The sequence below is a fragment of the Globicephala melas genome, chromosome 5, assembly GCF_963455315.2.
Source record: "Globicephala melas chromosome 5, mGloMel1.2, whole genome shotgun sequence".
NCBI classification, from domain to species: Eukaryota; Metazoa; Chordata; class Mammalia; order Artiodactyla; family Delphinidae; genus Globicephala; species Globicephala melas.
Window position 1 is genome coordinate 26,013,681 of NC_083318.1, and position 72,089 is coordinate 26,085,769.

General features: G+C 36.4%; 3 pseudogenes; 1 reads left to right on the forward strand and 2 right to left on the reverse strand.

Moving 5' to 3' along the window:
• The first annotated feature begins 23,433 nt into the window (after positions 1-23,433).
• LOC115857340 (small ribosomal subunit protein uS2B-like) lies at positions 23,434-24,314 on the forward strand (annotated as a pseudogene).
• A 420-nt stretch (positions 24,315-24,734) lies between these two features.
• Positions 24,735-47,370, reverse strand: LOC115857096 (nucleolar protein 10 pseudogene; annotated as a pseudogene).
• Positions 47,371-47,539: 169 nt separating this feature from the next.
• LOC115857097 (syntenin-1-like) lies at positions 47,540-48,766 on the reverse strand (annotated as a pseudogene).
• Between the last annotated feature and the right edge of the window lie 23,323 nt (positions 48,767-72,089).

Consider the following 72,089-nt stretch of genomic DNA (forward strand, 5'->3'; position numbering starts at 1 on the left):
AGATAGATAAAGAGATAAAGCTGAGGGTTCTGGAATGCTGAAATTATTAAATGACATGCAGCCTTAAGTCTAATGTCTGATACAAAGTGATAAATTTCTGCAGGCACAAATATAATTGAATCTCTAGTTGGAACAAATAAACAAACAAAACCCTATAAAAACATTTTTTTCCCTCTTTCATTCCCAGAGCATCTAAGAAAGAATACACAGTTAAAAGCATTAGGTTATCCATGGAGACATCAAAAATGTTTCTTTCATTTCAGTCTTCCACAGCAGAAGCTTTTGGCTTTATCTTAGAGTGGAGTGAATGCCTCCCACTGCTGCACTCTGTCTCTCTTTTTAAAATCTACCACCTGAACTGAGCATAATACGTTTAACACCTCAGACACTCCAGGGGCCAGAAATCCTTGCCTTTCTAAGTAACAGCTATCTCCTGTCAGCCTACAGAAACATTACAGAAAATAGAAAGTGTTGATAGAAATGTCAACTAAAACCAGTGCTCCTAAGATGCTAACTATTCTGTATATTGTTTGTGACATTTGCTTATGACCTGTTATTTGGTGCTATCTACAACTGTCCTAACTTTATAAAAATGTTCTAAGCAATCCACTTTATTCCTGCAGGTACTTCATACTTTACATTCAATTTGTAATGCCGTTCTCAGATGGTCTACATAAAATTGAGTTGATAATAACTGATCACCTTGAATAAGTGCTACTATGAGTTTTCCTCTAATGGTTCTCTCTAATTTCCTTATGTTACAGGTTCAAAATTTTCTGTGAAATTCTTTAAGAAGGGTTCCATGATAAAATAATTTTGGAAAATGATCTATTGACTAGCTCTCTCTTTAATATAAAGTATTAAAATCTCTAAATAGTAAACAAATAGAGAAAAATATTTAATTATGTTATTACAATCTTCTCCCTTAGCAAATATTCTCCCTTATACTACATACCTCAAATTAAACATATGAATATCATAAACCACAAACATTTTAGTAAATACATTTTGGGAAATAATTTATGCTGCTGTACAAATTCATACTGATATATACATTTTAAAGACTCAAAAATTGGTTTTAGGAACTGTTTTTGGTTATTTTACGTGCTTTGATAGTGTACTATGATAGAAGGTTAATGAAAATTACAAACACAGCCACATGATGATTCTGCTCAATGTGTGTATCCACTAAAGACCTAAAAATAATTAGATTAGGGTAAAACTCTATAGACTAGGACGTGATTGGTGCCATTTAGAGTTGAACAACGTGGCAGCCTTTTAACAACAAAGTTAAAATCAAAAGCAGATAGTCGTTGAAACAGCACAACAGATTCATTCGTTATTCACTAGAATGGCTCAGTTCTCTATCTAGTATGCTCTTTCCACCTGCAGAGTGACTGGTGTAGAGTAAGTATACAAGAAGACTAATCATTATAATGATTGTAATCTTATATTAAGAAAAAACCCCTCAAGACTGGATCACTCATACATTGTTGATGGGAATGCAAAATGGTAGAGCTATTCTGGGAAATAGTTCTATAATTTATTTCTTTTTTTTTTTTAATAAATTTATTTATTTATTTTTTGGCTGCATTGGGTCTTCTTTGCCGCGTGCGGGCTTTCTCTAGCTGCAGCGAGCAGGGCTACTCTTTGTTGTGGTGCACGGGCTTCTCATTGCAGTAGCTTCTCTTGCTGTGAAGCACGGGCTCGAGGTGCGTGGGCTTCAGTAGTTGTGGCACGAGGGCTCAGTAATTGTGGTGCACGGGCTTAGTTGCTCTGTGGCATGTGATATCTTACCAGACCAGGGCTCCAGCCTGTGTCCCCTGCATTGGCAGGTGAATTCTTAACCACTGCGCCACCAGGGAATTCCCCATAATTTCTTAAAAAGTTAAGCATGCACATACCATTAAAGTCAGCAATCCCACTCCTATGTATTAACCCTAAAGAATGAAAAAAAAGAAATCTTGCCATTGATGACAACATAGATGGACCTTGAGGGTATTATTCTAAGTTAAATAATTTGTCAGACAGAGAAAGACAAATAATGTATGATTTCACTCATATGTGAAACAAACAAAATAAATGAACAAACCAAACCTAACAAAAATAAACACATAGATACAGAGAACAGAGTAGTGGTTACCAGAGGGAAAGGGGCCTAGCGGGAGGGCAGAATGGGTAAACGTAGTCAACTGTATGGTGTCAAATGGAAACAAAACTTTTGGTGGTGAGCACAGTGTAGTATATACAGAATCAAAATATATTGTTGTACACATGAACCTTGTATAATGTTATAAGCCAATGTTACCTCAATAAAAAATAAAGAAACGAAATAAAAGTACACATTACTAGCAAAAAAAGAAAGAGAAAAGAGAAGAATGACTTGGATAGCTCTCAAATGCATTATGCTAAGTGAAAATAATGAGTCAAAAATTACTTACTGTGTGATTCCACTAAAATGAAATGCTGAAATAGACAAACTATAGAGATGGAGAACAGAGAGGTTGTTGCCAGAGATTAGAGTTTACAGAGTGGATCTGATAAAAATTAAGTAGTGTAAAGAAATATTTTGAAGGGAGGAATCTGTTTTGTATCCTGACTATGGTGATAGTTATACAACTCACTGATTTGTCATATCTCACAGACTTGTGGGGGGAAAATGTGAATTTTACTGTACGTAAATTGAAAACTCAGTATATTACATGTATGATTAATAATAAAAACCGAAATGGATGACAACATAATACTTATCTAAAAAGTAGCCCCCCAAATATGTATAGCATAATACCTTCTTATAAAATTATATGCCGAAGATAAAATATGTAGTTATTAGAAACACATAGAAATTCGAACAAAATTCAAAGAAAAACAAAGTCTTCTCTCCTCCTTAAGCTAGATCCATGGACAAGTAAATTGAGATTCTCAATCAGATAATGTATGCTATCTCTGGTATATGTTTGAACATGTATATTTTTCAGGAATTGGTCCCTTATTTTCCTTATATTCACAAAGGAGTTCAAGAACAACAACAAAAAGAAAACCACAAAAAGCAAAAGGTTAAGGTCCATTTGCATTGAGGGAAGGACACTAAAATAAGACCCAAGGGGAGTTAAAAATAATCATAAAAAAAAAAAAAAGACCTAAGGCAATTCATAGTTTGTGCCATTTACCAGCTGTGTGGGCAGGTCACTTACTACCTCTGGGGAATCAATGATTTCTAAAGCCCTTTAGCACTTGAAATTTCTGTGATTCTAAGGCCAGAAGCCTTTCTCAAATGCTGGCTCCTCCGACAAATTCTTTAACAGAAGTTCACAGATGTTCCTTCCTTGTTATCTTCATTATGTGGCGCAATAATCCAATTTTGCTACAATCAGAATTGTGGCCAGCTGAGTGTAAAGCTAGAAAACACTTTTAGCTTTATACCTAAAGGACACTGAAGAGTGCACAGATCCTAACTCTTAAAGCAACCATTTTTTATGACATTTAGACTGAACTTTCAAGGCCAGAGTTAATAGAAGAACACTTAATTTAGAAGGAAAGCTGTTGTTGACAGCAGTATAAAGTTCAAACAGAAAAAGACTGGTTGTTCTTCTCTGATTATTTTTACGTTCAGGGTAGAAGTAAAAGTAGTGAGAAATTACTCAAAGGAGATTTCTAACAACCTGTCACCCCCCACCCCCAAACTCACAACTTTCACAGTTTATTAAAGGAAAAACAAAAACCCCACTTTTGATATAAGAGATTTGAATCTATAAAAAGATAATATTCTGTAGGCAGAACTATAACTTGAAGAATTATGAAATGAGACTACACTTTAGCTAGTGGTATTCAAACTAGATTCCTTACAACTCAACCTCAGGGGCCACTTTCTTTGTCAAATTAGAATCACAATAAATGAGACTTGAGGACACTTCTTTAATCAGAATTTTCTTTTTAATCTATTATGATTGCTTATAAGATTTTGAATGAAAAAAGATGTTTCAACACTAAACTAGATAAATAAGCAAATAAATAATGAGTTTGAAAATTACAACTATAAGGCAGAATGTGATTAACAAGACCATGGTGGAGTTCTACATTAAGGAGGAGTTACCCTTGTAGTGTTCATGGGACTTGATATAAAAGTCAGGCAAGAACATGCCCCTCGTTTTTCAAGATGGGAAAGAGTACTGTAGATCAACGCCCAAATAACTTACTCTACAGATTAACAGACAAGATAAGATATACTGACTTGCTAAACACATTTGGCTAGGGGGCTAATCTCTGCTATGCTGTGCTCTATTTCTTTTGAATCATATGCTTACCAAGAATTAATTGCACTTTTCCCAGGACCTATCACATCACTGTAATTGTCATCATAATTATGTAAGCTAAATAAACGAATGAGTGAGTATATAGTGTCTTTTCTATTAATGCTTTTGAAATTTTCAGTAGTTGTGAGTTGCTAAAAAAAAAGTGGCTGCTCAATTAAAGTAGACAAGGCAACTCTAAAAGTCTGGAAAATTTATAAAATATAGGAATGTCTGAATTAGACCTCTTTTCATTCCACTTTTGAGAAAATAAAACTGGATGCATTTTGTGTGTGTGTGACAGATGGACACAGACCCCACACTCAAAGGAAATATCTTCTCCCCAAATTGACCAATAAATGTACATTTATATGTTTTAAACTAAAATAAAATGTTTAAGAGATTTATACATCCTTTCTTTTGTGTTACTTCAAATAACATTTTCAAACAACCAATCAACTATTATATATTAAAGATTGGGTAAGATGGCTTCTACTCTATATGTCAGGAAGGGAATACTTTAAGTGGGAATTTCCTGGCATTAGGTAAGATGAATGAAAGAAATTCTGAGATTTTTTTTAACAACAGGGAAGGTATCCCTGCAATATGACACTTAATATGCAAGGGAGTATGGTGCAGTTTGTATCAATACAGCCTTAATGTTTGTATAGCAAGTATAAGCATGAAATCCAGCATGCACAAACAATTCAAAACTTCAGTTTCTGGTTATGATTTTGCAACATTCAGAGTGCAATAAAAAAGTTGCTGCTCAATTAGACCAGCAGAATGGAGACTGCGGTGTGTCTTTACTCCATGCATCTCACCGTAAGTTTCTCTAGTGGGTATCAGGTAAAGTGAAGGCTGTTGGTGCCTTGCCCAGGTTCCATTTTCCTGGATGTTGCACTCATCAGACAGGTGTTGTGAGTGATGTCAGCTGCTTCCTTCTTGAAACAATTAACTTCAGCCAAATAGAAACCCCCTAGCTTAGGGGGCTATGCTCATCCTAGCTATAGATCACAAACAATGACTAAATGGCATGAGGGTATTGGTCAGGCTCCAGGTATTGGAATAAACTAGAAAAAAAATTCCTAGGAGTGGATATTTAGGCTGTTAGGTCAAGAAGGGAGCTGGATAGGGGAGAGTTTGTCAATACGGAGGTTTAGACAGAGCTCCGGGATGATTCTAACATGCTGCAAGATGGCTCTTGAAAGCAGCATCTCTCAGTAAATGAAGTAGAGATACCAGGCAAACTGTGGAAGAAGGAATTTGTGCTTCACGTCCCATGCCATTAGACTTTGTGCATCTAGAGGTCCCAATTTCTAGAGCAGGGCTGTTTCTACCAGGAGACATAGTAAGAGCCTTCCTGAACCTAAGGCTTTTGCTGCTTCCTGGTCACTTGGGACACCTCATGCCAGTAGGAAAGTAAGCAGAGAAAATAGTTACCGTACTGGCATGATGTTAGACCTAGTCATCATTAGGTGGTAGGGCTGCTGATAAATTACAGTGAGAAAAGGGATATATCAATATTTGACATTAAAGTGATTTACTAGGCTGTCTCTAGTTACCTTACGGCCAGTGGAAAGTGTAACTAGGCAAGTTCCATCACTGCAGCTTGATATATGGATATGGTAACATAGGCCTCAAGATGAGTGATGCGGGTCTGCATTTACCCAACAAGCAAGTCACCTAGCACTAGCCAAAGGGGAAAGGAATATAGAATGTGTCATGGAGGAGGGAGATGCTGAATATCAGGTATAATCTCAGGACCAACTAAAGCATTAGGAACTCTAGTTCAACCTACTAACTCTCCTCTGAAAAATTTCCCCAGGAATTATGAGGAATTATAGTCCTGGAGAATCTGTGCCTAGACACTGTGAACTTAATATGAGAAGCTCATTGACAAACGGACTACAGTGGATACAGCTAGTGTTCTGACCAGCTCCTTTTTACCATCCAGTTCACCCACCTCCCAGGGGATGTGAGGGTTGGCTGACAACAATGAACAGGTTCCCCTTTTCCATAAAATTGCCCTTGGCTAAATAAGAGCCACCTTGGCCTTTTGGATATGCTCTTCTTATCCCTCCCCTATCAAGATAGGATTGTGAGATTATGATCTCAAGAGCTGTTCCAGAGCTCTGTTGTGAGCTCTGACTAAAACTAGTCTCCACCTGAGAACACATTCTTTCTTGTTTGCCTTTTTAAAATTTTACTCAAATTTGCATTCCTAATTCTTCTTCTCTTGAGAGTAATTTCTTAATAAATCATTTGAACAAGAATTCTCACCCAAGGCTTTGCTTTTAGGGAAACATCTGTAAGACATGGGCCACTAATTTTTATTTGCTTAGGGTGCTCCAAATAACCTTTATATTTGCATTGTATTGATTTTTATTAGTTAGTTTAAAAAAATATATAACAAACCAATCCCTATTTCTCTGAATTTCTGAATTCCTTATATCATCAAAATGAACAAAAACACAGACTTAGAGAATCAGATACTGTGGATATTCAATTTTTTTAAAACCCTCAAATTACTTACTGTTTTCTCTTAGAACATACCTGCATGGATTAAAGGTTTTGTACTATTTGATGATGCTCCCCTTTTGCACAACACATGTCCCCTTATGGAGAGAAAATTTGCGCGGCTCAGAAGCTAAGGAACCATTAAAGTTAAGGTTGTTCAAACTCATTTCCTTGGGCTCCTAAGTGGGAAGCAGTGGTTGCAAGCCATCCGCTGTTGAGCTGTAAACAAACCTCTTCGTTTCCCTACATTTAGATACAGTATGTCTTAACATTTCTGGAGCATGTTAGGAGTGTGGCTAAATTCTTTCCATAACCTGCTTGTGATAGTAGTGTGCAAACACTTGAAAGAAGCTGGTATTAATACTGAATATGTATCTACTTAAGTTTTTCAAGGTTATACCCACAAAAAAGTATTCAACATTTATTCTGCCAACCTCAAAGCTTTCTCTGGAGACTCCATGCAGACCACAATCAACTCTTGTTCTTTTATCTTTGCATTCAAGCCACAAAGGCAGAACTACAGCAAGTTTTATCAGTAGAGATTGGTGAGATAGGCTTATAAAATTACTGAAAAATTTAAAGTGACTTAGTATGTTCCACACAAATTGACAAGGTTCTCACTTTATCTGAATCTGTACCTTCTATCAATCCATGGGAAAGGAAACTTGAGGTAGGGTGGAACTGAGGCGGGGTCACAGAGCTGTGAAATGAGTTGGACCCAGGGACCTGCAAAACCCAGCTGCACCAGGCTAGGACCCTAGGCTCTTTGGGAGATTGTTCTAAGCATTCACCATTGTTTCCAGCACAAATGAGTGATTACATGGTAGTGTGTTACTTGGGGATTACATGAGTATACTCGTATTAGTGACAAGAGTTGGGAAATTTTGCCTGGAATTTAAACAGAGTCCTTCTTTTGATGCCTTATCTCCCTTCCCAAAGGTTGAGTGTGGAGGTTCTCAATTCCCACTGACTGTTTCTCTAAAACTTTTGCACCACAAGCTTGGTGCTGAGTCACCACTCTTGTAAACCTATTTTGAGTTAAAAATGTGCTGTGTTCTCAGCTTCTTTTCCACCTAAGTTAATTGCAGTATGTGAGAAATTTAAAAAGGCGCTCAAGTTAATTATGTCCCTGATTTTGATTTACAGATCTTGGCAATAAATGCTTCCTTACAATACTTCTTTGAACTACACTGGTTTTCTGGTCAAGTTCCTTGGTCCCCTCTGCACTGTGCACAGTTTTATAAATCCCATTACTTAATTCAAAATCTTTAAGCACTCTACCAGAATGGGTCATGAAAACTTGACATATGTATATTTACTACATCCCACTCTTCCAAAGACTTATTCTAAAACCAGTAACAAATCATGTACCAATCTTGATACATCCTTGACTTTCAATTCATACAGTACTTTCAAAAAAATGTCCTGGAAACTCTCTAGAACTTGAAGCGTAGCAGAATATGCCAGCGCAAATATGACTGTAGGAGATCTGGACATGCCACCCCCAAATACACCACCTTGCTATGTTGATTATTTTGAGCTGTAGGCACTTGAAAAGTAAGTGAAGGGAGAGGGCTTCTCTGTATTGCCTTTATCTGCCTAAAGGCATATCCATCAAAAGGAACTCAACTGCCATAAATCCACTCCCTGGGATTTTCATCAACCAGGGAAGACTGACTCATCATTGGAGAGGAGATTACATCTCGATACCACACTCAAAGAAGCTTTGTCACAAACTACCATTCCTCCCATCTATTCTTCTAAGGGCCCTTTCATGTTTCTTAAAAACTATTTATTCTCCCCTAAGAAGCCTACAAATCCTCTCCCCTTTCCCTATTAATGTGGTATTTAAGCCTAAATTCTAAGCCACCCCTTTCAGTTAGTCATTTTCCCCTGGGTATCTCCCATGTATACATGAGGTACACATGTTAATAAACTTGTTTGTTTTTCTCTTATTAACAGTCTTTTATTACAGGGGTCTCAGATAAAAACTCAAAAGAATAGAGGGAAAATTATCTGCCCCCCACAAGTCTATGTGTTGTTTCCCAATTTCACACTTAAAACATTTGCCTAATACATTTTTCATGGTTCAAAATTTTTCATGGTCCAAATGTCTGCCTCTCTTCAAAAACTCAAAAACACTCTAGCTTTTAGGACCTGAGATAACAAAGAACACAGGGGCTTCAGATTGATTTGAGGCTGGTGATTTCAAGTGATCTGGTCCATCTCCCTTTCTGCCACACCACTAGTGGATATGCCTGGTACTGATTCTGACAGCAATTTATCTTTTTAAAAAAAAATGTTTAAGAATCCTTGCCAAACAACTTGGACTTTCAAAACACTGCACAGGTGACATCTCCTGTAGGAAGTTTTGGAAGGAAACCAACAAAGTAACCTTCCAGCATAGCATAATTCTGGTTCTCTGGTTAAAGTATCAATATTTATCACAAATATAGTTCTCACAAAATGACTCTAGTTGTTAAATCATTACTAAGCATACTGTGTTCTTTACTTGAAAGAATATTTTGTTTCAGTTGAAATAAAGCTGATATACATTATTATGTTAGTTTCAGAAAGTATTTTCTAAATTAAATTATAATTTGTGCTAAGACCATTTTTCTTCATTGGCACATTCCATTAACAATTTAAATGATATGATGGAATGTTCCTTCCAACAGAAATAAAGAATATTTTGATGTAGAAATAGATATAGATTTAGACTTAGATATACACCATGTTGAACAATCTTGGATAGTAGCATCTGCTTCTCTGTTACAGGTTATTCTAGCATTTTTGCCCCTATCAGAGAAAGAAGAGAATTAAAGTCCATAATCATATGATCAAATCAGCCAGGGAAACTGACATATACAGATAGACCTTCACTTCGTGTTTGTCACTGAGGGGTAGACATATGAAAGTGGTTTTCTCGTCTATTAACTTTTATCCAAAATGTACAGGATTTTAGTTTTAAATAGCTGGAGCACTTTCTATGGTCACTCACTGACTGTTTGTAGTCACTTTCGTCATAGAATCTGTCCTGTAACTCATCCTTTTAGCTGCTTCTTCCCATTAGGTCTTATACTTGGTTTGTGCTTTGGATTATTGATTAGTACTGTGTACAGTTCTGTTATTGGATAGGATCCAGAGTGTGTGTGTGTGTGTGTGTGTGTGTGTGTGTGTGTGTGTTAGGGCAAAGTTGGGATGGCAGTGGGGGTAGAGGGACAATTGCATCCTGTGATGGAACAGGGAAGATAAGAGAGTCTTATGGTGATTTGATTTATTCTTAGGGTCTATGTAAAAAAGGTATTAAGCACTGGCAAGGTTAAATCCTGCATGAATAATCCTAGATTATTTCTAGTATATATTTATACTAAAATAACTTTTCCATATTATGTTGCAATATAATATGGAATATAATTTATAATATAAAAGCCATTCTCTGTATCTTAGCCTTGTTTTTTTTTTTTTTGCGGTACGCGGGCCTCTCACTGTTGTGGCCTCTCCCGTTGCGGGCCACAGGCTCCGGACGCGCAGGCTCAGCGGCCATGGCTCACGGTCCCAGCCGCTCCGCTGCATGTGGGATCTTCCCGGACCGGGGCACAAACCCGTGTCCCCTGCATCGGCAGGCGGACTCTCAACCAGTGCGCCACCAGGGAAGCCCCCTTAGCCTTGTTTTGATGTAGTCTTTCATACTACATTGACCATTGCCTGCTGAAATGATGGAAGACATTAATTTAATAGAATGGTTATTCTATGCTCCTTAGAAAATATTCATTAATGACATTCTTATCAAAAGAGTGTGTCAAGTTAGAAACCTATCTAAAATTATCTTAAGAATATAGGACAGACAGTTATATTTTACAACCAGGAAGGAATCAAGAATCACGTGGACTATTTGACACTGCCAGGGAGAAAGATCTTGAATGGAATAATACGATGGGTGCCTCAGACCAGAGGCACAAGGGTCTGGGTTGGATGGGGATTGTGGCAAATGAGAGAGAAGAGAGTTTGCCAAAGGGAGAGTGAACAGAATCAATGAAATATAGCTCTCCTTTTGCAACCCTGTTTATGCTTTCTTTTTGTGAGGTCAATCATAGTGCATACAAGGAAAGAATTAAAGAAGGGAAAAAATCTGTATTTATGTTTAGCTTACTTATTCTCATGCCTAACATAGTAACTATTGGTGTCTATTGGGGACTGAATATTTGTATTCCTCCAAAATTCTTATGTTGGAATCCCATTCCCCAATGTGATTGTATTAGGAGATGAAGCCTTTGGGTGGGGATTAGTGTCATGAAGGTGGATCCCTCATGAACAGGAGTAGTGTCCTTATAAAGGAGGCACCCAGAGAACTCTCTCCTTTCTTCCTCAGTCATATGAGGATATCACTAGAAGACTGCGGTCTATGAACCAGGAAGCAGGCGCTCACCAGACACCAAATCTGCTAGTGCCTTGATCTTGGACCTCCCAAGCCTCCAGAACTATGAGAAAGACCTGTTTGTTGTGTAAGCCACTCAGTCTATGGTGTTTTTTATAGCAGCCCCAAAAGACTAAGACAGTGTATAATATTTGTAAGTTACTTGAGACCAGGGGCTTTATTTTGATTACTGCTATCTTGCCTTCACCTACAGCAGTGCTTGGCACTTAGATATTATTCAATAAATACTTGTTGAGTGTGTGAGAATGAATGAGTGCATTACGTACTTAAAACATTTCATATATGTATGAAGAAAGGAAGTTACCTCTAACAGACTCACAGGTTCTCTACACTTAAAAGGCCCATCTGAAAATAAAAAGATATACAATCTGGCAGTATTTTCTCACTAGCTCCTAACTAAGCTTTACACTATTCAATAGAAATAAGTATAGATAAAAACTCTTCTGTCTCTTGTACATGCAGCCAGAATATTACCTTGAAACACTTTTCTAAGTATAAGAAATGGTGAAAGTTCTGATAGAAAGGAGGGAAATAACATATGTTCTGAAGTAAGACTGCTTGGGCTCAAATTCTGGATTCACTGTTTAATAGTTTTGTAACCTTGGGCAAGAGCACACTAACAAACTAACCTTTAGTTAATGAAAATGCAAACTACTAATTATTCCTTCGTGTTGCTATATTCTTAAGATTCTCTAAACAATATTCGCCAAACTTTCAAGATCAGGTATTCCCATCATATTTTGAGCATGAACCCCAATATATGTACCTGTATTTAGTTTCACATTGTGTCTATTTGCAACTGTACTCGCATATTGTCGACATCTTAAAACATGCAGAAAATTAGAAATATAAAAATAGGTGACAAAGACAAAATATACAAAATATACAATTTTATTTATTTATTTATTCTTAACATCTTTATTGGAGTATAATTGCTTTACAATGGTGTGTTAGTTTCTGCTTTATAACAAAATAAATCATCTATACATATACATATATCCCCATATCTCCCCTTGAGTCTTCCTCCCACCCTCCCTATCCCACCCCTCTAGGTGGTCACAAAGCACCAGGCTGATCTCCCTGTGCAACACGGCTGCTTCCCACTAGCTATCTATTTTACATTTGGTAGTGTATACATGTCCATGCCACTCTCTCACTTTGTCCCAGCTTACCCTTCCCCCTCCCTGTGTCCTCAAGTCCATTCTCTACGTCCGAATCTTTATTCCTGTCCTGCCCCTAGGTTTTTCAGAACAATTTTTTTTTTTAGATCCCATATATATGTGTTAGCATATGGTATTTGTTTTTCTCTTTCTGACTTCACTCTGTATGACAGACTCTAGGTCCATCCACCTCACTACAAATAACTCAATTTCGTTTCTTTTTATGGCTGAATAATATTCCATTGTATATATGTGCCACATCTTCTTTATCCATTCATTTGTTGATGGACACTTAGGTTGCTTCCATGTCCTGGCTACTGTAAATAGAGCTGCAGTGAACATTTTGGTACATGACTCTTTTTGAATTATGGTTTTCTCAGGGTATATGCCCAGTAGTGGGATTGCTGGGTCGTATGGTAGTTCTATTTTTAGTTTGTAAGGAACCTGCATACTGTTCTCATAGTGGCTGTATCAATTTACATTCCCACCAACAGTGCAAGAGGGCTCCCTTTTCTCCACACTCTCTCCAGCATTTATTGTTTGTAAATTTTTGATGATGGCCATTCTGACTGGTGTGAGGTGATACCTCATTGTACTTTTTTTTTTTTTTTTTTTTTTTTTGCGGTACGCGGGCCTCTCACTGCTGTGGCCTCTCCCGTTGCGGAGCACAGGATCCGGACGCGCAGGCCCAGCGGCCATGGCCCACGGGCCCAGCTGCTCCACAGCATGTGGGATCTTCCCGGACCGGGGCAAGAACCCGTGTCCCCTGCATCGGCAGGCGGACTCCCAACCACTGCACCACCAGGGAAGCCCTTATTGTACTTTTGATTTGCATTTCTCTAATGATTAGTGATGCTGAGCATCCTTTCATGTGTTTGTTGGCAGTCTGTATGTCTTCTTTGGAGAAATGCCTATTTAGGTCTTCTGCCCATTTTTGGATTGGGTTGTTTGTTTTTTTGTTATTGAGCTGCATGAGCTGCTTGTAAGTTTTGGAGATTAATCCTTTGTCAGTTGCTTCATTTGCAAATATTTTCTCCCATTCTGAGGGTTGTCTTTTGGTCTTGTTTATAGTTTCCTTTGCTGTGCAAAAGCTTTGACATTTCATTAGGTCCCATTTGTTTATTTTTGTTTTTATTTCCATTTCTCTAGGAGGTGGGTCAAAAAGGATCTTGCTGTGATTTATGTCATAGAGTGTTCTGCCTATGTTTTCCTCTAAGAGTTTGATAGTTTCTGGCCTTACATTTAGATCTTTAATCCATTTTGAGTTTATTTTTGTGTATGGTGTTAGGGAGTGTTCTAATTTCATTCTTTTACACGTAGCTGCCCAGTTTTCCCAGCACCATTTATTGAAGCGGCTGTCTTTTCTCCATTGTATATTCTTGCCTCCTTTATCAAGAATAAGGTGACCATACGCACGTGGGTTTATCTCTGGCTTTCTATCCTGTTCCATTGATCTATATTTCTGTTTTTGTGCCAGTACCATATTGTCTTGATTACTGTAGCTTTGTAGTATAGTCTGAAGTCGGGCAGCCTGATTCCTCCAGCTCCAGTTTTCTTTCTCAAGATTGCTTTGGCAATATCCTATTTTAAATGATTATAATGGTACAAAAATATTTTTCCTCTCAGTACAAATATGAATAGTAAGAATACAGTTTTGTGAGAATGATGTGATTGAATGTTATATTTAATTAAATCTTCATGGATATTAGTCCCTAGTGACTGAAAAAGTGCTAATATCAGGAAAAGAAGTATCAGCTCTGTCATTTTCTTATTGCTCCCTTCTTCATACTTGCCTTATCAGGATTATATACAATTTTATTGAAGGGATATTTTTATGCTACTTACCTATTTTTTAAGGGTTAGTACAGTTTACATAAAATAATATTATCTATGGATACATTTAAGTGGGGACAGAAATGTTTCAATACTTAGCAAAATGCTATAAAAGACCAAAATGTAAAAATGACATCTTCAACACATCAGGAGGCTCTGGAGGTATTAGGAATGTGGAACCATATGAGAATCTGACCTGCAGAGCTGTTGAAGGTGTCAGCAGTGATCCATACATTAAAGAGTATAAAAGACTAATTGTTTCTCATTTTAGGTAAAATTAAATATAAACAGAACGTGTTTCCCCACTCCAGTCAATGTTGTTTATATTTGACTTGGAGACCATTGCTCTACTAGGCATAAATATTCCTCTTCCTGCCCTTCTGTCATGGCATACTTTATTATTAATATATTAAACTAACACTAAAAAGAAGCAGGTAATTCTTCCACACGAAATAACATTACTGCAACATAGATCTTTGGAATGTAAATCTCAGAAAATAACATTGGAAATGCACGTACAAGTTAATCTTGTGAGCCTTCATGCAGATTTAATTCTGTGATTATAAGTGGAAATGTCTTTTATTATAGCTGGAGGAGTGATCAACCTAACCCCAATAGGTGAACACAAAATCTACTGAACTGTGCAACTATTGAAAATAATGATCTGAAATGTATTTTCTTTCCAGTAAAAATGAAAGTTATTTAGGGAAGTAAAATATAAAATTGCGTGTAATTTTTCTACCGTCTTCATATTTTCCTACAGCTTCAAACGGTAGCATTTACAGGGCTTCCTGGTGACTCCTTCAAGTTGGCTCATGATTGTTACATAAAACTGCACTTAAAACAATGTCTATTATTTAAGGCAATATAATTTGGGGCAAATATTTTTAACTTCCCTAGACCTTGATTTCCTAGCTAGTAAGATAAGAATACAAAAAAGAAGCTATTCATACCAAGTATGAACTAAGAGAGATAACACATATAAATAACCTGGCACAGTTCCTGAACTCTAACTGCCTTGTCTTCTTGAAGGTTCTGACACTATCTGTATCTGTTTTGGGTCTGTTTGCCATAGACCTGTTTCTTGTCCTTTCCCTGCTCTGCTCTGTGTGGCAGGATGCTGACCTTTACATGCTGTTTCTCAGGCTCCTGTATCACCAAGTATCCAGCAGGGTCTAGTCAATGGGAGATACTCTGGGAAGACTGGAAGGCGGAAGAAGGAAGACTCACCCCCTCCCTATGCCTCAGGCTGTGGGTCCTGCAATTACCACAGCTCTTTCAATGGCCTCAAGTACCCCCTGGAGAGGCTTCTCTGGTTCCAGCTGCTGCTGTGTGAATCCAACCCATGGGCTCCAGTAGCCTACTTCCCACTGTCCTCTGACCTTGGGGTGGCAGTAGCTTTCTGTAGCAGCTAATCAGAGTTGCCTCACTGTGCTGCATTTAGCTTCTCTGCTCTCTTATCATTGGTGTAAGAAAATCCTTAGGTTGAAGTCCCTCTTTCTTAAAATCTCAAATACTTTCTGCTTTCAAGTTAGTCCTAGTATTAGTTTTCTATTGCTATATGCCAAATCACTCAAATTCAGCAGCTTAAAAGAACATCCATTTATTATTTTACAGTTAGTCAAAATTCCATGTGGGCTCAATTGGGTTCCCTGCTTATGATCCCACAGGGCTGAAACCAAGGTGCTGGGGCTGGGGTCTTACCTGGATACTCTGGGAAGAACCTGCTTCCAAATTTATTTCATATCCTTGGCAGAATTCAGTTACTCACAGTTATAGACCTTCCTTTCATTATCATCTGGGGCTGCTCTCAGTCTTGGCTTCCCTCACCACCTGGGCCCTCCATCTCAAGGATGGAAAATGTTAGTTCTTCACATCCAATTCCTCTCATACTCTGGAAACATCTGAGGTCCTCTTTGCCCATAGCTGGAGAAAATTATCCTCCCTTAAAGGGCTTATGTGATTAAATTAAGCCCGCTGGGATAATCTTTCTATTTTAAGGTCAACTGATTAGTAACATTAATTGCATCTGCAAAATTCCTTTTGCCTCATAAGGTAATTTAATCAGGGAAACAACACTGGGGAAAAGGACATCATAGAATTCTGCCTTCCACAGACCTTAAATGAGCCATCACTTCTGGCGTTTGCCAGGTTTGTGTCCTTGAGCCAATAATTTAACCTCCAAGGGCCTTAGATTCTTCATTATAAAATGTTTATAAATAAGAGAGACGATCTGATTGCTGACATCTGGTTCTACAATACTATTGTCAACATTATTTGGGCCAGCAGGAAAAGTAATGTAGGGCTTGCTATCTTCTCTTGTGTCCCTTTCAAGGAGAAGCATTTTGATATCATTTTGAAAAGAGGAGAATTTTGTTCTACTAGAAACAGTTCTTAGGTATGGTCACAATGGAAAATGTTTATATTTAAATTGTATTAACTTCCATATTTACAGGTGAGTTGCTCCTTCTTCTTTTGGTGTTGTCAGTGCTGCTGGAAGTTCTGACATGAATCATTCAGCCCCCCATGTCAGCCTTTGGGGTGGTGCTTTGATGTGATGGTGAACTGGAGACTATAGAAGGGTGGATCTCAGGGGAATGGTTAGAGGAGACTCAGTCTCAGATGACAGTGCCAGCCCTGGGGATCTCAGGCATGCCACATAACATCTCTGAACTTCAGCTGTATCATTTGTAAAATGAAGAAATTCGAATTGGGGGGTCTTAGGGTCCTGTAAGTTTTAACAATGAATGATCTTCCTCCATCTTAAATCCTTGGCTGTAATAAAACATAGTGACCATAGGTATAATGAAATAATAAGTTTATTAAATTCTCAGGTAAAAAGAAAGCTGACTACTTTAAGCAGAATCATTTGGAAAATTATTATTATTTTTTAAATGAGCTGATTTATTTATTTCATTTATTTATTTTGGTTGTACCAGGTCTTAGTTGTGGCAGGCAGGCTCCTTAGTTGTGGCTCCCGGGCTCCTTAGTTGCAGCTCACCAGCTCCTTAGTTGCGGCACGTGTGCTCTTTAGTTGTGGCATGCATGTGGGATCTAGTTCCCTGACCAGGGATTGAACCCTCATCCCCTGCACTGGAAGGCGGATTCTTAAGCACTGTGCCACCAGGGAAGTCCCTGGAAAATTATTTTTATTAAATAATTTCAGTGTATAGTTTTGGATGTTATCATTCTTTTTTTTTTCATAGATCTAGTCTTTCTAGATTTTAAAAAAAACATATAGTAACACACCACCAAATGGTAGTCATGTAATGCCCTCTTCTGGCTAAAGATCAAAGTGTAACCTTTCTCTGCTATGGCAGTATCTGAAAATTTGCGTGTTCTTAGTTATTTTCTATACATTTACTTTTGAGTATCTGTTTCAACAATTTTTAGTCTGTTTAGTCCTTACTAACTTGAAAAATAAATGTTTTGTTAATAATGTATGCATTTGCCTGCTTAGCAACTCAATTTAATATACATAGGCAACCTAAAATAATTTCTTAAAAATCTTGGACTATAATCTGTCTAGTTGGGATATCTTTACTGAAAAAATTAATCAACTTAACCAGACCCACATTTTACATTGCATTCCTAAAAGACAAAGTCATAGACAACTTCTAAAAACAACATGATATTTTTATAGTTAAGTTTTTCAATATATTTGAGTTTCTGCCTCTAGATTTGTGTGGGAGTTGGCTAAATGATTTGTGCTGCTCCCTAATCAAGGCAAACTCTCTGTGATATTATTGTACCATTGCTTTTCTTATAGCTTTCACTATCTAAAATGCGACTATTGACCCTTAGGGCCACATCAGAATCACCTGGAGGTATGAGGGGGCGACTGAAGTTTCTCCGTTGATGAAATGTGTGGTAGTCTTCAGAAGTGTTGGGACACTTTTAAAGCATATATATATAAATACAAATATATATAATTTAGTATCTAAATGTGGGCTTTTGAGGGTGAAAGAATCATTAACAATTATACCAGGATATTAGCCTAAACTAGGGCTACTGAAGGTGAGGCAGAAGTGGGGTCACTGTATTTATATTTTTAAATTATCAGTTGGAATAATAGGAAGCTGAGAATCATTGCTGAAATTCTGTTTTTACCTTTATTTTCAATGGTGTTCCTCATCTTCAATTTACGATTTCTGTTGTACGGCACGTAGAGAGCACATTAAACACTATATTCTCCTTGGAGCCAGATGGCCTAGTTTCAAACTCTGACAAATTTCTTAATTTTGCTGTGCCTTCATTTCCCCAACTGTATGTGGGAATAATAATAATACTTACCTTATATGGTTGTTAGAAGGATTAGAGAGTTGACAATCAGTAAATATGTGGTTAACATTTAGAATAGTACCTGGAGCATAGTAAACCCTATTATTAATAATAAAATTATTAGTGTCTATGAATGAATGATAATACATTTGAATTTTTAAAAAGTATGAGCTTTTCAGGTTTGCATTTATTTCAGGAAAGCACTTTGATAGGCAGCCTCTAAGACGGCCCCCAGTGATCCCTGCCAGCTGGTATTCACGTTGCAGTGTAATTCCCTTCCCTTGAGTGCACACTGGACCCATTTCTAATGAATAGAAAAGACAGTGAAAGTGGTGGGATGTCTCTTCTGAGATTAGGTCACAAAAAGACTGTGACTTGCATTTTGCTCTTGCTCTCTCACTGTTTCTCCTCCTCTCCTGGATCTTCTGCCCTGAGAGAGAAACAAGATGGCACACTGTGCGCAGCCATATGGAGAGGCCCACGTGGTAAGGAATTGCCTCTGGCCAAAAGTCAGCGAGGACCTGAGGCCTGACAATAGCCATTTCCAGTAGCCAAGTGTAATTTACAGATAGTAAAGAATCAAAATAAATAGTAGGAAAATGTGATTTCTTCAGTTTCCTTACCCCCCGCCAAAAAACTAAATACTCCATCTTTGTCCATAAATAAATCATCAGAATTTCCAAATTAAGAATAGCTCAGGTTGTGTTTTGAAATGAGGTGATATTTAAGTATAAATAAAGCCTTGATAGGAATTCGAGTATGGAAATTAAACTGAATGCATTTGGAGACTAAGCATATAATCCTACAGTTTCATGTCAATTTTACCACTTGATGGAGCTATAATGCCAGATAACACTTCAAACACTGTAGTGTTTACAAGGAAGCAATCTTTTTGAGAAATATAGATAGAATGTATAATCCTAGTCATTAGTTGTAAGTGTTCATTCTAATCATTACTCTTCATCCTTGACAAGCAACTTTTGTAACGTGTCAAAGAGAAAATTTTATATAATCCCGGGCTGTTAGTAGCAGATAACTTGCTTATTTTTAATTTAGAAAATTTGAGGAGGGTATTCCTTGGAAAATACTTAAATATTTGTACTAGGAAAGATATAATCTAATAAAAATTTAAAGATGAACATTAGGTCTTCTAGATGTCATTGTTTGGAGATTACATGAGAAGGAAAAGTGAACCTTCTTGGAAAGCCAGGCTTATGGAAGATTCCTGAGTCAGGCAGTGGTAGAGGAAGACTGATTTTTGCAAAGAAGAAAGAAGACAAAGTGTGGAAGTGTTGGTCATAAGCAAACATAAAAGATGCACAAAAGAACCATAATCTAATCCTTATAGCCTCTTTTCCCTATTCTATTTTATTCGGTAAATGCAGGTTTGAAATCCTTTATCTGAAAACTTTGGGGCTGACAACACTTTAGAATTAAAAGCTTTTCATATTTTAAAAAAGGAATACAGTATTTATACCATATAGTACATGACATTTCCAGCCATGTCTGAGGTGTCGCTCTTAAATAAACATGCAGTCTCAGGCTAGGTTCTACAGGAATCAGACTTTGAGACAGAGGTTCAGGGAAGGACATTTATCATTCCTTGGCGTGACCCAGACCACCATCCTTGAGGTTTCTGAGCCCCAGGTCACCACGCTTTTCTCAGAAAAATATTACTAAACTTTTCCACTAACCACCAAAACTTGGGAAGGGGACACCAAGACGTGCCCCAATGATCATCTGAATATCAGATATATTGTTCCCTGCCCCCTTTGTATCACTTCTACTGGTGAAAAACGGTCAATTACTCCTACCAGTGTGCTAACTCCACTCACATTCTGGTCATTTGCAAGAGGAACATGACGTGTCTAGGAGGCAACCCTTAGCTGATAGTTCAGTAAGGGCTCTTGCTGTGTCCTAGTGGAAATGTTTCTTTTTGATGGAAGAGCGCCCAGAGTGGCAGGGATGGGAAGCACAAATTTGCCAGGTGAGTCACTGAGAGTGATGATAAGTGGGGTTAATCCTACTTCTGCATTTTGGTTTCTGGACTTATACATTCTACTTACTGGAGACACACCATCATATAAAGGCCTTTGAATTAAAGTGGACACTAAGTCCTGAAGGAATGGAGTCATTGTAAAGTATCTTCTCTGACCTTCAGCTTAGCCTTCAGCAGGCTATTCCATTTCTGTATCTGGCCAGAAGCTTCTGGATGGCACTGTGTGTAATATGTCTGGTGAATCATGTCATGGGCCATCTACAAACCCCCTTTTCTATAGAATGGTTCCTTTGATCTGACATAATATTACATGGAGTCTTGTAGTGATGAATCATGTTTTATAGACCCTAGGACAATGGTGCTAGGGTCTAGGACAATGGTGCTAGACCCTAGGTATCATGGGTAGGAAAAACGATTCCATAACTGTAATATGTGTCTGTTCTTATCAAAATGAATCACTATACCTTACAAGACAGAAGGAGTCCAATGTATTCAGCTGGCCTCCCGTGACCACTTGGTGACATGTGAACAGATCAGCAATGGTCTCTATTGCTGGCACATTGGACATTTTGTGGCTTTGGCAAGTAGGAGCCCACATGGTTGCATAGCCTCCAACTCTGTCATCATGGAAACTTCTTTTCTGTGTCCACTGGGTCAGCACCAGGGTGGCTGATGCCAGAGGCTGGCTTGTGTAAACTGGACAATTCAGTTTTATTTACCAGGATGTTTAGTTCTGCTTTCATGGTGGAGATCTCTGGTGGGCATTAACATGTGATATGAACATCTCCACAATGAGTGACCATTCTCAGATGCCCAATCCCATGTCTCTACCCAGAACTCTTTGGAACTGGTCTTTCAACACTTCTCTTTCCAGTCCCCTGATCAGCCAAGCCATTTCCCACTGTGTGTTATTCCATACATATTCTAAGCTTGCGCCACTTCTCTGTCCACACAAAATGGGTGAGCAGGGTACTGTCTGGACCTCTTCTCATTGAGATGACTTCATATCGTCTCTGTCTTACCCTGAATGAGGCTATAGTGCTGTTGCCACCTATTTCTGTCTTGAACCCACACCCCCAGCTTACCATTCATGAACCCAAACCCCTTCATAAGCTGTTTGTAAAGGATCTTCGTTGCAGCCATAGATGTGAGCTGAGGAAGAGGCACTGGGTGCGACAGTGATAGATGACATGAGGGTCATTATGATCAGTTGCATCCACCAGGCTTTTGATGGTTAAGCAACACCACTGGCCTTTATTGTTTGGGGACTTTATTCATTTCTACTGTTACCAGTGAGCTTAGTCTTATAGCACGTTCTCCTGCCCCAGCCCGCAGAAAAGAGCCACCACCTGCGTTCTTAGTAATGTGGGTGCTCTTCTCACCACTGTAATCCTTACTGTATTGGAAAATCACGTGACATCTGGGCTCTTTAATTTATTGGCTTTATTAATAATAATTGAAACTATACTGTCGTCATGTCAGTTCAAGTAAATTTCTGCTGCCAAATGAATTTGCAAAAAAATAACGGTTGGATGTCAGAAATCTTTGGATTTTGGATTGTGGATAAGAGATTGTCAGATGGACAGAGAAAGTAGCAGAGACTCCTCTCTATGGGATTCTTATGACAACCTTTTATAGGCAAGATGTCACAGTCCTGTACCAAGAGACAGCAATGTATCAGTGCTACTTTTTGTTCTCCACATGTGCCCCTTCTCCTGTGTCCATCCACATGCCTCTACCTCAGACCTCCTTGAACCTGATCTTTTAATCTTTCTCTTTCCAGGCTTCTGATCAGCCAAGCCATTTGCCATTGCCCATGATTCCATATATGTAGTAAGCTTGGGCTTAGATATGTAGTGGGTGGTAATTCCGGAACATAGGGGAAGGGATGGAAGCAGAGTAGAGACTGGAGTCTCATGTCACAGCAGATCATACACCTGTGACTTGGGACCAATATGGGACCAGTATGGGACAGGAGGAGTAACACAACCATAGCAGTAAGTTAGAGGGAAGACTGAGAAAATCCTCTGTACCTGGTGGCCACTAGCTAACAACACAAATAATGGTTATAATGAAATAAAACCAAACATGAATTTGAGTTTCATTATTTTGGAATGCTTATCAAAGATGTGGTAGAAAAAAATTCCTAACAACTCTTCAGTGTTCATATTTGTAGATTGTTGTCACCTTAAACTCAGTTTACTTAAAATCAAAGAAAACAAACTTTGAGAAAAACAATGGGGCAGCATGCTAACATTTATGTTTCTAGCACTGATATATTTTTCTTAGTCTTAAATTTTGGAATCATCTGTAACTCATATCTCTTTAGATGCTACATTGAACCAATTCCTATCATTCTTCCCTTAAAAGGCATCTGATACTTATTCATTATGTTTTGTTTCCATCTCCGGCTTCTGACTGTAGAAACTTGTCTCACTTTTTCATTATGAACTGATATCTTAATTGAGCCTTCCCTATCTAATCAACCCTGCCTACCACTGCTAAATTAGTTTTCCTGAAAATCTATTTTCAGTACCTCATTTTTGGTCAAAAACTATTAAAAATACAAATAAAAGTTGTTTGTTAAATACCTTTAAAGAATTTTAAAAAGAAAGCCCCAAACTGAGAAAGTATTTTAGCAACACGTTTGAGGATGAGTGTTGAAACTAGGTACTATATATAAGGGATGCTTCCAACTTAGCAAAAGACAAAGTCTCCAAAGAAAAATGGGAAAACATCGTGATAATTCACAAATGAAGAAATATAAACCGACAATACACATGAAAAAAATGTGCAAGTTGATAATAATAAAAATACAAATCAAAATACAACTCACCTTTCTGCACTACCCATAGAGGGGTCCATGCAGCATTGTTCTGGGTTCCTATCATAAGGTAAATGGAAATTTTCACCATGTCCAGAGCCCTTGATATTCTGCTAATGAGGGAGGAGGATGTCCACAAATTCCTTGCAGCAGGAACCCACTTAGGTGGCAAAAACCTTGACTTCCAAATGGAACAGTACATCTACAAAAAAAAAAAAAAAGGCAGTGGCATCTACATCATAAATGTGAAGAGAAACTGGGAAAAGCTTAGAAGCCTTTGCTGGCAGCTTGTGCCATTGAAAACTCAGCTGATAGCGGTATCATATCCTCCAAGATTACTGGTGATAGAGCTGTGCTGAAGTTTGCTGCTGTCACTGGAGCCACTCCTACTGCTGGCCGCTTAACTCCTGGAATATTCACCAACCAAATCCAGGCAGCCTTCTGGGGGTCATGATTTCTGGTGGTTACTGATCCGAGGGTTGACCACCAGCCTCTCACAGAGGCATCTTATGTTAACCTGCCTACAGTCGCTCAGTATAACACAGACTGTCCTCTGCACTATGTGAAGGCTCTAGCAGGAAGGACAGAGACCATCCCCTATAACAACAAAGGGGCTCACTTAGTGAGTCTGATGTGGTAGATGCTGGCCAAGGAAGCTCTGCACATACGTGGCACCTTCTCCTGTGAACACCCATGGGAGGTCACACCTAATCTCTACTCCTTCAGAGGTCTGAAATAGACTGAAAAGGAAGATCAGGCTGCTTAAAAAGCTGTAACCAAGGAGGAATTTCAGGATGAATGAACTGCTCCAGCTCCCAAATTTACTGCTACTCAATCCCAGGTCCCAGGCTGGTCTGAAGGTTGGCAGGTGCTCTCTGTGCTATCCGGCAGTTCCCTACTGAAGAATGGAGAGCTCAGTCTGCCGCTGGAAGAGTGGTCTGTAGCTCCCACTGCTTGGGCCACTGACTAGATAGTGAATGGAAGCAGGTATTGCAAGAAAAGAAGTTCCCAGAGCATGATCAAGCTTCATTTTTAGCACAGGATAACCTTCCATTTCATGGCACACATATTACATTGTTAAAAAATAACAACCTGGCCTACTTGATTAAAACCATGGGAAAATGACCATGTTTATGGGGAGCAGCAACTTACCAAAAGCACCCTGGGGGCGACACACTGACCACTTTGGTGGGGGAAGGGGTACAGTTTCAAAGTGTGACCCATAAGGCATAGGGACAAGTTGTCAAATCTTTAACTTTTTAGTTGCATCTGGAATTTATACAAAACATTAAAAATGTACGTTCCCCTCTCTGTGTTTAATGTACTCTAATCATGATCAATTTGGGGGAGAGGTCCTCCTTTCAAATCACAAGTAGGATCATTTCCAAATTCAAAGAAACAGCCAACCTCTTCTGTGTCTTAACTTCAGGTGACCTGCTGAACCAGGAAGTGTTTTCCTTTCCTGTCAGTGCAGCTTCTCAGTCTCCTGTTGCTTCTGCTATTCAGACCTCTTTAATGTGAATGTCAATTGTTTACTGCCAATTGTAGTGTCTGATACACTCAATGTCCCATTTTCTGATTCAAGTTTCAAACGAACTTCAAGGGTTTTATTCATCTGCTTCTGGTTGGTGGCAGTCTCTGAAGCTTCCGAGTTCTTCTCCTGCTTTGATCACATATAACTGGGGCTTGAGGACCATCTGCCGGTTCTCCTTGTGTCTCTCCTACTGCTTCCGCCTGGTGGAGAAGTCTGTGCTACTTCCTGACCTCTTCAACCCCATCTTTTTTACCATCTGAACTCAAAATTTTCTGCATTACTTGGTTTTCCTTCCAGTTCTTTCTCTTCCCCTTTTTCATGAAGAATCTAAGAATCTTAGTTGCTTCTTGCTTTTTTCACTAATTTTTGAAACAGGTGAATTCAAAAGCCTAAATTCTTCACTCTCTTGGTCTCCTTGAAAGTCAGCGTTCTCAAATGTAACTTTAAAACCATCGCTGGTAAGAAAGAATATTAGGAAGGCTCTTAACTTTCTTCTTCTATGTAGATTTTTGCTCCTCTTCCTCTTCCTCAGTTAAGTGCTAGCCCTTTGTTAACTTTTGGCAAATTCTTTAATTGGACTCTATGCGCGAGTTTCTTCTATCTTCTGTTGGATCTTTTATTCCCATATGCTTCATAAGCAAATGGATTTATCATGCATTTCATGAGTCTTATGATAGACAGAGTCTTATAGCCATGAAAAATCCAGGAATATATGCCCAGAGAAACAATGGTTCAATCATATGTGTGAGCCCTATATTTTCAGGGGCTTTCTTGGTGGCAAATTTTTAATCATCATAAACTGTTCTTTCTGTATCCTCTCCTAATTCTTCTGTCAATTTGTCTAAGAAGGAACACATAACCTGGGAACAGAACCCAAAACTAGATTACTGGTTTATTTTAAAGGGATATAACTCTGGAACAGCCAGATGGAAGAGAGGCATAGGTCGAGGTAATGGGAAAGGGCATGGAGCTTTCATGCCATCTCCTAGGGCACCCCTTTCCCTGAATCCCCATGCTCACCAACCCGGAAGCTCCAAGGGTAGCATATTTTTGTGAACCAAAACATGAAAAATAGATGTCATATATAAAATTATACTTATGGGGAAGTGAAGCAGCATTTTTTTTTTTTTTTTTTTTTTTGCGGTACGCGGGCCTCTCACTGTTGTGACCTCTACCATTGTGGAGAACAGGCTCCGGACGCGCAGGCTCAGCGGCCATGGCGCACAGGCCCAGACGCTCCACGGCATGTGGGATCTTCCCAGACCAGGGCACGAACCCGTGTCCCCTGCATCGGCAGGCGGACTCTCAACCAGGGAAGCCCTGAAGCAGCATATTTTAAATGGGAATTGCCTCTGATAATCTAGGACATATGATTGGCTTAGAGACATCATCAGAGAGTGGTGGGAAAATTGTTTTTCTTCTTATGTTCATTATCACTCCCAGGCTTTCAGTGACAATGAGAAAAATCAGGATAAGCTGTTCATAAGAATTTGAGGACATCATGGCAAAAGTTAACGATAAAGTATTTCTTAAAAGTAGCAAATATATCAACATTTTCATAATGAAATCATAGGACTAAAAAAGGATGTGACTTTTAGAATGCATTCCATATGCTATGTACCTTCTTATACATTAACTTCTTGAAGCTACATATCCGTTCCGTAGGATATATATAGAAAAGAGTTTAGTCTAACTACTTTAGCAGAAATACTAAAGGAAATTAAATACCTCCTAGAAGCTCTAGGAGAGCTGGAAGAGAACCAGACTTGGATACTGCACTGACAGGGTAGAAAAACTTCCAAATAGACCTTAGACATGAAAATTACCTGAGAATTTAAAAAGCATAAAGGAAATTATTATTAATGGCATCATGAGAAACTATAAGTACATTAGAAAATATATTCAGTGTCTTCTCTCAACTTTTATACGATTTTCATGTGATTGATCTTCATCCAATTTCATGGCCATTGTAGGTACTCAAAAGCAGTGTATGTCCTTCACACTCAATTACATTAGCTTTAATTCTAATGATGCTTAAGCAAATTTTACAAATTAAAAGACACTCAGCAAAATGATTTAGTTATCAGTTAACAGGCTAGAGTAGATTTATTATTTGCTCACAATTATTTGTCTCCTCCCCACCCATGCCATGCTTCCCCATTGGTAGGGAATACACCCTCTTGTTCCATTGACATTGGCTTAGCCATGAGATTTGCTTTAGTCAATGGAGTGTGAGTAGGTGTGACATACACCTGTCCAAATAGAAGCTTTAAATGCTTTGCCTGGGTTGGCTCTGTCCTATCTAAGCAGTTGTCCTCTGCCATGAGAACATCATGTCTCAGATGGTGGCTCCTCCTTTAGAATGGATACAGGTGTGAGAGGACTCACGCAGCTGGGATGAGCTCAGTGGAGCCCAGCAAAGAACAGGTTTCAAGTTACATCCACATCAATAAAAAATGTGTCTTGTGGAAAACAAATTTTGGGTTTGTTTCCTGTCAGTAGTAAAAGTTGATAATATACAGGTAAACATAATTTCTTAACATAGGGTCAAATTTAGACATTACTACATTTAAAGGGAAAAGCCCTAAGGTTAAGGTTGAATTAAATTGCTTCCACATATCATTGCTAATAATTTACTTCTCTCAGCAAAAAGACCTTACACAAAAGGAGAAGTATATTCCACAGGACACTCGGTCTAATACAAGAGAGTGGGTAGTGTGTATATCACTTTTTATATAATATATGAACACCTTTAGAGAATTTCCTAAGTCGCCTGTTATAATTTTTGCTAATCATAATCAGTTTCAGATACAAATACAAAATAAAATTGAATGTAGAATTCAGAAATAATGATAGTATGAATTTGCTTTAAAACAATGATAAAATTTCTATGAACTGAAACTTATTACTATTGCTGGGCATACTCAATTATAAGCCAAAGCTTTTTCCTCCTAAAATTTTAATCCTCAGATAAGAGGATATAGTTATCTTATATCCAAGGTCTTACAAAGTCTAGTTATGGCAGACCTTCTCTCAATTTACTAAATTTTGATTAATCAAATACAGTTTGGGAAAGAAGACACATCAGTCTGAAGCCACATATGTCAATATTAGTATTAAATGATTAACTGAATAAATTGGTGAAAAAAACAAGAAGAAACTTTAATACATATTTCTTCATTACTCTCACTGGGATGACTTCACAATTTTAAGTGTTTGATTGTAAACAAGGCTTCTAAAATTTACTTAAAAAGCAAAGCAGAAAGTGTGGTTATGTTTTGGAGATCATAAATGCATGTACATAGGACAATATAAAATGATGTATTAATGTTTTCTGATTGTATACTCTCAGGGTAAATTTTCCAGTGAGAATAACACATACCGATCCAACACATGTTCTATCTCAAAAAATCTGGCAAAATTATGTTCTCTCAACAAAGAGGATTCAACAAGAAACTCTGAGGGTGATGATACTACTTTGTAAGATATATATGAAAAGCTTGAATAAAATATTTTCAAGAAATGTGGAAAAGCATATTTTTATATAAATAAGGTAATTATATGAGTAAACTTGAATATTTTATAACTTATTTAAGAAATTAAATATTAAAAGTTATAATTTACAATTATGTATTTATAATTAAATATTAACATGGTATAGTTAGTAAAAAAGCCACAAACTTCATTTTGGACCTTCTCCTCGGGAAAATGGGAGATGGCTTTATAATTTGAGTTAACTCATAGTAGGAATGCATGGTATCTAACTACTTTCTAGACCAATTCCTTTTAATATTTACTAAATAGTATTACTTAATCTCTCATCCCTTTTCCACTCAAGATCAGTTCACCCATTTAATAATCAATTAATCAGTCTAGAAAGTAATTTACAAGAGGAAATGTCCATGTCTCCTAACTCCAGGAGCCTAAAGGTTAGATTGAAAGGCAGAGTTCCTATTTAATCATTCTAACATGTTTGATTATTTTTCTTTTGACGAAGAAGAAGACAGAATTCAACAGCCAAAGGGTAAGATGTCATCACGGACTCAGATCAACCCTTTGTTAATTAAGACATTGCTGGGCCCAATTACACAAATAAAGATTCAATTACTGTCACTGGTAAAGGGAGGCAGCTTAATTGGTTTCCTTCAACCACCACAATTTAAATTGAATTTTCATTAAAACTACAGGAGGGCAGACAGCAGAAGCAAGAAGAAGTACAATCCTGCAGCCTGTGGAATGAAAACCACATTCACAGAAAGATAGACAAAATGAAAAGCCAGAGGTCTATGTATCAGATGACAGAACAAGATAAAATGCAGAAAAACAACTAAATGAAATGGAGATAGGCAACCTTCCAGAAAAAGAATTCAGAATAATGAGAGTGAAGATGATCCAGGACCTCAGATAAAGAATGGAGGAAAAGAGTGAGAAGATGCAAGAAATGTTTAACAAAGACCTACAAGAATTAAAGCACAAACATGTAGAAGAATTAAAGAACAAACAAACAGGATGAAAAATACAATACCTGAAATGAAAAATACACTAGAAGGAATCAATAGCAGAATAACTGAGGCAGAAGAACAGATAAGTGACCTGGAAGACAGAATGGTGGAATTCACTGCTGCAGAACAGAATAAGAAAAAAGAAATGAAGACAGCGTAAGAGATGTCTGGGACAACATTAAACACAACAACATTCGCATTATAGGGGTCCCAGAAGAAGAAGAGAGAGATAAAGGACCCAATAAAATATTTGAAGAGATTATAGTTGAAAACTTCCCTAACATGGGAAAGAAAATAGTCACCCAAGTCCAGGAAATGCAGAGTCCTAGGCAGGATAAACCCAAGGAGAAACATGCTGAGACACATAGTAATCAAACTGACAAAGATTAAAGACAAAGAAAAATTATTAAAACCAACAAGGGAAAAATGGCAAATAACATATGAGGGAACTCCCATAAGGTTAACAGCTGATTTCTCTGCAGAAACGCTACAAGCCAGAAGGGAGTGTCATGATATATTTAAAGTGATGAAAGGGAAGAATCTACAACCAACATTACTCTAGCCAGCAAGGATTCCTTTCAGATTCAACAGAGAAATCAAAAGCTTACAAAACAGCAAAAGCTAAGAGAATTCAGCACCACCAAACCAGCTCTACAACAAATGCTAAAGGAACTTCTCTAAGTGGGAAACACAAGAGAAGAAAATGACCTACAAAAACAATACCAAAACAATTAAGAAAATGGTAATAGGAACATACATACCAATAATTACCTTAAATGTAAATGGATTAAATGCTCCAATCAAAAGACATAGACCCGCTGAATGGTTACAAAAACAAGACCCATATATATGCTGTCTACAAGAGACCCACTTCAGACCTAGGGACACATACAGACTGAAAGTGAGGGGATGGAAAAAGATATTCCATGCAAAAGGAAATCAAAAGAAAGCTGGAGCAGCAATACTCATATCAGATAAAATAGGCTTTAAAATAAAGAATGTTAGAAGAGACAAGGAAGGACACTACATAATGATCACGGGATCAATCCAAGAAGAAGATATAACAATTATAAATATATACACACCCAACATAGGACCACCTCAATACATAATGCAAATGTTAACAGCTATAAAAGAGGAAATCGATGATAACACAATAATAGGGGGAACTTTAACATCTCACTTACACCAATGGACTGATCATCCACACAGAAAATTAGTAAGGAAACACAAGCTTTAAATGACACAATAAACCACATAGATTTAATTGATATTTATAAGACATTCCATCCAAAAACAGCAGATTACCCTTTCTTCTCAAATGCACACAGAATATTCTACAGGATAGATCACATCTTGGGTCACAAATCAAGCCTTGGTAAATTTAAGAAAATTGAAATGACATCAAGCATCTTTTCTGAGCACAACTCTAAGAGATTAGAAATAAATTACAGGGGAAAAAAACATAAAAAACACAAAGACATGGAGGCTAAACAATACAATGCTAAATAACCAAGAGTTCACTGAAGAAATCAAAGAGGAAATCAAAAAATACCTAGAAACAAATGACAATGAAAACACGACGATCAAAATCTATGAGATGCAGCAAAAGCAGTTCTAAGAGGGAAGCTTATAGCAATACAATCCTACCTCAAGAAAAAAGAAAAATCTCAAATAAACAGTCTAACCTTACACCTAAAGGAACTATAGAAAAAGAACAAACAAAACCCAAAGTTAGTACAAGGAAAGAAATCATAAAGATCAGAGCAGAAATAAATGAAATAGAAACAAAGAAAACAATAGCAAAGATCAAGAAAACTAAAAGCTGGTTCTTTGAGAAGATAAACAAAATTGATAAACCATTAGCCAGACTCATCAAGAAAAAGGGGGAGAGGACACAACTCAATAATATTAGAAATCAAAAAGGAGAAGTTACAATGGACACCACAGAAATACAAAGCATCATAAGAGATTACTACAAGCAACTCCATGCCAATAAAATGGACAACGTGGAAGAAATGGACAAATTCTTAGAAAGGTATAATCTTCCAAGCCTGAGCCATGAAGAAATAGAAAATATGAACAGATGAATCACAAGTAATGAAATTGAAACTGTGACTAAATATCTTCCAACAAACAAAAGTCCAGGACCAGATGGCTTCACAGATGAATTCTATCAAACATTTAGAGAAGAGCTAACAATCATCCTTCCCAAATTCTTCCAAAAAATTGCAGAGGAACACTCCCAAACTCATTCTACGAGGCCACCATCACCCTGCTACCAAAACCAGACAAAGACAATACAAAAGAAGAAAATTACAGACCAGTATCACTGATGAATATAGATGCAAAAATCCTCAACAAAATACTAGCAAACAGACTCCAACAACACATCAAAAGGGTTGTACACCATGATCAAGTGTGTTTTACCCCAGGGTTGCAAGGATTCTTCAATATACGCAACTAAATCAATGTGATACCCCATATAAACAAACTGAAGAAAAAAACGGGAGAGAACTTCAAGATGGCAGAGGAGTGAGACATGGAGATCACCTTGCTCCCCACAAATACATCAGAAATACCTGTACATGTGCAACAACTCCTACAGTTTACATATATATTTTGTTCCATTTTCTCTTTTTGTGAGTGTGCATGTGTATGCTTCTTTGTATGATATTGTCTGTATAGTCTTGCTTTTACCATTAGTCCTAGGGTTCTGTCTGTCCGTGTTTTTGTTTTTTTTTTTGTATAGTTTCTACCGCTTGTTATCATTAGTGCATTGGTTTTTTGGCTTAGTTGCCCTCCTCTTTCTTTCTTTTCTTTTTCTATTACTTTTTAATTTTTAATAATTTTTTTTATTTTTATAACTTTATTTTATTTTTCTTTCTTTTCTTCTCCCTTTTCTTCTGAGTCATGTGGCTGACAGGTTCATGGTGCTCTGGCAGGGTGTCAGGCCTGTGCCTCTGAGGTGGGAGAACTGAGTTCAGGACATTGGTCCACCAGAGACCTCCTGGCTCCATGTAATATCAAATGGCGAAAGCTCTCTCAGAGATCTCCATCTCAACGGTGAGACCCAGCTCCACTCAATGACCAGCAAGCTACAGTGCTGGACACCCCATGCCAAACAAATAGCAAGACAGGAACACAACCCCACCCATTAGCAGAGAGGTGGCCTAAAATCATAATAAGGTCACAGACACCCAAAACATACCACCAGATGTGGCCCTCCCACCAGAAAGACAAGATCCGGCCTCATCCATCAGAACACAGGCACCAGTCCCCTCCACCAGAAGCCTACACAAACCACTGAACCAACCTTACCCACGGAGGGCAGACACCAAAAACAACAGGAACTACAAACATGCACCTGTGAAAAGGAGAAACCAAACACAGTGAGTTAAGCAAAATGAGAAGACACAGAAACACACAGCAGATGAAAGAGAAAGATAAAAACTCACCAGACCAAACAAATGAAGAGGAAATAGGCAGTCGACCGGAAAAAAGAATTCAGAGTAATGATAGCAAAGGTGATCTAAAATCTTGGAAATAGAGTGGAGAAAATAGAAGAAATGATTAACAAGGACATAGAAGAACTGAAGAGCAAACAAACAATGATGAACAACACAATAAATGAAATTAAAAATTCTCTAGAAGGAATCAATAGCTGAATAACTGAGGCAGAAGAACAGATAAGGGACCTGGAAGATAAAATAGTGGAAATAACTACCGCAGAGCAGAAGAAAGAAAAAAAGAATGAAAAGAATTGAGACGAGCCTCAGAACCTCTGGGACAATATTAACTAAACCAACGTTCAAATAATAGGGGTCTCTGAAGAAAAGGAGAAATAGAAAGGGAGTCAGAAAATATTTGAAGTGATTATAGTTGAAAACTTCCTTAATACAGGAAAGGAAATAGTCAATCAAGTCCAGGAAGAACAGAGGGTCCATACAGGATAAATCCAAGGAGAAACATGCCAAAACACATATTAATTAAACTATCAAAAATTAAATACAGAGAAAAAATATTAAAAGCAGAAAGGGGAAAACAACAAATAACATACAAGGGAATCCCCATATGGTTAACAGCCGATCTTTCAGCAGAAACTCTGCAAACCAGAAGGGAGTGGCAGGACATATTTAAAGTGATGAAAGGGAAAAAGCTACAATCAAGACTACTCTACAGAGCAGGGATCTCATTCAGATCGACGAGAAATTAAAAACTTTACAGAGAGCAAAAGCAAAGGAAATTCAGCACCATGAAACCAGCTTGAAAACAAATGCTAAAGGAACTCCTCTAGGCAGGAAACACAAGAGAAGGAAAAGATCTGCAATAGCAAACCCAAAACAATTAAGAAAAAGGTAATAGGAACATACATATCAATAACTACCTTAATTATAAATGGATTAAATGCTCCAACCAAAAGACATAGGCTGGCTGAATGGATACAAAAACAAGACCCTTATATATGCTGTCTAAAAGAGACCTACTTCAGACCTAGGGACACATACAGACTGAAAATGAGGGAATGGAAAAAGATATTCCATGCAAAAGGAAATCAAAAGAAAGCTGGAGTACAGTTCTCATATCATTCAAAATAGACTTTAAAATAAAGACTATTGCAAGAGACAAAGAAGGACACTACATAATGATTAAGGGATTAATCCAAGAAGAAGATATAACAATTGTAAAAGTTTATGCACCCAACATAGGAGCATCTCAATACATAAGAAAAATGCTAACAGCCATAAAAGGGGAAATAGACAGTAACACAATCATGGTAGGGGACTTTAACACCCCATTTTTATGAATGGACAGACCATCCAAAATGAAAATAAATAAGGAAACACAAGCTTTAAATGATACATTAAAAAATATGGACTTAATTCATATTCATAGGACATTCCATTCAAAAACAGTAGATTACACTTTCTTCTCAAGTGCTCATGGAACACTTTCCAGGATAGATCATATCTTGTGTCACAAATCAAGCCTTGGTAAATTTAAGAAAATTGAAATCGTATCAAGTATCTTTTCTGACTACAATGCTTTGAGATTAGATATCAATTACAGGAAAAAATCTCTAAAAAATACAAACAAATGGAGTCGAAATAATACACTACTAAATAACCAAGAGATCACTGAAGAAATCAAATAGGAAATCAAAAAAACACCTAGAAACAAATGACAATGAAAACACAATGACCCCAAACCTATGGCATGCAGCGAAAGTACTTCTAAGAAGGAAGTTTATAGCAATACAATCCTACCTCAATAAAAAGAAAAATCTCAAATAAACAATCTAACCTTACAACTAAAGGAACTAGGGAAAAAGAACAAACAAAACCCAAAGTTAGTACAAGGAAAGAAATCATAAATATCAGAGCAGAATTAAACGAAATAGAAACAAAGAAAACGATAGCAAAGATCAATAAAACTAAAAGCTGGTTCTTTGAGAAGACAAACAAAATTGAAAAACCATTAGCCAGACTCATCAAGAAAAAAAGGGAGAAGACTCAAATCAATAGAATTAGAAATGAAAAAGGAGAAGTAACAACTGACACTGCAGAAATAGAAAGGATCATGAGAGATTACTATAAGCAACTCTATGCCAATAAAATGGACAACCTGGAAGAAATGGACAAATTCGTAGAAATACACAACCTTCTGAGACTGAACCAGGAAGAAACAGAAAATATACACAGACCAATCACAAGCACTGAAATTGAGACTGTGATTAAAAATCTTCCAACAAACAAAAGCCCAGGACCACATGGCTTCATAGGCGAATTCTATCAAACATTTAGAGAAGAGCTAACACCTATCCATCTCAAACTCTTCCAAAATATAGCAGAGGGAGGAAGACTCGCAAACTCATTCTACGAGGCCACCATCACCCTGATACCAAAACCAGACAAAGATGTCACAAAGAAAGACAACTACAGGTCAATACCACTGATGAACATAGATGCAAACATCCTCAACAACATACTAGCAAACAAAATCCAACAGCACATTAAAAGGATCATACATCATGATCAAGTGGGGTTTATCCCAGGAATTCAAGGATTCTTCAATAACACAAATCAATAAATGTGATAAACCATATTAACAAATTGAAGGAGAAAAACCAAAAGATCATCTCAATAGGTGTAGAAAAAGCTTTTCACAAAATTCAACACCCATTTATGATAAAAACCCTGCAGAAAGTAGGCAAAGAGGGAACTTAACTCAACATAATAAAGGCCATATATGACAAACCCACAGCCAACATCATTCTCAATGGTGAAAAACTGAAACCATTTCCTCTAAGATCAGGAACAAGAAAAGGTTGCCCACTCTCACCAGTATTATTATTCAATATAATTTTGGAAGTTTTAGCCACAGCACTCAGAGAAGAAAAAGAAATAAAAGGAAACCAAATCGGAAAAGAATAAATAAAGCTGTCATTGTTTGCAGATGACATGACACTATACATAGAGAATCCTACCAGATGCTACCAGAAAACTGCTAGAGCTAATCAATGAATTTGGTAAAGTAGCAGGATAGAAAATTAATGCACAGAAATCTCTGGCATTCCTACACACTAATGATGAAAAATCTGAAAGAGAAATTAAGGAAACACTCCCATTTACCACTGCAACAAAAAGAATAAAATACCTAGGAATAAACCTACCTAAGGAGACAAAAGACCTGTATTCAGAAAACTATAAGACACTGATGAAAGAAATTAAAGATGATACAAACAGCTGGAGAGATATACCATGTTCTTGGATTGGAAGAATCAACATTGTGAAAATGACTCTACTACCCAAAGCAATCTACAGATTCAATGCAATCCCTATCAAACTACCACTGGCATTGTTCACTGAACTAGAACAAAAAATTTCACAATTTCTATGGAACACAAAGACCCTGAATAGCCAAAGCAATCTTGAGAACGAAAAATGGAGCTGGAGGAATCAGGCTCCCTGACTTCAGATTATACTACAAAGCTACAGTAATGAACACAGTATGGTACTGGCACAGAAACAGAAATATAGATCAATGGAACAGGATAAAAAGCCCAGAGGTAAACCCATGCACATATGAACACCTTATCTTTGATAAAGGAGGCAAGAATATATAGTGGAGAAAAGACAGCCTCTTCAATAAGTGGTGCTGGGAAAACTGGGCAGCTACATGTAAAAGTATGAAAAGAGAACACTCCCTAACACCATACACAAAAACAAACTCAAAATGGATTAAGGTCCTAAATGTAAGGTCAGACACTATCAAACTCTTAGAGGAAAACATAGGTAGAACACTCTACGACAAAAATCACAGCAAGATCCTTTTTGACCCATCTCCTAGAGAAATGGAAATAAAAACAAAAATAAACAAATGGGACCTAATAAAACTTCAAAGCTTTTGCACAGCAATGGTAACTATAAGCAAGACAAAAAGACAACCTTCAGATTGGGAGAAAATATTTGCAAATGAATCAACTGACAAAGTATTAATCTCCAAAATATATAAACAGATCATGCAGTTCAATATTAAAAAAAACTAATGACCCAATCAAAACATGGGCAGAAGATCTAAATGGACCTTTCTCCTAAGAAGACATACAGATGGCCAAGAGGCACATGTAAAGCTGCTCAACATCACTAATTAGTAGAGAAATGGAAATCAAAACTACAATGAGGTATCACCTCACACCAGTTAGAATGGGCATCATCAGAAAATCTACAAACAACAAATGCTGAAGTGGGTGTGGAGAAAAGGGAACCCTCCTGCACTGTTTGTGGAAATGTAAATTGATACAGCCATTATGGAGAACAGTAGGGAAGTTCCTAAAAAAACTAAAAATAGAACTACCATATGACCCAGCAATCCCAGTACTGGGCAGATACCCAGAGAAAACCATAATTCAAAAAGGCACATGCACCCCAATGTTCATTGCAGTACAATTTACAATAGCCAGGTCATGGAAGCAACCTAAATGCCCATCAACAGATGAATGGATAAAGAAGATGTGGTACATATATACAATGGAATATTACTCAGCCATAAAAAGGAATGAAAGTGGGTCATTTGTAGAGACGTGAACGGACCTAGAGACTGTCACACAGAGTGAAGTAAGTCAGAAAGAGAAAAAGAAATATCATATATTAATGCATGTATGTGGAATCTAGAAAAATGGTACAAATGAACCAGTTTGCAAGGCAGAAATAGAGACACAGATGTAGAGTATGAAAGTATGGACACCAAGGGGGGAAAGTGGAGGCAGGCAGCAGTGCTAATGGTGGGATGAATTTGGAGGTTGGTATTGACATATATACACTAATATGTATAAAATAGATAACTAATAAGAAACTGCTGTATAAAAAATAATAAAATAAAAATTTTAAAAAGAGACAAAAAAAGCAAAAAAACAAAAGCAAGCAAAAAAAAAATTCATGCCAAGTTCAGCTTACTGATTAATTACCAATTGTACTTAAGTGTGCATATTAAGTGCATATTAAGTGTACTTAAGTGTGCATATAAAAAAAAACTACAAAGGCACATTTCTTAAAAAATGGCCAAAAAGGCTATATAATCCTCTTTTGGGATCTTTTTCCCCATAGTTCTAAAGTTCCAAAATTATAGGTTGACTTTTACTATTAAGTGAAAATACACAAATACTTTCCTATTGACCTGTGAGTAGAGTAATACAAGTCTGTGTGGCTTAATCCTTCCAGAATAACATTTGGTAGGACTATCGATGTTATACTAGGAAATTAAACCCACGTTCTCTCCAGGAGAACATGGAAGAAATATGATAATCCAACGATTCTCTTGGAGCCTACTTGCAAAATTTTAATTTTGACCCCTTCAGACTAGCTTGATCCCATACTAGATTTAAAAGACTAGTCTTTTTAAAAAGTGCTTGTATTTTTGGACAATTCGATCTAAAAACATTATGAAAATTGAATATGTTTGTAAATTTTATTGGCTTCTACTCCCACTTCTGATCTCTTTTGCTGAGCAACCAGTTCTTATGCCAAACTAATCGTCCCCAACTAATCCCTTGTTTCTTCACACTGTAGAAGATGTGTCATATATGCTTGGCAAATCTGCTCTAGAGTTTTGCTCTTTGAAGCGTAGTCTGTGGTCACACATGGCTCACAGAGGAGCAGACTAGAAATGAAGACTCTCAGGCTCCACCTCAGACCTACTGTATCAGAATTCGCACTTTTAAGAGTAATCCTAGATGGCTGGTTTGCACTTTAAAGGTTGAAGAAAACTTCTCTTAGGATCTCTTTGTAATTACTCTTTGGAACAACAGTTCTCAGCCCTAGTTGCACATTAGAATCACCTGGGGAACTTTCAAAATTCCTAGTCCTGTTGCCCAGGGCACACACTTGTCTGTAGCAGAATCACTGGACATGGTCCAGGTATCAGTATATTTTAATGATCCCCTGATGATTCCAATGTGCAATGAAGATTGAGACTCTTTAGAGTGAATCAGAATCACCTGGTGATATTCTCAAAACACAGATTCTGGCCCTCAAAGGCCCCGAATTCCTGATTTAGTAGGTAATGGGTGGGATCTAAGATGTACCTTGAACAAGTTCCAAGTTGCTGTTGCTGCTACTCAGGTAGCCATGCTTTGAGAAATACGGAATTAGAGGATGTGACTCAGAGGGGAAAATTTCAAAAACTGTTGCCAAGGAAAAAGTATTACTCCCTCTCCAGCCTATCTCCTCCTATTCCTTATAAATAAATTGATGAATTCAATATTTATGAGCCTTCTGACACCCTGAACTTCTTTACTCTGAAACCCATATCTTTACTGTTCTTCAGAAACCCAATCACTGAGCCGCATCATGGCTATTTTTTTCAGCACCCAGAACAGTTCCACCAAAAAAAAGTCAGACTTCATACTAGATAGATACACTTGAACACAACCCAAAAAATACTGACAGCATATTCTTCTTTCCGGATTTTTTCATCCCAATAAATGACATCACCGTTTACCTCAACTATGTGATCTATTATGTCCCAGAGTCATCTCTGATTCTCTTTTCTCTTTTACATTATGTCCAATATGCCAACAAGTTCTACTGATCATTTCCCTGTAACGTCCTTAATCATATCTTCTCTTTTCCCTATTTACCGAGAGCAATCATCTTAGTCTCTGTTTCCTCACAGATGGTTGTGTCTTTCCCTATCCTCATCCACTCAGGCACCAACTGAATTGTTAAAATACAAACTGCTTGTCACACACAAATCTTGCTTCCACAATTTAAAAGTGCCAATATTTCTCCATTACACATAAAATAAAATCCAAAATAAATAGGGCATTTAGAATACTTCCACAATCTTATCTTCTCCCTCAGTACACCTTTCCAATCTATCTCCCACAACTTTTCTTCATAAGTCTGCTGAATTCCCAAACCCACTGAATCTCTCATGATTCCATAAACATGCTATTTATTTCCATTATTTTACATATATATATATCAAATAGGATATGTAATATATATTCTATGTAGTTCTATATAATTCTATAATATATAACTAGAAACCAACTCTTCACTGTTGTTTTAAAATACAATTCAGTCTTTAAGACTCAGGTCTCATATTTCCTCAAATTCAAAGTCTTCCTCAATACACTTGAGTAGAAAAATAACTTATTCCATTTTACCATTTAGTATTTTCCTATTGATAGTTTTACATCAATATGTCTTTCTGTATTCACAAGTGTCCCTCACAGCATTTAGCAATATCTGGCTCTCAAAAAAATTGTTGCATTTGTTATTACATAAATGGCAGAAATATCATCAAATAGTAATTCTCTGCCCTTCAATATTGTTACCTTGCCTCACTTCAAACATATACCAAAAAAGATAGACTCAGGGAAAATTCTCTCTTTACTGTAGATACGGAATTCTTTTCCATGAGTTCATATGGATTAGATAATCCTGACGATGCCATTAGCAGTTACTGCAGTTCTCTAAAAGTGTAAGTTCAAAGTCATCAATCAGGTTTCCAAAGCCATATTTTAGCCCATTCCTATAATAAGAAAAGAACTGGGGTAGGAAAATGATGGGGAAAACTTTTTTCTCACTAGGTAAAACTATATTCCTGCCACTATGAAACTAATAAAAACGACCATTTATTTTCTGTCCATTTCAAATACAGCTCTTTCACATACATTTTTTTTTTTTTTTTTTTTTTGCGGTACACGGGCCTCTCACTGTTGTGGCCTCTCCCGTTGCGGAGCACAGGCTCCGGACGCGCAGGCTCAGCAGCCATGGCTCACGGGCCCAGCCGCTCCACGGCATGTGGGATCCTCCCGGACCGGGGCACGAACCCGTGTCCCCTGCATCGGCAGGCAGACCCTCAACCACTGCGCCACCAGGGAAGCCCTCACATACATTTTTATACCAACATCGAGATGGAGAGAAAATTTTCCTGTCTTTCCAGTTGAGCAAACTGAGACACAGGGAAACTAAATAATTTCCATGTCATATAATTAGTGACAGGTTTAAGATATAGCTAGTAGTCTGCTTTTTAACACACCAGAAGACTTTACAGCCAATAGCTGCTTTCCATTTCAATTACATGTGCAGTCCGGAGCATGCCAAGAGCGTGATAAATGACATGATGTTTGTTATACTATTGAAGTCCAGAACTGGAGGACAAGACTACAGAATTAAACTAAAACCAACTTCATAGAAAGATATTAAACTAGCAAATATTTACATGTTCTAAATTTACAAATTACTAATAGCAATTTAGTAACTGAATTATGCATTTAATATTACTAAATAGTAATTTGGTAGACAAATATATTTCAAGAAGAATAAGTGAATCTTACTTCTTAAAAGGATCATTTGAAGGTCAGCATGAGGCAGAGTAAGAAAAAGACAACACCTTAACTAGTTCAGAAGTTACCCAGCTAATACTGTGATGTAATCACATAAATTAACACAGAAACAACCAAATTATTCAGAAGATGAGAGGTAAGAATATAAAATATATATAGACAGCTTCATTAAATTTATTATATCCTTCCCTGCCTTAATAAAGACAGTAGATTAAATGTAGTTAAGAATTTACTTGATGACTCAGGGTAATTATTTTATAATTACAGTTCTGTACTACAGTATGGAAACATTCCTTCCCCTCTCCCATCCTTGACTTGGTACTATGTGTAAGCCGTATCTTGCTTTTTGCCAAAAATTCTGGCAGACATCTATGTTGTTCTCATTGCTCCTATGTCTTTTCCTCTTTGACCTGTCACTTGTTATTGCTGTCAGACTTTTTTTTGTTTCTTTGTTATCTCATGGCTCATTTCTATTCTCCAGTTGTAAATTAGGATGGATTTGAGGATTATCAGGAGATCTCAGAAAACCAAACCATAAAACTATCAGAAAAATGCTGTCAAACACAGAAATTTGTTCTTTTCATTTTCACTTGAGAAAATAGTATGGGGACAAAAACCCAGTAAAAGACCGGGATCTGTCCCAGTAAAACAAGGAAGGTCAGTCATGCTGGAAGTAGAATCACAAAGGGACCCTGATTTGACATACAAAAAGCCATCCTGTACTATTCCGAGTATCTTGGACATGGGGAAATAAATGTGACCTTGTAGGTTATTGAGACCTGAGAATTGCCCTATTGAAGAAAGAAAACAGACTTTCGAGCCTGAGACCAACCCTAAATTTAGGGGTGAATTGTTTAAGGAGCCACTCTCTTTGAAAAGATAAGGATTGTATTCCAGATGAAAGCAAGTCTAGCAAGTCATTCAGCCCATGCAGGATCTTTTAGAGGTTATAACACGTTTCCTTGCACATCAGCATCCAGTCTTGGATTTCCTGTCCATCTCCCATATCAGTATTTCAGATTAAAATTCCCTCTGATGAGCAGGAAACTTTCACTGAGTCTGTAACCTTTGCTCTTGGTTCAGTTATGAGAAATCATGGCAGAGGGCAGTAAAGAGAAGTGGGACTTTCCCTATACGACAGTCACAGTAATAATGGGAGGATAGTGGCACTGGTGTTTTGAGAGGTTAATCACAGTGAAGCACCCAGACAGCCCTGAGAGTGGCAGGGAGAAGAAGGCAGTGTGGAGAAGCAACTGCCACTTGGTTTGAAAGGCATGTGTGAAAAATACGCTTTTTTTAGTTCTTACTATACCACAGAAAGATGACCCTTAAATAGGAGAGGTTACAAGTTACAATTTGAATGATAATAAATAGACTTTATAACTACTGTTTATTTCATTAATTTCACTTACAGTGCTTTCCTGATTTGTTCAAGATCATTTCAGAAGTCTGAGGTTGCTGTAAAGCGCTTATTAGTTTAGTGGTCACTTTAAGCACCAGTATCGTCACGTACGTTTGCCAAAGCTAAGTAAAAGATAAAAATCTGGGGGTGCTCTGGAAAGTGAGTGTGTGCTGCCCTGGATCCACACAGTTAATAACCACACACATACACACACACACATACACACACACACACACACACAAACATGGACTCCAGAAAGAAAGAAAGAGTATGCAGTCTGCGCTGTAAATCATTTTCCTATTTTTATAATATGCACATTTAGATATTTTGCTGCTCTAAATTATCCTTATCTGTTAAAGGCATACATCATGTTCTTCTCAAGCAAGTTGTTGTAAGAAATACTTAAATGTCTAAGGTGGATTACAGTACATTAGAGGTATATTTTAAGATCATATTTTTCTTTGGGAGCTTTCACACTCTATTAGAGAAGGTGCTATTAATCATTAACTAGGATGAATTGAAGAGCCATACTGAAATTGCAACACAAGGATTAGGTCTCTACTGGAAATTAGAAGATAGAGTAAGAAATTGTAATTAATCAGCCCCCAATTTTTGGTATCTCTGAATATGTATCTTTCTGAACCAAACTTCAGAATGGAGTGTTGCTGTTTTGTGTCAATAGCTGTGCTGTCTAATATGGTAGCCACTAACCATATGTGGACATTTGAATACAAGTTTAAGTTAACTGCAGTTAAATAAATAAAAATTGTGTCCCTCAGTTACACTAACCATGTTTCAGGTGCCCAACAGTCATGTTTGGCCTAGTGGCTACCATATTGAATACAGATGTAGAACATGTCCATCATCTCAGGAAGTTCTATTGAATAGTGCTGGTGTATAGGATGATTTTCCTTTTTTCCTTCTACATCACCCAGGTACACATTAAAATGTAAGCCATTATGCCAACATTTGAGAATGGCATACCCCAATACGCTGGCTAGCTAAAATGGAAGACAGTTTAGTGATACAAACACATCTTTTTTTCCACCTTTTCTTTCCTGGACTTAAGATACAGTAAGGTTTAAATGCTTTCAGAATTTGTTCAGTCCTCACGGTTAGCTAGGTTGAGTATACCCTTGAAAAAGGAAATCCAGTTGCTGATTTTCCCCATACACTGGGATATTATTTCTTGGATTCAGCCTTGGGGAATGATAATATACAATTTGGGAAATAAAATGAAAGAAAACTGCAGTCCCCTCCCCTTCCAGGTAACAGGAGAGCAGAGAGACATATACTTGTTTATGGACCATCAAATAGTTCCATGAATTAAAGATCCTTGCACTAAATTCAGGTCTCTTCTGTGAATTCCCAACGGGTATTAAATTTAAATACCTCTCAGGTTCTCACCATAAGGCCATTAGGACAAACATAAGATCTCTGTTGGTATAATTTCCTTTCTCTTCCTCCAGGTAACTGTATTTTGAAAAGGTAATCAAGATTAGGAATTGCCTTCATTCAGGCAGAGATGGGATTTAGTTAAATAGGTATAACCGATTAAGAAATGCTCTATGTATTTGAAGATGAGAAATCTACTAACTGGTCTGAGGCATCACAGTAATGTAATGGATGGTGGACAGACAGGTTCTAATCTGAGTACCAGCCTATTATAGCCACAGAGATGTTGAGATTTTGTGGAGTCTCAGGGTGAGCAAAAGACCACCAAGACTTAGCAGGTTTCTAGGGAGCTGTTGAAAAAAAGAAATACACCAGAGGTTTAGCTGTGGATTAGTTGTGCCTTGAGCACTCAACAGTCAGGATTTCTGTCAAGATTTGAAAACAATGCCATCTGATAGTCACTAGCTTGAATTATCAGCACGTCTTGGAAGCTTTGAACTTTCTGGTGATTATGTGCCCTTTATCCAGTCTTTTGCCACCATATGTGCTTTTTTTAGTCAGAGTATGTTACATTAACTGGTTTCAGAAGTCTGGGTGACCCGAATATACAACTCTAATGTCTCAAATAAAGAACATAGGACTGTAATTGAATACTGCCATGTTGCATACTTGAATACTATGAATATTATGACTACTATGCAGTTACGATTTGACATATGGTTAATATGGTGTGTCTGGATGAGTTACTTAAATATGGTCAAGAACTTAAAAGGAACCCATCCATACAAATCACAATTACTGCTCCTGCTGACAGATTATCTGGGAGGAAATAAAAGGATATCTTAGGGAAGCCAGCTCTGGTGAATCTGTGGCAGAGACCCTGCCTCATATGACCTCTCAGACTGCCTAACATATTGACATCACTTCATGATGATGCTACCAAGTAGAACTTTACCTGGTCCCAAAGAAACTTTTCTTTTTTATCACAGAAAATCTTCTGAGAAGGGTAAAATGCCCAGTACAATAAGCTAGTAAAAATTACTTCAACTAGATTGTTCTTGTACAAAGACCTTGCCCATATCATCTAAACAATGGGTGGGAAATTAGTTGGAATACTAATTTGTAGCAAGAGCATTTTATTTATTCTGTTGCTCAGAATAGGGAGGTTCTGGGGTATAACTTAGGAGACAGTGACCAGGAGTTGCTGTAGGATTGCTCAGCATATACCATATCTGTGATTTAGCAGGCCCAGAGACCCTGTAAGTTAGCTCAGGGAATCAAGGAATAGAGGGAAATAGATTGTCTTACAAAACAGCCCAACATGTGCTAATATTAGTAAGCACCTTAATCACTTAGCTTTAAAAAAAAGAGAGAGCCCTATTTAGTGGGAAAAGAACAAACCCATCCTTATATACCATATATATAAGGCCAGTCCATATACTCTATATTTAAACATGTAAAAGTTATAAATTAGAATAACAAATTGTTAAATCAAATTGTTCCCTGTAGACAATTAAATCTTCACAATTAAATTTTTTAATGTAAATAAAATCATTGTTTTTATATTATTGAAAGTTGGCACGAGAAAATCAAAGACAACTAAATCTTTTTTTGCCCACCTTTTGATGTTCTACTGATGAGCCGACAATGTTTGAATAATAAATGGAACATTGATAATTTATAAATGATTTTGTATTTAGCTCATAAGATTTATTTCTTATCTTACATACATCAAAATCACTATTCTGGGATAAAGAAGATGTGGTGTGTGTGTATATATATATATATATATATATATATATATACACACACACACAATGGAATACTATTCATCCATTAGAAAGAATGAAGTAATGCCATTTGCAGCAACATGGATAGAATGAGAGTTTACCATACTAAGTGAAGTCAGAAAGAGAAAGACAAATACCATATGATATCACTTATATGTGGAATCTAAAATATGACACAAATGAACTTATTAATGAAATAGACTCACAGACATAGAGAACAGACTTATGGTTGCTAAGGAAGAGGAGAGGTGGGGGAGGGATGGATTGGGAGTTTGGGATTAGCAGATGCAAATAATTATAAAATGGATAAACAACAAGGTCCTACTATACAGCAAAGGGAACTATATTCAATATCCTATAATAAACCATAATGGAAAAGAACAGGTAATAGAATACATATACTCTATTATATATATAATTGAATCACTTTGCTGTATACCAGAAAGTAACACAACATTGTACATCAACTATACTTCAATAAAAAATAAATTAAAAACAGTTCCTCTTTTCCAGCTGCAAAAAAACCCCATCATTATTCTGTAATAATCAAGATATGCACACAACTTTTTGGCCCTGTGGAAGGCAGAATTCTAAGGTTGGCCCTACAACGTATCCTAGCCCCTAGTGTACCCGGGACTCCCATTTATTGCATTCAACCAAGGGCTAATCTAGCTTTGCTGTGAAGGTATTTTGCAAATGTAATTAAGATCTAGAATCAGTTTACCTTAAAATAGATTCTTTTTTTTTTCAGACTAAAATCTAACTTTATTTATACATTTTCAATTAAAATAGAATAGGCATAAACCAAAGAGAAGGAAAAACAAATCAGGATGAAGTGTCACTGTCATTCTGTTTGCAGGGAGGGGTCAGGAAATGGAACAAATGACCAGGATAGCATTCTAAGACATCCCAGAGCAGCTAGGTTACATGTAAGTGCCAAAACCAGGTATTATCCCACTTAATCTACACATGAAAAAGAAGTCAAAGTTTCTCCTATTTAGTACAAGAATTTTTACATTACATATATAGTGATTCATTTCTCAGAAAGTGACACCAGTAACTTTTAGAGGAAAAGTTTCCATTACACAAGGACTAGAAAATCTCAAATGCAACTAAGCAGCTGTGCTATTGCTCAATATGTACCGTTACACTGCTCTGGGCTAGTGTCCGTTTCAGTTTAACAGAGAACTGCATTTGGGGTTTTAGAAAGGCAGCAATAGTTTGGCTTTTATTCTAGATGCTTAATGTTGTTTGTTAAGGTGACAGTCCAAGCATATTAAGTAAAGGTAGTTAAAACATAATGACAGTCAATATAGTCTCTTGCAGCCTACATACACTGTATAATAATGCTTACATGGAATGAAACCAGTGTTACTTAACTGGTGTTTTATACAAACAGAACCGAAAGAAAAAAGTAATCATTCTAAATGTACTATGGTAACAGTAAAAACGCACATATACCATAGAACTAAATTGATATGAACAGCACTACCTGATACCCAGGATCGAAGGTGACTGGTTCCAACAAAGCTGAGCCTGTATCAGTCATCCTAATGACACGGGTTGTAAAAGCATCTGGTTTCCAGTAAAGACACTAGTCTATGAAAGTAAGGCTTTCAACTGTAAAATCAGGATAAGGCTACGACTATCTTGAAGTCTGAACAAGATATCAGATCAAACAGTAAGATCCCCAGCCCTACTGTAAGACAGGAAGGTCCTCATGCAGCATATGCCTGCTGGCTCCTAGAAAGCTTCATGTGCATAATAGAAAGGTACGTTGCCAGAGATGTAAACGGGAGAACTTCAGTGAAGTTTCTACTGTGCCGTGACTTCCAAACCTCAGGAATGGTGTGATCCATCAAGCTTTTCATAATGCTTGGTGCCATCCGTTTAATAATATGTTCCAATATAAAAACAGGCATGATTGTAATAGTAACTACATTCCCAGCTGTTGACAGTATGTCTGCGATTTGAGAGCCCTTCAGTCCAATGACATTCTGTCAGTTGACCTCACAGATGTTGTGTTCCGTGAGAAGACCGTTTCTAGCTGCAGAACTATGGATGTGATTTTTCCATTTTTAAAGACAAAGCCAACATGTCCAGTACTGTCCTTATGCATGGTAATTGTCCGTTCAAAGGGCCTGTCACGAATGGTCATAGTAATCTTCTCTCCAAAAGCCTGCTTGAGCACCTTGTGTGCTCAGTTGGAGCTCCAGCTAGCACAGTTCTCCCCGTTGATCTGGAGCACCTGGTCCCCGAATCGCAGACCAACCAGCGAGGATGGAGAATTTGCCTGGACTAGCTGAACAAATATACCATTATCTATGGATTTAAGCCTGAGTCCAATTTTTCCATCTTGATCCTTACACAAAATGACTTCCCGAATTCCTTGCTTAATTTCTGCTCTGTGGATTCCAGTATCATTACCAGTTACAGGAGCCACCATATAGTTCATACTGGAAGCTCTTGCTACCAACTGCCCCTGACTTGGTGCTCCAGGGACCATGGCCATATTTGCACGTACTTCTTCTTCATTTAAACTCAGGCCCATGTACTGAGAGAGCTCCGGATACAGTTTAGGATAGAGATTTCCATCTTGAGAGATGGGAGCAGAAGCTTCAGATAGAATTGCTGGATTGGCAGGGTTTGCAGAAAAGGCAGTTTGAGCTTGCTGTTACATCTCCAGGCAGCTAGCTTTCTGCTCAGGACATAAAAAGTCTTCTAATGGAAATACCCATATAATTTGCTTCTCCTTAAAGAGGTCAGCCTGATGTAGATTGTAGCCCTCTTTATCTTCCAATCCAACATTTGCCAGTATCAACTGCTGCTTTCAAAATAAAAAAAACTCTGCTCAAAGTCTACTATGGTTAATTTAAAGTTCAATTCCATAAAAACTGAATCACCTTGTCTACCCTCAGGTCTTCAAGAGATGGGTACAGAGACATTTTTGCAGGATTTTCCTCCCAATCAAATCCACACATAATTGGCTGCTCTGTGGAAATGGAGATGGACCCTCTAATTATCTGCTCTTCTGCCAGGTGGCAAGATGCTGAGCTCTGTCAGCAGAGGAAGCTGGAGGCACACGAGGCCTCAGGGACCCACGCGCTGCAGCCGCCGCCGGTCACTGGCTCAGACTTCTGAGACCCAGAGAGAGGAGGGCGGTGCGCGCCCGACGACGGCGCGCGCCCGAGGACCGCCCGCGCCGCGTGTCCCAGCCTTCCGCCCGCGCCTTCCCCTCACGCCTTCCGTCTCCTAGAGAGATTCTTTGGGTGGGCCCGACCTAATCACATGAGCCCTTTAAAAGCAGGGATCAAAGAGAAAGTCAGAGACTCAAAGCATCAGAAGATTCATTGCACTGTTTCTGGCTTCTAAATGGATGAGGCCACATGACAAGGAATGCAGGCTGCCTCCAGAGCTGAGAGCAACTCTTAGTCCAGCCAACATCTTGCTATCAACTCTGTGATACCCTGAGCATGAACTCAGCCAGGTTGTGCTGGACTTCTGACCTGCAGAACTGAGTACTAACACATGAGTGTTGTTTTAAGCCACTAAATCTGTAATTTGCTGTGTATCAATAGAAAACTAACAGACCTTCATTAAAAGTTATACTGATGACATCTTTAGAGTAACGTGATTGAATGCCACTTTGTTTTTTAAATCTTGGTTTAACAATCTGTCATACAGAGATTAGAAAATCTTGTTGAGTTTAGTTTATTTTGATCCTTGGGTCTAATCACTACAGTTAATAAAGAGATCTCAAAAGATATATAAATCTTGGCTAAACTTACTAAATAATGATACTTGGAGTTTTATTCCTAGTCACCCATTATACAAAGACTTGCTGAAATTCAAGAAGCAAATTTTATACGTCCTAAGGTTTGTTAATCAGTTATTATGGAAACTAATCAGAAGATATTATATTTTTGTATTTGTAATAAATGTGTTCAAAATTAACTAAAATTATTTGCTTATAATATTTTAAAACAGGTTATAAAATTCTCTTGCCAAGTTTTTCACTTTTAAGAATGTGAAATCTGTAACCTATTTTCAGCAGCAAAATCATATGACATGAAGTATTTCCTAGTATACATATCCATTTGCTATTTTTGGTACTTTCACTTGAAAAGCATTTGCTTACTCGATTTTTTGTTTAACTTAACCTTCCTTTTGAAAAGAAAGATTGATTTTTTTTTAATTGAAAATAACTTCATGAAGTATACCCCTGCCAGCCAGTGATCATCACAGAAAAAGAAAAGCTATTTGGAACTCATCTTTTCTGTAAAATAAATTTGGAACTCACCTTAGCTTCTTTGCCATGAAATAATCAGTGAACATCTATAAATACCAAAAGTTCTGATAATCTACATCTTATTATGAAATACTATACTATTTTACTCTTTAAGAAAATGAATTCATAAATCCTTTTAATTGGGCACATGTAAACTGTAATGTGTCCAACAAGGACAAAAGCAAATACACGAAAAGAACACTCCATGAGGACATGAATAGTCTTTTCAATAAATGGTACTGGGTTTACTAGATGGCCCCATGGAAAAAAACGAAGTGTAACCATACATAAACATTAATTCCAAGTAGACATAAATGTGAAAGGAAACCATAAATCTTTTAGATGATAACATGAGAGATTATCTTCACCATCATGAGGGTGGGCAAAAATTTTGTAAGCAGACACACAAAAAAGTATTAATCATAAAAGAAAAGATTGATAAATTGGACTTGACTAATATTGATAACTTCTGTTTATCAAAGATGCCAATAAGAATATGGAAAAGACAAGCCATGGAGTGGGAGAAGGTATTCATAATACATTTTTCTGGAAAAGGACTGACAAAGGACTCGTATAAAAAATACATAAAGATTAAAAATCAATAACAAAAATAGATAATTCAATTTAAAACTGGGCAAAAGATTTAAAAGGTGCTTCACAAAAGATGATTCCCCAATGACTAATAAGTATGTGAAAAGATGATCCATCTCCCTGGTAATCAAGGAAATGCAAATTAAAATCACAGTTATATTATTGCATATCCAGAATGGCTAAAATTAAAGAAAATAATAATGAATATTGGTGAGTTATATGAAGCAACTGGAACAGTCATGACCTGCCAGCAGGAGTGTAAATTGGAACAATCACCTTGGAAAACAATATGCACTTATTCTATAACACAGTTATCCCATTTCTAGATATATACTCGCCAGAAGTGTGTACATATGTTCCTCAAAAGACATGTATGTAAGTGTTTAGAGCAGCATCACTCCCAAAACCCCAAACTGAAAACATCATAAATTTCCATTAGCATTATAGTAAATGAATAAATTGTGACATATTTACACAATGGAATAATATGCAGTCACTAAAATGAACAAAGTACTTAGAACAACTTGGAAGAAATCTCACAAAACATAATGTTGAGAAAAAAACTTTGACACAAAAATGAGCATGGACTGTGTGATTCCATTTATATAAAGTTCAAAAGCAGGCAAAACGAAGCTATGTTGATGGAAGTCAGGAGAGTCTTTACCTTTGGGGGAGGTGGATGATAAGCGGGCAGGCACCTGAGGAGGCTTTTGAGCTGCTATGATATTCTGTTATATAGATCTAGCTGCATTCATTTTGTAAAAATTCACATATCATAGCAGTACACTTATGATTTGTGCACTTTAAGTATATTTTGACAAAGAGTTACTTAAAAAAAGAAGAAGAACACCACAGTAATCATCCACTGTCCCCTCAATACCCCAAATACTATATATATCAGAAAACCATTTGGACTAAATGAGGATTCCAGGTTCAGTTGGGTATGAAAGGTCAAGAAAGCTTAAGTCCTTTCTGTTGGGTATGAAAGGTCAAGAGAGCTTAACTCCTTTCTATCTTACATCGAAATATATATGTATATAAAATATAAGAATGTTTTCTTTCACAAAGTTGCTTTGTACTCTCCCTGGGAATGGCACACTCCACTGTGTGGACCTTTGGTACATACAGCGTAAGGGAGCTGTGGAATTGAGCATGCATACCACACTGGTACAGGGTTAAGGGTGGGGTGAGGGGCAGTCTTCTCACTAAATTCATCCCTCAGTTCTTGTTATTCCAAGTGCTTCTCTCTAATCCATCTCCTTCAGGGGTGTTACATCAAAAACAGAGGTCTACATTTTAGTGACTCAACAATTGTATCACGCTTACTGAGCACAGTTTTATAACAAGAGGAAGTAACATATTATTATAGGTTGTTCTTTATGTATTAATTATTATAAATGCATAACTTCTATTAAATATTTGCATTTAATTGAATCTGTCTTTCTACTCTACCTTAAATTTCTGAATCACTAATGACCTGCTCTGAAGACTGGGAACTCAGTAATATGTATCACGAGGACTGTAGTTCAGCTTTCATTATGGACTTTTAAGGCTTTGATGACTGGCCTGAGGACCAAATTCTCATTTGCAACTTTGTTTGTAAGGAAAATATGTTCCACATTTCACTGACCCACAAATGAACTTTTCAGAAGAAAAATAATTTGTAAATTAGGGATTCCTTGTGTAACTGAATTGTAGAAAATTTAAATATCAATAACAAAAATGTGTTTTTTGCGATTTAAATATACTTAAAATATATTTTAAATATATCACATTTAAAAATAAAATATATTTCTAAAATAGCACAGGAATGGCATAAGTAGGGCCTATCTTCTGAGATTAAGGTAAATTAATTAATAGACCAATTTGGAATGGAGATGATGAAGAGTCAGGAACAGAATGGTAGACTAAAGTTGACAATTTTTCTCAATTCAAGGATAATATAAATTCAATACAAGATTACAAGTAAATCATTATTGTTAAAGCTGGAGAATAGTTTTAGACTCAGTGAAATACCAAAATGAATGAAAAGCATCCTTTTTAAAGTAGCAGGTAGAGATTCAAGCCAGGCAGGTAACGTTCTTCCTTCTTAATATTTTATTTTATATAATACAGTAGGATTCTTTCACATTTAAAATCTCTTCAATTTCTTTATTGAAGATAATTTAATGTAGTTGTTTAAAGCAAAGTTTTTGAAATCAGACTTTTATTCAAATCTTAATTTTGCTACTTTCTAGTGGTTGACTTTTGACAAATTCTTTACCCCACTGGGTGTCAGTCTTCCCACCTGAGAATTGAATCGCCCCCATGGCCATTGTCAGGAATAAATGACACAGCCCATTTAAAGCACTTGGCACGATATCTGGTATATGGGAAATGTTCAATAAATAGTGTTCTCTGTAAATCTTTATATTTAGTGTGGGTTTAATATTTTCACTTTTGTTTATCATAAGGGGAGAACAAAAGGTTAACCTTGGATCATATGTTCTACTAATTGATATATAAATTATTGTATTCAGCTCTAGGAAAATAAGAATCCTCCATACAAACACAATGAAAATCATAATTTCATTCAGAAAATTGGTGGAAGTAAATGTCTTATTCAATAAACAGAAGTTTCTGTAAGACCAAGGTAACTCAATTATGTCTTCCATGCAGATGACATAGCTAAATGCACTTTGGAAAAATCAGCTTTACCATTTTTTTAAAAGAAGTTATTACACTAGTTATGAGGTGATAGCTCACAGGGGAGCCATTGATGTTGCTTCTTTTGCTTTTGTTGCTCTCTCTGAAATACATGATATACACCTTAAAATCTGCACTGTTAATAGATTTCAAAGAAAAAATGGGGAGGAAAAGGGAAGCATTTGTGCTTTAGTTCAGCATGTGGATGAGAACTGAGGGAAAACAGAAGTGAAAAGGACAGAGATGAGATACAGGGACAACCGTGTCCTGTAATTTTAAAAAGCCAGATGACAACTGGTAGAGAGTAAGTTCAGGTTTTCAAACAGTGCCAGGAGTCATGGTTTTAACTTTAAAAACGCTGATTGTACTCTTGGGACTAAGGGTTTACTTCACATCTGAGTATCCTTGTATATCTATTGTCCTGGGCCATCCAGCTCTCCTTGCCAGATGTTAATTCTACACCCTCTTCCAAGCTTCCTCTGGTTACTGAAACCACCCAACATCACACCTCTCCATGCTCTCTCTACTTTAGTCATCAGAAGAGTCCTGGATTGCCTGATACTCACTGGAAAACAAAATAATTCCATGGGTTATTTTGTTTTGATTTTCAAAATTAGAAGAGTGTAAAGGCTCCTGAGGTGAAGTAAGCAATAGAAAAGAATGAAAACAAACGTGTGAGGTTGGCATGGGATGACAGAATATGATATACTGAGCGTGATTTCTTTATCCTTGTACTAGTCATGTGTGGTTGCAAGGAGAAGCTTTTTCAAACGTGCTAGAAGATTTCTTTTTTACCTGTGTGATGTTATTGAAGCTGAGATGTTTGTTTCCAAAACGATTTTTAATGAAGTCAACCCAAGAAGAACAATTTCTCATAATCAGATTAACACTCCATCATCTTTCTTAAAATATTTCAGAACCACTTAAAATGGCTGGATCAGTGACTGACTGAGTATTGGAAATTTTGCTGAGCTCATCATTACACTTACAACAAAAGGTTTATTGTGGCATCAAATAGGGTAGTAAATACCTGTTTTCTCGTCTGCTCTCCACCTACCTCCTTTCAGTTTTTTTTTTTCCATCAAATTTTCATTTGGCAAAAATAAACATTTTCCTTAATTTGAAGCCAACTCTTCAAGTACAGTCATTTTGAAAAATTCAACAGTATTATTATTTACTAACTAGTTATGCTCCATACACATACTTCTATCATATGCCAATCTGCAGGTTGCAGGACAGTGCGGGGATGCTCCTCAGTGTTTACACATGAAAATGATTCTCTATCTAACCTCTTGCAACTGCAAAATACCACTTCCATCTAGAATGACTCTACTGATGCTGCTTAGTTAAAGTGGAGATCAGGAAAGTGAATTCAGAGTGTGCTATGAGTTAGCAAAAATTTCTCAAATATCTAGGCAAAGTAATGATATAATTAGAGGAAACCATACAGCATTCTTGATTCCAGTTGAAATCTTATACAGCTCTGCTTAGATTAACTCCTGATAAAGATGAGATGGAAAGGATATAGGCATTTCTTTCATAATTGTAACTTTCCAAGATTTTTCTAAGAGCATTTTCCTGTGGGTCTCAAAAGAATTTGTGAAATATATTCATTCACTAGATATACAAGTACATGTCTATTCCTGTGTGGTAAATAATGGCATATTCGTCATCTTTAGGAAACAATGAAATTTCATCGGGTTCCTCAAAATAATGTTAAATTTATGTCCATCTGATTCAATAGATGTCTACGTTTACATTGCAGGAGCACAGTGATATCTGTGTAAAGTGAGGTCTAAAATAAGTCATTGTGTATAACATGTTGGGATGCTTGCTTCTTTGGGCAGAGGATGAGTTACATATTTTATCCGTAAGTATAGACTTGTTCCTAGTTAGTGCTAACTTGCTTTCGAAATCTTTTCCTGAAGATACATTATAGGCAATTCTAAGATAAACATATATATGCAAGCATGAATGAAAGACACACAGACAATTACTTATGTTTGGTCTGCAGCTAAACAAGTATTGGCAATTGCATTGGACTATTTAGGGAAAAGATTCATATCAGGAACCAGAGACGGCTCATTTCTCTCTGCACTGATTTCAGTGGTTGCTATGGGAGAAGGGCTTGCTCATAACTTTAACAGGCAATTCAGGTAATTCATTCTACATGTTAAAGTTTTTTTAAACCTCCATCCTCAATCTACTTAAATCTATTTTCTAACCCTATCTCCAGAAAGAACCCTTCATTTAAAAAGGGTCATGTTTCCATCTTCTTGGCCCTTTCTGACATACTTGAGGGCCAGCAACTTGATATTTCTTTCTTAAATTTCTCTTCCTTTTCAGTAGCAAAGAAATCTGGGATATCTCCACAATTATTTTACGATGTTTCCTTTAAGGAAAGAATTGGTATCCCTTTTCTACAAATATTACTCAGTAGAACTTTGGAGAGACATTCAAGGTAGTTCTAACATCAGGTTCTTTCAAGTTTAAAAGAAACATATTTACCTTTAATTGCCCTCAGTTGAATTTTTAGAGCTGACTATCTGACTTTCTGGAAATTTTCAGGTAAAATACTATACATGTTCCCAATAGGGGGAACAATTTCTGACTTGAAGGTTTAATTTGGTTTATGCACTACTAACTTACAAAGCAGCATATTCATTTATGTAAGGTGTTTTTTTTTCTTTTAAATAAGGAGTTAGAAATGCTAGTGAGCTGATAATTTCAGGATCAAAAATGTTTCATTTTTATTTTCTTAAGTAGAGATTCTTAACCTCCATAATTTTTGGAGGTTGATTTTAACATTTTTGATACAGGTTTCTCGTACAAGTCACAGAGTTCTCTCCATAGAGAAATCTTAAAAGTTAATATTTATTTTAATATTTTGAAGATATCATGAATTAAGGGAATTATTTTAATACATATATATTTAATTTTATTATATATTTTAATTGTAGTATTTCTGAGTTATTTACTGTGTACTTTTTCTTTTGACTTCCCAAAGAGCAAACATCTGACAATGTCATCTACATTATTGCTATTTAATTCCTGCTCTGTATCTCACTGTCTATTCAACATTTCTTCTTGGATACTTAATAAGCATCTTAAATCTGATAATCTCAAATCTGAACTCTTTGATCCCCAGTTCTACCCCTCAAGCCCTATCCTCCTTTTCTATTTCGGTGAAAGACTACTTCTTCCTTCCAGTTTTTAGGCAAAAAATCTCAGACTCAGGCTCATCCTTAACTTTCTCTGTCTCTCATATCCCACATTTCATCTATCAGTATATCCTGTCAACTCACCCTTCAAAATTTATTCAAAATTTTACCACTTCTCACCATCTCCACTGCTACAACTACCCACCAGGAACAAATCACCATTTTCCCTTACCTAGACTCTTGCAAGTCTCCTCAGTGGTCTTTTTACTTTCATCTTTGTATAACTATAGTTTCTTCTCAACACAGCAACTATAGTAATCCTTTTAAGAAATAGTAGATCTCGTCACTGTCCTGTGCAAAACCATCCAATGTTTATCATTTCACGTACAGTAAAAGCCAAGGTCCCTGCAAAGGCCTGCATGTTCCTCCTGGATCTGCCCACCCGCCCCACCGCTGGGAACTCGCCTTGCATTCTGACCCGCACCAACCCCACTCCTGCCACGTTGAACTCCTCACTGCTTCTCCAACAGGCCAAGTATGCTTTATCTCAGGATCTTTGCATTTCCTCTTCTCTCTGTCTGTAATGTTCCACCCTAAATATCCACTGGCTCACGTTGTCACTTCCTTTGGTTTCTTATCAAATGTCATCTTGCCAGAGAAATCTACCATGACCACCCCATATAAAATAGCTCTCCCTTACCGCCATCACCAATCTCTAACCCCTTATCTTGCTTTATTTTTCTTTGGATTGCACTTATTACCACCTGAACTGTTGAGTATTTCTTACAATTTGTTTTGTTTGTCTACCTCCATTATATTATAAACTCCATGAAAAAGGGATTTTGTTTACTTTGTATGCCAGTACCTGGCACCTAGGCTCTCGACAAACATTAATTGAAAGGGTGTATGAATGAACTGCACAGTGCTCTGCTCAGTAAACACCACCTGGGCATTACAACACATGTTCTGGGTTGAAATGGTCATGTAAAAAGTATTGACCGGGCTTCCCTGGTGGCGCAGGGGTTGAGAGTCCGCCTGCCGATGCAGGGGACACGGGTTCATACCCCGGTCCGGGAAGATCCCACATGCCGCGGAGCGGCTGGGCCCGTGAGCCATGGCCGCTGCACCTGCGCGTCCGGAGCTTGTGCTCCACAACGGGAGAGGTCACAACAGTGAGAGGCCCGCGTACCGCAAAAAAAAAAAAAAAAAAAAAAAGTATTGACCACAGCCTAGTCTGTCTTTAGAATAACCCCATTTTCACAGAATATTTATGTGAAACTTGGATACATGTGGGATCATCAAACTCTTGGCTAAATAGGTCTTACTTTAACTACTAAAACAAAAAAAACCTGTGCTGATCATTATTGCACTAAAAATTTTCTTTATGTTCCCTATCATCATCACCCTCTACTAATATTTACAGTTCACCTCCTGTGTTGCAATCTTTGCTTGTCAGATTATTACTTGAGTATCTTGTACTTTGTCTCTAGAGAAGTGAAAATTGGAAGATTAAAAGATAAAGAAAATGGATACATAATACAGGTAATGATCAGAATTATTGTCACTGTAATTTTATTGGTTCAGAACAGACTCTGAAATATTTCTGGGGAGCTGTGTCACCTACCAGCATGTCATTCCTTATGCTTTCATTAGTCCTCCACCTCAATAATTTACTTTGTTCATTTCTCATTAATATCCAGGTGGTAGGATTATAGTTAAGAAATATGTTGAACATTTGATTATTGATCAACCTGATGACAATGTCAGGCCGCATAATATAATGAATCCATGAAAGAACACTCTGGTTCATTTTTAATAGTAAAAGCACTGTTTTATTATTGTTTTTATTTTTTTCTTGGCTTCTGCTGGGAGTATGTTCTAGTTTCTAGTCACCTCACACTTAATCCTTTTTAATCCCTTGGCAGTTTGACCACTCAAATATTTCATCTTACGATAATAATCCAAAATTCAGAGATTTACATGAAGACTCACAAAAGAACAGTATTTTTTCTGTTTTTCATTTCCCAGGTTGTCCAAATTAGGTAAAGTGGTTTCTGTACTTAACACTGTACTCACAAGTGCCTGGTGTCCACTCAACCTAAAAAAAGCTATGCTTGAAAGAGGGGTCCACCATAATAATACTAAAGGTCAAATAACGAGCCTAAAAATCTGTTAGCTATAGCCATGTGAGTTATTTACAATAAAGCAACTAATAGGCCTATTTAATTGTCTCTTTGTATTTTGCCTCAAAACTCCACTTTCAACATTTTGTTTAAATATCTTACCTAGGAATGAATTTATATTAACTATAATAGTTTTTAGGCTTCTATAAACTTTAGGTTTCTATAAAATTTCTTTATTAAAAAATGCATACATGAGAGAATATGCCATCACGAGCAAAATATTCCACTGCCTGGAGTAAGACTTTCCTTACTTGGTAAGCAAATATATAATATCTACTTTTTGTTGTAAGAATTTCAAACACACTAGGAGAGCTTTAATTCCCAAACACAGAGGACTATTTCATTTACTACATTTATTACCTATGTGATTATGAAATAACATTGGAATTCGACATGTTCAAGAATAGGCACCCTTCTTTAGGTATAATTATTTTTTTTTCCCAGAAGAGTCTAATTGGGTCTATAATTATTCATTTACAAATGAGATTTTTTTTTTGGTCCATCTACAAAGGATTTGTCAATATCTGGCAATATTTTACACTGCACTATGTTCTTACTGTTATTTATGTAAGCTAGAAACGAATATATATCTATGATGCACTTTAGAGTCTAAAGTTGCTTGAAGAAGAGACTGGAATACTTTTTAAATGACCGAGCGCTTTCTAATATTGCAAACTAGAAATAGTTTTCTACACTTAAGCTTCCCTCAGATCATCAAATGCTGACAACTTTTATTCCTCTGGCTCAGCTATGCCTCAGTTCACCAAAGGATTAATGACTATTTTTTAAAAATGTTCTTCTGAGATCAGTCTAGGCTGGAGAAAAATATTTTACTAAACCTTCTTTGCCTTTGTAAGTAGTCTGAGGCTGCTAGAGAACATATACCTGGGAGTTGGGACATTTGATTCACATCAGCAAGTCCTTTGGGATGAATTTTAAACAAGTCAGGACCTTGAGCTACAGGTCAAAGCCATTACTTTTCACATTTTGTAGGTGAAAAACAACTTGTTTTTTATTTTTAAAATGGTGTTTTGAGACACAGGTAGAACTTGGAATTAAATAAGATTGTGTTTGTGGCCACTTGTGAAGCTCATACGTAGTTGTAGAAGCTTGAGAATGATGTGAAGGAAAGAGAACCAACTGAACATTTCAATTTCTGTGAGAAGCAGTGTGATGTGAAAAATCGAGAGCTCTGAAGACAGACAAGGGAGTGTCTAACCTTGAACATTTAGTAGCTTAGCACCTTCCTTATCTTGGACAAGCCACATATTATCACCACCATAAGACTACTATCACTACTAGAACAGCTACACTTCCAATAACTTGCCCAATCACAGAGATTTTTTAAAAATAACTTCCCTATGTCTCAGGGTTTTTGTTTCTTTTTATTGTTTTTCCAACTGAAAACCTACCTTTTGTGTTGTTGTAAGAATTATAATTTTTATAAAGATGTTGGCATTTAGTAGGGTGTCAAAAAATTAGTACTCTTCTACTGTTAATGGTTGGTATTTGGACACATAAATAGTTCTTAAATCTAAACTTACTGAACTTAGCCCAAATTCATTGTAATAGTGGCAGACAACAAGAATTTTTTTTCACAATCTTAAAATTTTCTGAACTATAAGCAGCTCCCCTAGAGTTTAAGGCTACTTCTGATTATAATCCAGTTTCCTAAAGATTATCAAATGGAGCCATGTGTACATACTTGACTGGCAATATCTATTTGTTGAAAAGAATTTATTGACTCCACACATACACATAAAAATGCTGAAGACTTTTGATACCTATTTTTTTACTTAAGTATAGTTGACCTACAAGATTATATTACTTTCAGGTGTACAACACAGTAATTTGATATTTTTATAGATTATACTCCACACAAAGTTATTATAAAATATTGAAGATGTTCCCTGTGCTATACATTACTTTCTTGTAACTTATTTATTTTATACATAGTAGTTTGTACCTCTTAATTCCCTTCACTGTTTTGCCTCTCTCACCCTTCCTTCTGGTAACCACTAGTTGGTTCTCCGTATCTATGAGTCTGTTTCTGTTTTGTTATAATTGTTCATTTGTTTTATTTTTTAGATCCCACATGTAAGTGAAAATACACAGTATACTCTGTCTGACTTTTTTCACTTAGCATTATGCCCTCCAGGTCCATCCATGTGGTCACAAATGGCAAAGTTTCATTCTTTTTTATAACTGAATAATATTCCATTGTAAATCTTGGTGAGGATATTGAGAAAAGGGAACCCTTGTGCACTGTTGCTAGGAATATAAATTAGTGTAGTCATTATGGAAAAAGCATGGGTTCCTCAAAAAATTTGATCTTTTTTTTTTTTTGGCTGCATCGGGTCTTTGTTACACTTAGGCTTTCTCTAGCTGCAGTGAGTGGCATCTACTCTTCATTGTGGTGCACGGGCTTCTAGTTGCCATGGCTTCTCTTGTTGCAGAGCACGGGCTCTAGGCGCGCAGGCTTCAGTTGTTGTGGCTCGCGGGCTCCAGAGCGCAGGCTCAGTAGTTGTGGCGCAGGGGCTTAGTTGCTCCTCGGCATGTGGGATCTTCCCGGACCAGAGCTTGAACCCGTGTCCCCTGCACTACCAGGTGGATTCTTAACCACTCTGCCACCAGGGAAGCCCTGATATCTATTATTTTAATGAACATATGACATTTGTAAAATTGCACCTGAAACTTTGATTTGTTAAATCTCCTAGAAAAATGGAACAAGTTTGGGAAAGAAGAAAATATTGTTTATTGTGTACCTTTTATGTCCCAGGCAACAAACTAAGCATCTGAATAGCATCAAGGCTAATACATAAATATAAAATGGCTTTATTTTTTTAACCACCAGCACTGAGTGTGCTGTGTGGAGTAGTCAGTCCATCCACAGTTGACAGGTTGATCACTGAACATCTCCAGGGAACACATTCACCTTGTAGTCCTCTCTCATGACCTTAGCTCAATCCATTTGTACAATTTATCTTCAATAACTTTCTATTATTAAACAATCACTATTGTTTTCCTACTCACCCCATGCCTAGGAGGTTCCACTTTAGTGGTTTGGAGGTTTAGAAGTGTGTGTATGTGTGGGGAGGATATTCCGGTTCCCAAATCTCAACCCTACACTCCCCCTAATGTGTACCTTTCTAGAAATGTTAGAGCTAAGTGGAGGGAAGGGGAAGGGAGGCAGTTTCCTTGGATAACCACCCATGACAAAACTATAGTCCTCCCTTTAATTAATGCAAACTCCTCAACTTGCTCATTGGGTGTGGGTTTGATGTTGACATGTTCGCCCTATAGGTGAATGGCTCACTCCCGTACAGCTCACCTGGGCATTGGTGGCCCCTTCTAAAATTAAGCCACATATTTTCATCCTCCTGGCAGCCTCATACTTCATTCCTCTGAAAAGTACATGCCTTTGACCCACACTCCTATAGTCTAATGTTCAACCGTGGTTCCATGGGTTACCTAGTCTCCTGGTGAGTTCTCAGAACAGAGACACTTGTGAGATCAGACATTGATATGACACTGTTTTTCTCTCTTACTTCTCTCAGGCTTCCCAGCAAACCTTCACCTCTCATGTTTTTTTTACCCATGCTTTGGTAACACAAAGAACAGGAAGTCTAATGGCTAAATAGATATCACACCAGAAAACACAATGTAGGTTCCTCATTTTACAGGTATCTCTTTGGGCCGCCCACATTGGTTTTCAAAAGGAAAAGCATGCCACCCACTCAATTGGGAGATGGGCATAGGGAATGGCTCCTTTTCATGAAATTTTCCACAATTTTCTGCATTCTTACAGAAATAAACAGAATCTCTCAATATAGGTTAATGACCTTACACCAAATGGAAATTATGGGGAGCCAAAACTGTTCATGTGCAGTTCTGATAGGTATATTTGAAAATGCCTCAAGTAGGAAGAATCCTTACCTAAAATCCCTGGACCAACCTTAGGTTTCAAAGCAGGTCTATGAACCCCTGAAATTATGTGCAATATTTTTTATGTGAATGCACATGTGTAATATCCTTGGGTATTCCAAATGCTTTCATCAGAAAATTAAAATGAAATAAAACAAAACAAACCAGCAAAAATTCCATAATAATTGTTTGTTCCATAGCATTGGATGCATATTCTTTGAGAAATTCTCCTATAAAGTCTCCTTTTTCTCATCCTAATACAGATATTATATAGCACTGACTTTGAGATTAAGAATTCTGGAAAATACTTAGAGGACGCTTCTTTTTATGTTGTGAATTAAATGCAGATCTTTGTGATTAAACAGTCCTCAGGACTTGGGCTGGCATCCTTTACAAAGGATATGTGGCTCCTGGAAGATCACCTCACTGCAGCTTGAAGCTAAATGCAACTAAAAATATCTACCAGAATATGACAGAAGTTGGCATCATCTCTAAAGTCTAGATTTATGCACACTAATTTGATCATTATCTGCCATTACATATTTGAGGGCACAGATCCAAGGTTCAAGGCCAAAAACTTTGCCGAAAGTAGCTTGCACCACAAACCTAACTGTGCAGGAAAGGATAAAAAGTCTTCAACAACTGTTCACCATTATTCTCATCTTAGATTTGTAATAAGAATCTATTGAAAACAGAGTTTTGTCTTATAAAAGCTACCCTTTTATATTCTTTAAATCTTAAAAATTTTTGAATAGCAAAAGCTTTAAAATATGTATGTATAGATTCCACCTATAAGCAATATCATATGATATTTGTCTTTCTCTGTCTGGCTTACTTAACTTAGTATGATTATCTCCAGGTTCATCCATTTGCTGCAAATGACATTATTTCATTCTTTTTTATGGCTGAGTAATATTCTATTATACATATATACATACATATATGTGCCACATAAGATACAAATAGAACTTATTTACAGAAGAGAGACTCACAGACATAGAAAACAAACTTTTGGTTACCAAAGGGGAAAGGGTAGGAGGGATAAATTAGGAGGTTGGGATTAACATATACACATTACTACATATAAAATAGATAACCAACAAGGACCTACTGTATAGCACAGGGAACTACACTCAACATTTTGTAATAACCTATAAGGGAAAAGAATCTGAAAAAGAATATATATATGAATATATATATGAATATACATATATGAATATATATATATGAATCACTGTGCTGTACACCTGAAACTAACACAATATTGTAAATCAACTGTACTTCAATAAAAAAGTGTATGTATATGTTAAAAATCTATTATAGAGATTGTCATTCTGCTTATGTCTTTCATTATTTAAGCTCAGACTCATTTATAGGTATCAATTTATTTATTGCATGAATCAAATTTCATTTTCATCGACAATACAGTAGATGTATAGTATTTAATTTAAAAAAAGAACCCTCAAAAGACATTTTCAGCCTAACTCAATCTTTTTCTTTTTTTGGAAAGAATTCTTTTTATTTTTTTCAATTTTTATTTTATATTGGAGTATAGTTGATTAACAATGTTGTGTTGTTAGTTTCAGGTGTACAGCAAGTTATACATATACAAGTATCTATTCTTTTTCAAATTGTTTTCCCATTTAGGTTGTTACTTATGGTGTGATTCTTTTCTTAATAGTTTAGGATAATTAAAGACTTTTTAAAGATAATAGCTTCAGAAATGAATTTAGTCCCCCCAAAACAACAGAACTATTTTAAACTTTCTTAAATTCAGGGTGCTTCCCTTGATTTTTTTTCTTCTTCATCAAATGTAAAGTATTGCTTAAATTCACTTTAAAGGAGTAGTCAGCTGTGCTAATCATCTCTAAAGAAAAATACAGTGAAAGCTATAATCTGCTAACATTTAAAATTTTCAAGACAAAAGCAGTAGAATCATATTCTTCATCAATATGAGACATATAACTCAATACTAATACTGTAAAGATGAGGAGAAAGAAAGGAGACTTCATTGAAATCAATATAATGACTAAATTATTACCTACTATAGGAGTGGTGGAATATTTCTGATATACCATTGTACATAATAAAACCTTTAATGCGAAATTAGGTAACACTGGTTACCAAACTTCTTCCATGTAACCTAACTACACATTTTACTCCAATTTGCAATCACTACACATTCAGCAGTATCTCCCAGACACCTTACTGCCAGAAATCATGCAATTATATAATATTAGGAGTTGACCTTTTGTTATGTAATCCTGCCCTCATCCATTGGAGATGAGAAAGCTGAAAATAACATGAGCACTGGATTAGCATCAGATCTGATATAAATCTGTCCTTCTGATAATCACATGACTTTTTAAATTCAACTTCATTTCGTTGCATCTCTGTTTTCTTGTCAAATTTGAGAAGTGTTATAAGGATAAAATGAGATGACATGTATGAAAGTACTTTGTAAGTGTTGAAATCATTGTTTTTTGAATTATGGAACACCATGTGTCCCTGCATGGTGTGCAGTTTGCATGTATACACACACCACTAAGGGAACTCAATTAGGGCAGATTCTCTGATGCATCCCAAGGGACTTGAAAAAACAGCACTGGAATTTGTACCTAGTCCATCAACCTTAGTTCCACTCCCAGCAGTTATGGTCACTACTTGAGTGGCTCAGGAGGAAACCCTCCAACAAGACAAGAAAGATATGGAGAATCTTTACCCTAGTTTAGTATTTAGCCAAAAGATGATTAAGAATTATCTTATCATTTTGTCTCTCCAGAATCTGCAAAGCCTGGAACCTACTTTTCCCAAGATCTGATACTAGTTTAGGTTTCACCGTTGAGAGCCACCACACAATAACTGTAAGGTGAAAGAGAATCAGAGCCATTTCACTCCGGCAGCAGTAGGCCAGCGAGCAAAAGATAGATGTGACGTTTTTTCAGTGGCTTCAGGTGTTCTGTGAATCACCTGTGTCAGTGCTACAGGCAGTTGATAGGTCTGATCATTCTCTTTGCCATTGTCTACAACTTCCAGATTTCCTGAAAGTCAGTGATGCCTTTCCTGACCTTTGTTTTTCTAGCTTTTCTAATGCTTTTGCATGCATGTAATTTATTGTATTAAATCTCTTCCTGTTTTCTTTACAAAATCCTAACTTTACCAATGGGATACAGTATCCCATTTGCCTAGATATTCATGCGTTCTTTATCAATTACCAAATTACTGCACAACACATAACCCCAAAACTCAGTGGCTTAAAGCAACAACAATGGTTAAACTAGAAATCAATTAAAAGGATATTTACAAAGTCTCCAAATATTTGGAGACTAAAAGACTTCTAACCAAGCCATTAGTCATAGAAGAAATTGAAGTAGGAACTAGAAAATATTTTTATCTAAATGAAAATGAGAATACATCTTTGCCAAAGTAGTCAAACTTGTGAGATTCAGATAAAGCACTGCTTAGAGAGAAATTCATAGAACTAAGTGCCTGTATTAGAAGAGAAGGAATATTTGAAATCAATGACTTCAGCTTCTACCTTTAAATATTAGAAAAAGAAGAGCACATTAAATTCAAAGTAAGCAGAAGAGTAAATAAAAAGTTAAGAACAGAAATCAATAACATAAAACACACACATGAAAACAGAAAAAAATCAATGAAACAAAAAGCTGATTCTTTGAGAAGATGAGCAAAATTGATCAATGTCTAGCCAGACTGATTGGGAGAAAAAGGAAAGAAGGCACAAATGACCAACATCAGGAATATTAGAGGATGTAACTACAGACTTAATAGATGTTTAAATGATAATAAAGAAACATTATGAACAACTTAATGACAATAAATTTGATAATCTAGGTGAAATTCATTGACAGGCATGAACTAGCAAGGCTCATCAGGAAGAAATGGTTTCTTTAATTTTTTTTAATTTATTTTATATTGAATATTGGAGTATAGTTGATTTACAATGTTGTGTTAGTTTCAGGTGTATAGAAAAGTGATTCAGTTATACATATACATATATCTATTCTTTTTCAGATTCTTTTCCCACATAGGTTATTCCCACAGAATGCTGAGTAGATTTCCCTGTGCTATACAGTAGGTTGTTGTTGATTATCTAATTTATATATAGTAGTGTGTATATGTTAATCCCAAACTCCTAATTTATCCCTCCACCCACCCCACCAGGAAGGAATGGTTAAACAGAATAGCCCTACATTTATTAAAGATGTTGGCTTTGTAGTTAAAAACTTTTCCACAAAGGAAACTCGGGGCCTGAATTGTTTCACTGATGAATTTGACCAAATATTTAAGAAAGAAATAATAACAATTATACATAAATTCTTCCAGGAAAGTTAGGAAGAGAGAATACTGCACAAAACTCATTCCATGAACTCAGTATTTTTCTGATATCTAAGACAATGCAAGAATAGAAAAGCATGGACTCACCTACCTCACAAAAAGAGGTGAAAATTTTCGTAACTTTTTAGCAAATCTATACCAATGGTTTATAAGAAAAATAAAACATGATCAAATGGAAGTTATTACAGGAATACAGGTTTTGTTTAATATTTAAGAATTAATCACTACAATTCACATGTCCACAGAGTAATATATACATAATCCCCTCATTAGATGCAGAAAAAAGCGTTTGACAAACCTATCAGCAAATAAAAAATAGAAGGGACTTCCTTGACCTTAACGAAGAAAGACTGAATACTTTACCCCAAACATAAGGAACAAGGCAAAAATGTCCACTCTTATGATTTCTGTTCAACATTGTGCTGACGATTCTATTCAGAAGTAATAGGCAACAAAAAATATATATATAAAAGTATTTAGATTAGAAATAAACAAGTAAAACTATACTTACAATCTGATTGTATATGTAGAAAATAGTAAGAAATTTATAAAAACGATAGTGAGTTTAACAAGGTTGTATATTACAAGGTCAACATAAAGAAATCAATTGTTTTTCCATAAACTAACATCAAGCAATCTGAAATTGAAATTTAAGATACCATTTTAAGTAGCATCAAATTATGAAATTCTTGGGATAAACTTGTCAAAAAATATGCAAGAGGTGTAAACTGAAAACCACAAAAACTTTACTGTGACAGAGTTTAAAAAAACCCAAATAAATGGAGAGATGTACTGTGTTCAGGAATAGAAAGCTCAGTATTATTAAGATATTAATTTCCCCTTCACTGAATCTATAGATTAATTACAATCTCCACCCACTATCAAAAAAAATCTGAGTATCTTTTTGTAGAAAATCACATACTGATTGTAAAATTCATACAAATGAATTTGATCTATAAAATTCACAATTATTTTGAAAAATAACAAGCTTTTAGACTTAAAACCTAATTTCAAAATTAATTATAAGGTAACATTAATTAAGACAGTGTGCTATTGACATGGGAGATCGATAAATACATCAATAGAACCGAAAAGAAAGTTCAGGAAAAGACCTATACGTATATGGTCAATTGATTTTCTTTTTGTCAAATTATTTTTGCAGAGGTGACAAGAGGAAAGAATAACCTTTTCAATGAATGGTGCTAGGACAATTGGTTATCCATATGCAAAACTATGAACTTTGATCCATACCTTATAACACAAAAAAATTCACTCAGATTAATCATTGAGGGCTTCCCTCGTGGCACAGTGCTTGAGAGTCCACCTGCCGATTCAGGGGACACGGGTTCGTGCCCAGGTCCGGGAAGATCACACATGCCGCGGAGCGGCGGGGGCCCGTGAGCCATGGCTGCTGAGCCTGCGCATCCGGAGCCTGTGCTCCACAACAGGAGAGGCCACAGCAGTGAGAGGCCCCTGTACCGCAAAAAAAAAAAAAAAAAAAAGGATTAATCATTGATCTAAATGTAAAAATTTTTTTCTATAAAATTTCTAGAAGAGAACATGGGAAAGTATTTGTGACCTGGGGCTAGGTAAAATCTTTTTAGATCCAACAGTCAAATCATAATTCCTAAATCGGTATGCATTTAGATGGTGAATAGTAAATGGCTGAAAATTGGCACAGAAGGCCACTGAGGGTGGTGGTGAGAAAATAATTAAGGAAAATCTTTATAAATTTTGCTTTTGATTCTCCCCCTGTTAACTTTGGATAATTGTTGCTTTCTCTTTGTTACTGGAAATTGGCAGCAACACCCCAGACTGCTGACATTGATTCTGATGAATTAATAACCAGGGAGGGAAAAATCCCTGCTGAGGTGATGGAAACATGTAGATTGTCTAGGCTCTTGCTCCTTTCCTACTTCCCTTTCCACACTGCAGAGCTGGAATTCATTTCTCCCTAAGGGTTTACAGATGAAACTGTGATTGGAAAATTTGCCTCATATTAAGCAAAATAAAATATGTTAATTGAGACTTTCAGATTGTATTCAGAAACAGAATCCAACTAATGTATTCCTTGTAAGAGATCTACTTAAAAACACCAAACAGAGTGAAAATAAAAGGATGGAGAGATATATACCTGGTAAATAAGACTAAAAAAAACACAAAACACACACCTGGGGAAACAATATCAACACCCGATAAAACAGATTTTAATATAAAAAGATATGATAAGGGTATTATTTCTGTAAAAGTAAAACAGGACAAGATGATATATCTGTCATAAACATATGCCCATCTAATTCAGTGGACTCCAAATATATAAAAGCTACAACTAAATAGCAGGGAGACAAATATAAATCAACAATCTTAGTTTTTTGTTTCTAGAATAATTTTCTTAGAAACTGATAGAACAAGTAGACCAAAAATAAACATGGATAATGAAGATTTGAAGAATACAATGAAAAATCTTGAGCTAGTATATATATCTATCTGTCTATCTATCCTGCTTTATTCAACGGACATTAAATACAGATCTTTTCCGTAACACATAGAACATTAAAAAATAGATTATGTATTAGGTCATAAGAGAATAAATTCCAAAGGATTAGTACTTTTTTCTTCTACCAAAATGAAGTGAAATTAGAAATAAATAAGAAAGAGCAGCTAAGAAAAACCCATATGTTTTCAAATTAAATAACATTGCTCAACAGTCTTTGGCAAAACTAGAAAATTATAAAGGAAATGTAAAGATAGTTACAATTTAGTAATGAAAAAATAATACATAGATAATTGGATATTTGTATAGATATGTAATAGTTATATATTTTATATTGTGTATTAATATATTATATATATTATATAACAATAGTTTATATATATGTGTGTATATATATCAGCATTTGTTGGAAACTGCTAAAGCCATACTTGGAGGAATACTGATAGCTTTCAATGCTTTTATCAGGAGTTAAGAAGGATTAATAAGCTAATATTCAGCCCAAGAAGCTAGAAATAGAACAAGAAACTGAACTCAAAGAAGAACGTAGGAAATAAAGCCAAGGGCAGAAACAAATAAAGAATAAATAGAGAATATTAACAAATTCAAAATCACGTTTATTAAAAAGATTAATAAGATAGATTGCTGGCAAATCTGATTAAGAGAGAAAAAAGAGAGGAGTAAAAAGGGAAAAGATTCAAAAAAACAAACTACAGGACGGAAATAGAAAATCACCACTGAGACACAAAGATTAAAAGAAAAGCAAGAAACTATTAAAATTCACCAACACATATGAAAACTGGATCACATGAATAAATTTCTAGAAAAAAAATACTAAAAATTGGATCAAGAAAAATATGGAACTCAAATAGACTAATAAGTACTAAACAACTGCAGTGTTAATGAAAATATTTCCCTTTTAGGACAACTTAGATCCATTTGGTTTATAAATTAATTCAGCCAAGCTGTAAATAACTAGTTAATTACTGTCTTATAAAAAATCATGAAAGCTCTACAGCTCATCTTATTAGTAGAGATTTCATAAGGTACAACCTAATATTAGGCCTGTGAATATATATTCAAAGTCACACAAATAATACAAGAAAATATAATTTTAGGTCTATTACACTTATGAACCTAGAAACAAAATATATAGGTGATAAAATTCAAAATGTTATTAAAAATAGTATAACATTATCAAGTAGTGTTAATTTCAGTATTCAAGGATTTTCAGCATCAATTTGTCCTTATAATTTATCACATTAATAATCTAAAGTAGGGATTGATAAACTACAGCCCATGGGTCAAACCCAACCTGTAGCTTGGTTTTATATGATCCTTGATATTAGAATGGTTTTTACAGTTTTAAAGGGTTCTAAACAAACTAACAAAACAATGGATATGTGACAGAAACTGTATGTAGTCTGCTACCTAAAATATTTACTACATGGCCCTTTGCTGAAAAAGTTTGTCAATCCTTAGTCTAAATGATAAAACTAAGGAATATCTCAATCAATATAGAAGAAACATTTGATATTTATGATGAAAATTCTTGGCAATCCAGGAAGAGAAGGACATTTTTTTAACTTGGTAAAATTTTTATATAAAAAATATTTGTGGCAAAGCTTAAACATAATCGAAGAAATAACGGTGTACTCACTCTTTTTAAATTCAAGGGCTAGAGAAAAAAGTATATTATCACTGATTTAACATGATACTGGAATTCTAGGTCCAAGCCATAACGAAAGAAAAAGAAGAGGCTTAAGTATTAAAAGGGAAGAGAATTTCTTATTTACGGATTATATGATTATTTACCAGGAAAAAACTAACAGAAGAGATGGATTATTTGAAGAAGTGAGAGCTCAATAAATTTTCTGGATATAAATCAGTTACAATGAATTTGTTGACACCAGCATAATCACTAAAAAAAAAAAAATTAAAAGTAAGGTACTATATATAAAAATAAGTTCAAATAGAAAAACTAAGAAGCATCCTAAATATAATGTAAATCAAACATGTATGAGACATCTATAGAGAAAAAATTTAATTTGGAGACTTTTATGCTCTTGGATGCGATGAGTTAATATTATAAAAACATCAAACATCCATAGATTAATTTATATATTCAATGTTATCTAAGTCTAAATCCTAGTAGCTTTCTTTGAGGAAACCAAAAATTTTCTCTATATTTTTTTTCCCAAGGAAATTCTCAACTTGAGCCATAGGTGACGCACTAGGGCCGTTCTTTGCAACACTATTTGTGGAGGTGAAGAATTGGAGTCCCTCTGGTCCCAAACTAGGAAAGTCAAAGGAAAAATGGGAGGAATACACACCGTGGGGTCTCATGTAGGAGACAGAACCAACGGAGAACACATAGCAACACGTGTGACTAACTTTAAAGTTATGGTGCTGAGGGGAAAATAAGAGATAAAGACAGCAAAAGAAAAAGTGAAATATGTAAAACAACGCCATTTACATAATTTCAAAATATACATAAATTTTGCACCAACAGAATGAAACAAAAGTAAACACATTAAATTGATTTAAATGGTTGCCTTTGGAGTACTGGAGAGGAGGGACTTGGGA